Below are 59192 nucleotides of genomic sequence, written 5' to 3' on the forward strand. Positions count from 1 at the left end.
TGGATAACAGTAATTTTGTGGAGTAACTATCTGTAAATGGTGGGCCTTTTCTAGCTGAAGTTGTAATCAAATGGTATTATCTTATACCTATAAAACGCAAAGCCCTCACTGATTGACTCATCAATAATTCTCCTACTTCCCATTTACCTAGAAGACTGACATTTGGTACATTGATTTTTTTTAGGCATTAAATAGGAAAACTAAGTAGTTTTTATTGTGATCTGACTTTCGGGCTCTGCCCCAGTGGCTCTGGATTTTCCCATGTTAACCTTAGGATTTTTCATTTTTAAAAGAATTAATTATCTTATCAGCTGTTTCAATTAAACATGTTGGTTTTATGGGTATTTACTCAGGGGAGGTATAGATGAGCTTACGATGACAGCTGTGAGCTTCTCATTAGCTGAGGGAAGACCATTACCGTAATAATACAGTTTGCAGCCATCTGCCTCGGTGGTCTAGTGGTTAGCGTGACGGGCTGATATGCTAAGAGTCCCGGGTTCGAATCCCGCTGGCGGCACTATACTTTTGACTAAGATTTGTTCATCATCAGCCAGTTTAGTTGGTTTGGTTCGATTATGACAGTTTAATTTTATTATTAAGTCATTATAAAATTTTAATTGAGCAATTTCTAGTTTTATTTAATGAACAGATTTATTTTTTCTATTAATTAACTTTTGTTATATTATTTCATTATCAGCAAGTTTGGTTAGTTCAATTAGGTTATGATAGTAATTTTATAGTAAAAAAATTATAAAATTGAATTTGAGGCATTTATAATTTTATTTTATGAACAGAACTATTTTTGCGATTAGTAAACCTTCATTGCCAAAATGCTCTCTACTACAGCGCTGTTCACGGAGGAATTTTGAACTAATGCCTCAATCGTACCTCTCCTAAGTGAGACCCGGTTTTATGAGGTTCAATAGCATTATAAAGTTACAACAGGGTGCAGCAATATTATCATTTTGTTTGAATTTATGATAACAAATAATTTGAACAAATCAGCAACAAAAAGATGTGATACACAATGAGAACTAACTGTCAAAATACTAAATTGTTGTGGTATTGTGTGAATAGGGTAATTTTATTTTTAAGTGCATAATTCATCAACTTATTGACTTAATTTTTTCCAATTTTTTATAAAAAAGTATCGTGTTTATTTTCTTTGAAAATATTGTCTGAGAAACGGGGTAGCGTTTTAATTATTTTAGTGCATTACTGATCAAGTCACTGACTTGGATGAAAGGAACTAATATTATAGATATGAATGTTTGTAGAGTATGTCAATAACATGAAAAACTACTTGACCAATTGAGCAGATTTTTTTCATGAATAGAGCCAATATAACCACAGGCTTAATGGAGATAGTTATCTTTTATTTTAATACTTTCCTATGGCTTTGCCCTGACAGCTTATTGTGTCCAATGTTGTTCTTCGAAGTAACCATGAAAAAACCACTTGAAATGCCACCCAACCTGGTACAGCAATCAATAGTTGCATTAATACTTATGAAGTCCAACTGGACGAAGCCCGCGGGTAACAGCTAGTACTTCAAATATAATGAAATAGTACAGTTTTATGGCTAGATGATGAGTAACAGTGCAAGAGATGTGGAAGATAGTGTAGAAATTAGATAGAAACTGTCTACCGTAACAATGCACACCTTGCTTTCCCCTTAGACCTGCATACATGATCACTGTTCATTAAAAGGTTTTTAAAATGGTTTTCTATAGATAAAAGCTGTTATGTAAGGCGCCACGGTGTTCCCAGTGGCAGGTAACGTTTGTAGAGAGAGACTTGATGATTTTTCCTCTGAAAATGAAATACAACAAACTTGAACATCACATTCACATTTGAAAAATAATCGTCACAATGGGTTACAAACCCTACAGGATTTTTTTTGGAGAAAAGTTTTTATTTGTACAGTGAATTTTTACATTAATTAATTTGTTATATATCACAACAATGTTTTATTGGTCTTGTAACACATTTACAGGATTACTATTGTCTGATTCTTTTTCATCATTCCTGTTGGTTGTGGCGGCCTCATTTCCCCTCTGCTGTTCACATGAAATCGCTGAAGGAAGTTTAAACGTACCAGATGTGTTTGGTTGATTCATACTATCATGTAGGAAGGACTCAAATGGAGATACAAGGGGGTTGGTTACGTTTTGGCCTGATAAAGAACCAAAATAAAAATTTGATGGCATATTTTTGTCATTGTTCTTTGTTGAGTTGTTGCAAGATCCAATGTATCTAGATCTAGGATCTAAACTTTGAGAAGCAGATATCCTTGATTCATTTTGTAGATGCATTGAAGGATATATATAAGTTGAGGTTGAAGGTGAAGGTGGTACAAACGTTGATATTTTGGCTGTTCGTAACTGATCTTGAAAATAACTTTTAGATTCCTGGGAGGCTCCAACCAAACAGGCATCATGTGACTTATTCGTATCATCCTGTTTGTCATATCCAGTATTTTCTGCTAAATTCAGAGTACAAGGATCTGATTGTATCGGGTTGTTCCATTTGTCAGTTTGACAATGTAAAGTAGTGTGAAAACTAACAGAAGTGTTAGGGGTACTTGAACACATTGGATGAAAAGTTTGCTCCTTCACTACGTTTGCATTACAACCCAAACTTTCAGCTTCTTTACAGCTCTGAAAACTTTGAGTTACAAAAGTTTCATCCCTTTCGCTCTGCTGATGATTTTCACTACCACCGACATGTCTGCTTTCTTCATCGTGCTGATGACTTTCAGTAACATTCAAGAGTTTATTTTCTTCACATTGGTTTTGAGTAGTGTTTAATTGTTCATCTTCCTCTCCGTCTTCATCTGTTTTCTGATGATTATTAATAACATCTAAGTGTTCATTTTCTTCACTTTGATTATGATTTTCATTCAAGTTTTTTACCCATTCTGATGTAAATTCCTCACTCGTTACTTCATCTTCTGATGACACAGTTATGATTGAAATGTGGGACTGTTTACGTTTAGGAGGTGAAGAACTATTCAAGAATCTAGAAAAACAGTAAAATAATTTCATCGTGATTTGGCCTCCGGATAACCAATATTTCAATAAAGTAGTTTAAATACCTGCTTAAAAGTTATCCAAAATGTTGCTCAGGGCAACCGGTTTCAACCCACAAAAGGAACCTTCATCAGGCCGATCAGGATGTCAAAACATTTTTTAACTTCTTGCGAAGGTCGTCAAAAGGCGTAAAAAACATGCACACATAGTCACAAACACGAAACACGGACATTTAACATTAAAGACACGGCCGAAATTATTGTGACGACTCATCCCCGGCGAAGGTATAGTCTAGGTATAGAGGATGAGTCGTCGCAATAATTTCGGCCGTGTCTTTAATGTTAAATGTCCGTGTTTCGTGTTTGTGACTATGTGTGCATGTTTTTTACGCCTTTTGACGACCTTCGCAAGAAGATAAAAAATGTTTTGACATCCTGATCGGCCTGATGAAGATCCCTTTTGTGGATTGAAACCGGTTGCCCTGAGCAAAATTTTGGATAACTTTTATGCAGGTATTTAAACCACTTTAGTAAAATAATGATTCTTTGAATTGAAATTCAAATCCCTTACAAGCACTTATGGATTGAATGAATTAATATATATTTTATTAATATATAATTGATAAATTTAAATCATTAAAATTGTAAAAATGTGCTGTTTATTTTATTCAGGATAATTTTCCTATTTATACCCATTCAGGCTATATAACTTTGTTAAGAGTTTGTCTGTGAAGGGATTCCAAAGCCAACAACAACTGTTGTAAGATGGTCTCAACAGCTATATACTCCAACACATAATTTAGGCGGTTTGAGTGGAAGTTACTCCACTACATTTTTTCCTTAATATATGGCACAGCTGATTTATATTTTGGCAAACCTCATCTGTTGAGCTATTATTTTTAATGGTAGGTTCAAATGGAGGAGATAGATTTCTTCCCCTAAAACCGCCCAAAATCTGTGAACAGAGTATAGTGGAGTATGGATGGCTACGAGGTAGAAACTAAGATTATGATGCCAGAAGTTTATCTGATTTTTAATCAGAGCTAACAAGGCTGAGTATCTCTAGAGTCTTAATCTTATAAAGTGTAAAAAGTAAAGTCCCAACTAGACTTACAAAGCAGAGTTGAGCCCCAACTTTGTGTATTTCTTCTGTTGCTCTGGTGTTCTGCAGCAAGGGATCTCACCAACAAATATCACTGAGTTGGACGAGCGAAGATTGTATCTTTCTGAGATTCTCCGTTTATTTGGACTATGGGTTTGCTAAAAAATAAATAAATTCTCATTGTAAATTAGTATATTAATTAGTACTGGTTAGGTATAGTGTATTATGGTAGTTACAATAGTATATTATAAGGCTGAGAAGCAGATGTTTATGGTATGAACAAGATGGGCTTTCTTACAAGTACCGTTAACACCTTTATACATTTAATTTTTAGAAAATGGGTATTTTTTTAGCTTTTAGTACAGTAAATTGTAATAGTGACGTAGATTTTGCCAGTCAACACATATTGTTTCAATCAACAATAACACTCTTTCACAGTACTGTGAGTATTAACAATCCTAAACATTTCTACGTAGTAAAATTATGTTTCACAGGGCTAAGCATGAGGTAGACGAGCAGAGCAGAGGTGGGACATCTCTTTCTTAGGAATTTTTTTAAATAATTTGAATTAATGGACAGGAAAATATCTGTGAGAAATATTGTAATGACTCAACATATTGTTTTACTACTTTTGTTGTTGATTGAATGGGAGGGGTGGTATAGGAATGGGATGGCGAGGAAGGTTAGTCCTTGTGCAGGTGTTTACAGTACGAACAATATGGGCTTTCTTACAACGTATATTCTCTAACGTCCTGATATATGGTAAATCAGATTCTCATTAGGATTAGATTTCAGTCTTAGTTCGTTCTTTAGGTCAAAATTCAAATAAAATATGAATACTATTTAATTTCTTTTATTTGAAAAACATTCAATTTAAATTGAATAAAGATATCTTAAGAACAGCCTGATAGTATTATAATCGGTACTTTCCTGTTAAAGGGAACATAAATTGTTTGGTAGGTGACTTCAATGTAACAGAAAGCGGGTTGCGTTCTTGAACCTACAATTATTATGGCCTATCAGCACATGCTAACAATATCAACACGAAATGCTGTAAAAAAGAATTGTAACATGTTACCCTACATAATAGTGATAAAACTTAATATGAAATAGGCTATAAATTTAATATTGTATTTGAGCAGTAATAGTTGGTGTAAACTATAATAAAGCAGAATAAAAAATACTGTCATTAGTAACATCCGACACCAATTCTTCTTATTTTATAGGCTTCATCTCATTGTACTAATCTGTACACTATGTGTGTAGCAGTGATAAATGATTAAATTATCAATATAGAATACTAGGGGAAACCCGTCGAAATCGACGGTTACTTTCAAGGCTTACGTTAATTCATCTAACTGCGATAAATTGGGTGAAATATACATATTTTGAGCATTTAGCATTGTTTAAAGGGTAGTAAGTGTGAAAACAATAATGATTTTAATTGCGTTAGTTGCCAAATTTGGTTGATCATTCAATGATTAAAATATTTCCCATACCGTACGTCATTTGACTCATCGGAGTTATTATTAGTATGTTATATGATATCTCTTCCTTTGGAAGAACCTTTAAATAGTATTAAAATCGTATTGGTGGGTCTTTTGTAGTTAAACACTTCTGTGATTTCATCAGTGTAATATGATTTTATTTGAAAAGAAAATATTTTTTTGGAAGAAATGTTCTAACTTCAAAGGGAGGTATGTCCGTTACAGTGTAAGTTTGATTTTTCCTTTGTCACGTCGCGTCAGTTCATATCGTACTTCTGTGCCAATGAATGAACCCTCTAGCATAGTTATGAGAAATTTATTGTGGGGTTACTGTTAAAGCTGGAATTCCTTGACATGGGGGATGTCAGTTAGTTGTCTCAGCCTTATCAATAACATAAAGTTGTCAATATAATCTCTCTACGGAATGATAGGTGTAGTGGAATACTTGAAGTGAAGTTGGCTTTTATTCTTAAACTGTTAGGGACCTCTTATAGTTTATATGGTCTTGCGGCTTCATTGGCAACAAATAATGCAAATGACATAGCAATGGGACATTTCCAAAAAGAAAAAATACTGTAAATTGGCTGTTGCGTATATATTGACGTTTACATATTGTAAATCAACGTATCTTATAAAGGATTATGAGGTCTAGTTTAAAAGGAATATGACCTTTCTGTCATGACAGTAGCTGCTAAAATAGTATTTTCTCTTTGTACCATATTTTACAGCCAAAATGTCGTGTTATTTTCAATAATGTTAACCCAGTGCGCCAAAGTCCGTAATATAGGCAGGTGCAAATAATTTGTCAAGATGGGTACCATTTTAGGCAATGTTTCTATGTTTGGATTTTATTAGACACGATAAGAGCAGATATTTCTACATGAATATTTGATATGTGTAGAATAATATGATAAAATTTAGGCAAAAGTGGTGAAAAAGGCAGACACCAACCCGTACAATAGATATAAGATAGCAATAAGAAATAATTTAAGAATTTCTGTGATCAAAGGATTTTCCACTGATTTCGTAATAGAACGTTATATTGCAAAACATGACATGATAAAGAGGAAAATTAATTTTAAAATCAGAAAATAACATTGCAAATACTTATTTGGTACAATTCAGTAACCCAATAAATATGTGTGGTTTGAAATACAATTTAAAAATGAACAGCTGTTTTATTAAAAAGTATTATTCACATGGCCAAAATGTAAACAACTCTGTGGAGGGATCTTTAAAGGCTTCTGGGGCAGAGCCCTAAGGGATTTTGCTTAGTTTTTCTTTTGATATCTCATCTACAGACCAAGACCTTTCTTTGGACACCTCTACCAAGTTTCTACGCCCAGCCGTTCTCTCAAATTAGTGGGGACAAAGTTTCCAATTAAATATTTAAATTCCCCCATGTTAATCTTATGGGAGAAAATCCAACTTTGATGGCCTGTGGGGCAAAGCCTGAGGATTTTTATTACATGAATTGGTGAAAGGGGGCGTCTACACAAAAAATACTTTATTTTGACACGTCGTTTGTAAAAATCCGTCCATTATTAACGGAGGAGTAGTGTTTTCAAGAAATCGCCTTCACGTATTATATATAAGGATAAACAAAGTAAGGTTAAAAGCATTACAAATAAGCATAACTTAATGTATGTTTAGGAAAAAAATGTGTATTGTAAAAAAATGCATAATATTCATAATATACAAAAGCTTACCTCTTCTGGCAGTTTTCGCTTCTGTTTTTCACTTGATCTTTGACTGTTTTGGTTAGATATGCGTTTAATCTTATTCTTTCGAACCATCTAAAAATCACAGATATAAAATTTGTTTAAACAATTGGATTTTATATGAAAAATTGTACATTTACATATTTTAAATTATTGATCAAAATATAATGCTAAGCAAATTAATGCCAAAGGATTTATAGCACGCTCTATGTATGCTCTTTATAACAGTGATTAATAGAAAATTGTAAGAAATTGCTAGATACAAATTACTTTTTAAGTTTAAAGCAAATATTCAGAAAAGAAATAATTTTAATCAACTAAAGATATGAAACAATGTCTTCATAATGGAGAAAGATAAATACAAATCAATGGGAAACAAAAACCTCAATGATAAAACTTTTTTAAAGTCAAAATTTAAAAATGTCTTTTGAAGGGATCAGTTCATAACAATTCATTAAGGCTATTGTACTTTTTCATTTGCTACATGGGTCAAAGATAATTAAGGTCAAAAGTAATCACCAGATAAGTTAAATAAATTAAAATCAACATGATGCAAAATAATTTATTCATCACGCTAGACAGTAAGTTATATAAGAATACAGTAGAACCTCAATAACAAGGCTCTCATGGAGATTATTAAATATAAGACTTGTTATCAAGGTTGACATATTGAGGATTGAAATGGTATGTGATTAGGGGTAAAATAAATTCAAGGTGATTTAAAAATGAAATTTGTTATCAAGGGTGACTTGTTGTTGAGGGTCTTGTTATCAAGGTTCCACTGTAATACTAGATTGATAGTAGACTAACTATTTAGTACAAAATTGAATTAAATTGCTGCAATATAAAAAAACGAGTTAATGTATAATATTTTTCCTAATTTGCCTCAATAACAAAACTGTAGTTTAACTTTGACATTTATCAATAAAGAGATAAAGTATAGGCCTACTGCTAGTTCTAACAAGTTAGGCATCCACTAATGTTAACTATTATGAGATTTCAAAACTGTGTCTCATAATATCACTTTTGGGCTATTATAATAATACAGAAATAGATAATATTTTATTACAATACCTTATTAAATTATATTTGAGGAACAAAAAACTATTTAAAATAACAAAATTTACACTTTTGCAGAATATGTTTATGCTTATAGTTGAAAATATTTACTTTTTAATAGCAACATTATTTGTTGTATCAACCATATGATGACAACTCAGTATGATTAATAAACATTGGCATTATTTTGTTTATCAGAAAAGAAAAAGTCAAGTGCATGAGATGTAGTTTTTACAATTTTATGCATATTAGATTCTGAAAGAAAATCCTACTGATATTATAAATGAGAAAGTTTGGATGTATGGATGTATGTTTGTGACAAGTAAACGCATTAACCACTGGGCGGATTTTGCTGAAATTTCGCATGATGATAGCTCACATTCCCGATTAACATATAGGCACATTCTTATCTCAAAAATCCTATCGGGCTCCGCCCCAGTGGCTCTAGAGATCCCCATGTTAACCTTATGAGTATTCATATTTAAAGGGAATTAAAGAATTTAGTCAGCTGTTTCAACTATAAAGTTGGTTCTATGATATGCAAAAGCATTAAAAACTTACAAGATTACCAACAGGGTGCAGCACTATTAATTGTTTTTAATTTATGACAACAGCTAATTTGCAACCAAAAGGTGAGTGAGCGTAGCGAACGAACTTCAACCTGGAGGCGAGTTAGCGTAGCGAACGAGCTAACCTGAAGGCAAGTGAGCGCAGCGAACGAGCTCCAACCTAAAGGTGAGTGAGCGTAGCGAACAAACTTCAACCAGGACGTGATTGAGCCATGCGAACGAGATAATCTTGAAAATTAAGAAGTTAAACGGGGCAAAGCCCGCGGGTTACAGCTAGTCTCACATATATTAAACTTTTAGCAACACTTATTCATGATGCCCTCAGAAAACTGGCAGACTTAGTAAATTTCAATTTGTCTGATTGGATTTTTAATAAAATATTTCTGGAAACAAGATAAATTTATTCCCCATTTGAATAACATTATATTTAACTTGTACCATGGTGGAAGGAATGAACTAAGATAGTACTATAGTACTAAGATTTGCTGCTAAGGGGAAGGTAAAAAGTGTTTTTGATCAAATGTTAAAAGTATAGGATAAATAAAATAAATTTGCCATATCAGATCAAAATATCCTACAGGGTGTCCCTTAAGTAAGTACAAGCATTGACTATATAACAAGTAATTCAGGAATCAGGAACTAGTTTAATGGGCCAAATAAAACAAAAATCAAGTTTAACTTTTTTATCTTCATTAGAGGGATATTCTGCGTTTAATGTTTTTTGTGTTTTAATTTATATCTCAAAAACTATTTAAGATATATTTCTGACGTTTGATATACAACTTTTAAAAGTTTTAATCAATATAATAAAAAGTAATCACTTCAAAAACTTTATTGGTGTCAAAAGGGCAGCCATTTTAACTTTTAGAGCTTGTGTAAAAACGCCAAATACACTTTTACTTAGCATTTGAAATTCCCTATTAAACGACACAAAAGTTCAAAAAGGTCAAAAATAATATTATTAGCTGATAAATTACGATTTTTAGTTGTACAGGCCAGGCATAGTAAGACTAAGCAGTCTTATTCACCTCATTTACACCTAAAAATTGGGACTTCTCTGCTATTAAATAAATATAATTATATATTTTTTTATAAGTACAAATGTATTTTTTGTATTTATTAGTATATATACACACACACACACACACATATATATATATATATAATATAATAAAATTTGAACAAATAGTGGTTATATAATGGTTTTGGTTTTTTTTATCAGAATTTATTTTACAATCTGTTCATAAGAATATTAGAACAATAAGTAAAACATTTAACAAAAAACAATGGCAGGAAGCAAGCACCTGTTCATCAACAAGTGTTGCCAAAAGTTTAATCAATAAAGAGTTAAGGGAATCTGTAGCTCAGGTCCAACACATGCACAACACTTAAGTCTAGTAATGCACTGACTATTGTCCAGCGATTAACAGTTTGTGTATAATTTGATTTTACAGATAACTTTTTTAAGAGACAGTATTTGGAAATTTGTTAACTAATGATTGCCGGTATCTAATTCTAAAATTTGGTCATAAACAGGACAGCTTCTTGAAGGAATTAGGTTTTAAAATATGTCGGAATTTTAATGGTTTTCTTTATATATAGGACGTCCAATTTAGTCAACAAAGCCAGAATTGTTATGTAATAAATCAGCTGTTTACATTATTGCACTGTTGTTGAACGGCCTACAAAGGTAGGTAATGGAGAATCTGAATTGTAGGCCCATGTCTTTCTTTAGGGATTTTATCCCAAAAATATGGTAAATCTTTTTGGCAATTTTTCCAATCTTCACGAATTACTGATATTGGCTGACAGAACTTCAAGAGTCGATGGCCGATGCAACGTCTGTCTTGGTCCATCTCTTGACAACAGAATTGACCTTGACTGCGCTGCTTATATAACTGTATTATATAACACATTCGCTCGCTCCTAGCGCCACTGACACTTCGCGATCAGACTATCCGTCCCCAAAATTATGTTAAACTAATTTGTGTTTTAAGCTAATGATATTTTTAGGGTTTTGTCCAAACCATGTTCCTCAGATGAACATGTTACACTGTAACGTGATACTTTAATTAGATAGCATTAATTAATTGGAACAAGGACAAATGACATCCTAGTTGAAAACTGATATATCATTGGATTAAATGCCCTCCTTCAGATTTGAAGACAGAAACTATAACTGTTCTACCCAGACAGCCAAGTACTTGAAGTAGAAAACGTTCGTAAATAAAAAGAGCAGGGTGTAATTAATAAACAATGGACTTAAAAATAACCAACTTTCTATTATAAAGAAAACACAATTATCTTGTATTCATTAGGATTAAAATATACACATTAAGGGTCAGTGTAATATTTGACACACTTTTCTAGCATTAAGTGGCATAAGTTGGAATTGTAATTTAGCGGGTCAACGATTCTTGAAGGCCGTGAATAATAATAGGAAAACTACATTCGTTTATTACAGACTTCGCAGCAGTACTCATCGGCCATGCTAAGTGCAATACATGCCGGTCAGTTTGGAAATCATGAGCGAGAGATCCAGGATGAGTAGAAATTAGCAACCTTGAACTTGGATCAGCTGATTGAGTCAAGATAAATTTCAGCTGTTCTCATTATGAAAGTTCCAAACTTCATCTCTATACCATCTACTCAACGATGAATAGTTTATCACTTTTTGTCAGTATTAATTCATTCTAGCGGTTATTTGTATTTTTACAACACAATTAAACAGAGGTTCACAAACAGAAATAAGCAACAAGCGAATTAGAAGGAAAATAAAATTAAGAAACTAGGCTACTTATTTTACCAGACAAAGTAAAATAAAAGGGTCAAAAGACACAATATCATAAGCGATTATCTACAACCACAACTAACTACTTTAATTTCTAACCCAACCCAAACCATTCAAATAATGAACTTCTTTGAAATTTAAGTTAACAATTCAAATTTATTTAAATATTTAAACAATTTAAATTATTTAGTTTTTTTCTTTAGGTAAGTATACCGTAATATGGTAATTTGTAATTTCTTTACCTACACAATTGATCAATTTATATTCAATGCAATATAAACATGTCGAATACCATAATTGTTTTTTTTTTTTTTTCAGGAATGTACGTAAAAATACGAAGCACTAGGCTACATATTTTATTTCCTAGTCAAAACGAATCCCGCATAGTATCGTACTCACAAAGTGGCGTGTCTTCAGTTACCTTTTGGCAGACCTTCAATAAGCCAAGGAAAGAAATAGTATAATTTTCGTCATTAATCATTAAATGAAAAGAATTTGTTTAAGGTTATCGGATCCTGTCATTTGACAACCGAAACATCATAATATAACAAAAAATACCACCGCTGCAGCAAACCTGCAGACTGAGTGAATTTCAATTTATCTGACTGGATAACTAAAATAATATCCATAAAGAAGTCATATTCATTCCCCATATAAATAACATTTAGATTCAACGAGAACTTAGGTTTGCTGCTACGGGGAAGGGAAACAAAGTTTTAATGAAATTTTTATAGTATCCCTGTTGAAATCGATTAATTTGCCAAATGTAATGAAAATATATTCATAACTAGCAGAGTACCCGTCCTTCGTACGGGAGTGGCATCTATTATATTATTAAAGTGATACAATCAAATTTTATGTAAACGGTTAAGGTAATTTACCAAATAAAAATTTAGGCATATGGCACATCAAAATGAAGCTTAGAGTGTGTAGATTTGCCGAAAAGTATTGATATGGACGAATTTCCTAAGAGCTATGCCCCACAGGCTAATTTCCAAAGGGCTACCCCTGGCATATTTCCAAAGTTCAAATGATATAATTCAATTTAGTTCATGAAACAGCTGGTCAGTGCAATGAATTGGTGTTTGTTTATTTACTAGAAAAATGAAGATTGAGGAGGGTTATGTTTGGTTTTAAAGAAAGGTTGTATAAGTTTTGTTTAAGTATTGCTCAAAGTTTTTATTTTGTAATTTATATAGTAAGCTACATGGAAAGAGGCTTTACTAAAATTGAAGAATTATGGTAAAACATGTCATTCATGAAGCAGCAATATGAAGAAATTGATGCTAAGGTATGTGTCCGTATGGAGGTATGTTCTTTTGGATCTATTAACATCAAGAGTGAGGGGTTTGAAAGTAGGATTACACTTTTAAATCTTTTTAGTTTTTTTTTTTTGTTGCAAAGCACGGGTATAGCAGCTTGTATAAGTATAAAATGCTTAGTACAGTTATACTCAAGCTTAGCGTTTGCAATGAGGGAGGACAAAGTATGATAAGATTTGCTTCTTTAAATTTACGGTATACTATAGTATTACACATCTACCATAGCTATAATGTTCTACCACTTCACCCAAACAATAGAAAAAAATAAATTATTAAAGATTCACAAAATATCACAAATTATTCGTGAAATTAAAAACATAAACATAACTGTAAACAGACAGTTATCATTGTGTATCACAGTTGTTTGTTGCTGCTTAGTTCAAATTAGCTGTTTTCATAAATGAAAAAAAATAATTATAGTACTGCATCCTGTTGGTAAATCTTATAACTTTTAATGCCTTTGCATATCATAGAACCAACCTTTTTAGTTGAAACAGCTGACTAAATTCTTTAATTCCATTTAAATATGAGTACTCATAAGGTTAACATGGGGAACTCTTGAGCCACTGGAGCGGTGCCCGAAAGGATTTTTGAGATAAAAATATGCCTATATGTTAATCGGGAATGTGAGCTATCATCATGCCAAATTTGAGCCCAATCCATCCAGTAATTAATGCGTGATTGAACTTCAAACACACAAACAAACAAACAAACAAACACACAAACTTTCACATTTATAATATTAGTAAGATCAATTAAACTTCAAAAGATTTATTTTTCTTCATACAAATAACATGAGAATTTTAAATGTACAGTTTTTTTCCCTTGGTAAACTTTAATCGTACAATAATGCTTTAATATACCAAATTGTTTGGTTTTTTAAGCTCTACACAATGGTTGTAATAGAAATGGCGCATTTCCATGTTACCCTAAACATTTGGGGAAAACTATTTTTCTAAACTTCAAAACTCCCCATTCCTATGAACTAATCTTGCTGGTTCTCGAACTAATTTAAGTTTATCCAGCTCAACATGTTCATACCAAATTTTATCAAAATTGGACCAAAATTACTATAGTTATCGTGTAAATAGTATATAAATCTAAACGAATTAAGTGTTGACCTCTGGAGACCTCAAAACGAAAAGTAAATCGGTCCCAGGTCTAGGTCTCTCCGTGCCTCCCACGGTAATAGCTTCTTCCCTGTAGCGAAATTCGCTGAAAACTCTGCAGTGTATAACATTTCTTGGGTCGTTCCTCAGCTCCAAAACTGCACGACTTGATATGCAGATAGCAGATGCCACTGACCACTGGTTTTGTTTAGGTTACATAAAGGGTTACATAACCACATTTTGGCCTCACGTTGTGTCTCACGTGTTGCCAGTAACCAGTAACCGGTTGTCGGTCACCATACTCTCGCGTCTCAACAATCAACAATGTATTTACACGGTGTATCCATACACTTTATGTATTTATACACTTCGTGTACATATTACCATGAGCCAGTATCGAGGTTAGAAACACCCTCTTCTGTTGATATATTTATCAATATATTTCAGGTGTGTTTGAAAATGTAAATAAACAAACGGTATCCGCAAATACATCAGCGCACTCCCATGAGCTTGCCAACAACCCTCATGACAAAATGTCAGGATAAGCGAGGGAGTAACTATGATATTTTATGGGTAAAATCACACAAACGGCAATAACTTTTGAACCGTCTTTTTTGCAGTATTTTGTACCATTCTGTTTAAGTTTAAAGGACCATGACATACTAAAATCTTAAATCCGATTGAACCGTTTTTGTGAAACCCCAATTTTTCCTACATATTATGGTTATACGGGAAAATTGCCTTTAAATTTCTCTTAACGAATAACTCTACCCAAAAAGTAATTCGAACATTTTGACGAAAACAATACTTTCTTCGTATACTCTGTTTAGGGGAATGAAGTAAAGAGCCAAACCCCCAATTTGGACGGTATTCCGAAACACACGGGAATTACAGTATTTTAAAGGAGTATTTAGTTCAAGATTAAGGTTGAGACAAATCGCCATCCGCAATACAGTATAATAAAATAGATCGAAGATATGATGGAGATGAACACGGCGCTGAAAACCTGCTCTGAACCAGTTTCATGATCAAATTTGGCAACCGGTCGTACATCCAATAAAACTTTTAACCCACCTTCCGTTTTATACATTTGACAGCTGTCAACGGATTTTTGCAAAATAAATAATTTCAAGGTGGTTTCAAATAGGTATTTAACAAAGCATACGAATTTCATAACATTATTACACATTTTACTATTGTGCTGACGTGGTCTCTGAACGTTTTTGGCCGATTTTCAGCTTCTAGCTAAGTGCTAAAGCTAAGTTATAGGACTATTCTCACGTTCTATCTACCTAGTTTAACTATGTAAAATATCAGTTAAATAACAAATAATATAGCAACTTGTTATTTATGACGATTTTATCACACTAATTTAAGAAACTAATTCCTGGTGGTGATTTCAACTTGAAGATGACGGGGAATTGCATTTTTTATATATTTTTTCTGATGTACCAGAATAAAGGAATAATGGGAGCTTAAGAGAAATTGGATAATGTGCTTAACGATTTTCATAAGTAAGTCTATATTTGCATCTACATTGGGGTATGTAGAAATACATGTGTAGGTAAAGAGTAACTCAGAGAAAAATTTGATCTGCTCTGGATTTCTGGAATCTGATAATAGGATTTTAGTGAAGATTTTTCCCTAGTGATAAAATCTTCTTTTTATTAAATTGCTATAGAACTTAACATTTTTTCCAAATTCTGAAACATTTTAAGGTGATTATTCGAGCAAATACTGAATAAACTGAATACAAAATATTAATTAAAAAAAAATGTTTGCAAAAATGTTATAATAACACTGCATTGTTTCATTTATAAACATTATGTAATACACTGTTGGCCAATTACTCTCTTGCAAATTTCTTACAGCAGAATTCAAAAGTTTATAGACAGAATAGGTCAAACAGAAATAACTGTTATATGTCCACTCAGGTGTTAATTCCCCTATCTCTATGATAATTCGTCCTAAGCAGTTAAATGTAGAGCGAGCGAATGTGTTATATAAGACAGTTATATAAGCAGCGAAGTCAAGGTCAATTCTGTTGTCAAGAGATGGACCAAGACAGACGTCCATCGGCCATCGACTCCATCAGCTGACCAAAAAGAAACATACAACCATAGATAAAACCTTCTTTAGTAGATTTGTCATCTTTATGGGTCAGCTGAAGACAATTTTATTTGTAGTTCCTTCTGGTGGGGCTAGGATCGTGTTTTTGTTTACATTTTATTTCCTGTTATTTAGTTATTGTAAACATTGTTTTGCCAAATAAAACTATCTAATCATAAACAATACCTCGTTCCCTAGTTATATGACTAAATTGTAAATCACAAATCGTGAAATTGACCCCAAAATAATGGAAACAAAATTTCGTCCCCTCTAGCACCCACTGTCATGAACAAGAGGCGAAACGAGCTTCAAATTTTACAATGGGATGAGAAGTCTATTTGTGATGGTTAGTCTATGTTGCATAGACAACTATTATACAGCTATTATACAACTTTAACCTGAACGACATGTTAACTTTTCCTACAGTTAACTGACAAAGCGGATGTTTTTGCACAGATTATAACACGTAAAATAGCTATTTAAAGAAAAAAAAACTGAAAAAAAGCTGTACATTTATTAGACGCGTAATACGTGTACCTACACTTGAAAACAAGTTGGCAAAACTACTAAATTGATCGGTTTAGTGTTTATTTGTCGTTCAACGCTTTAGACTTAACCTGTAACCTGATGTTTAGTGTTGACATTAACATTACAAACCAAAAATTACAATCCAATTTTGTGTTTGTTATCACTTGTTATATTTTGTTAAAATTCATTAAATCATTATGTTTGTGAAATTTCAGTCACATTTCTATTCGTTAATTTGTGAAACAATTTCATTTAGGTTTTGAATTGTTAAATTGTGAATTTGCATAAGTTTAATAAACGTACACCTGTATAGGCCTACACATATCTATTATTTGTAATATGCTTCATAATAACTGCAGGAAAAATATAATGTGATGACATCTTCAGTGTCTTTGCGCACAAGTAACACAAATAACTACAATATTTCAAATTACTGGTTCATACGGTCAAGCGGTAGGACAAAAATGTTTCCCAAATTCTATTTTAACTGTCATGTCCCTAACTGTGCTAAATTTGTTTTAAAATCTTCATCTGGACGATGCAGTAAAGGTTAATGACTGCAACTGTATCACAGTCAAACCAGTTGAACCAGAATGCAGATTTGAAGACGTTCGACGAACCATACCAACTAGATTCGATATTGTGTGATTTAGATACAGTAATAGAAATCGAATCCAGTAGATTAATAGCTTGTAAGAGGACTTTCAAATCAGCACTAGCAAAATCACGAAGAATATATGGTTACAGTGTTGTACTGGGGGTTCTGTAGTAGTAATGCCTACAAGACTTGCACTTGTCTTTTAGTGTAAATGAAAAAAAAAACTCCGACTCAGTAAAATTATGTATGAACACTCTTGAGTGTACTGCACAAAACCTTTTCAGAAACATTCAACGAGGGAATTGTATTAGGATAGAATTTTGAAAGGTTTTGATCACATTGATTTTAATCTCGACATGAAAATCTAACTTAGATACAGTGGAAGAAAATGTAGGGTATCGAAGAAAGTTGGAAGTCAATTGCCTTCTTTACTTCTTTGCACGTTCATGACAAAATGCCAAGTTTACGTTGGTGTTGTGTCCTGAAATACTTAAATCAATAACCTCTGTACCAATATAATACATAACGAAATACCAACATGATTTGCAGGAAACATACGATACATATTTTTATATTTTCAATATATATTTATATAAAGTGCATTTTTAAAATAAAATAGGAGTAATTTTAATGCTTTAATTTATCACAACAAAGTATTTACATTTATTGAATTATTTCTTACATTTAATGAATGAATATCTCTCGTCATTATTTAATCCCTTATCATGGGGCTTTACTGGGAAAAAATATTAATATTGGCACAATCTTAAAATACGCAATCAAGTGTGTGCACCTTTCTTAAAAGCTAATAATTGTTAATTAAAATTATAGCCATATGACACCGACACCCAAGAGTGCGAATTTTATGGCTAAATGAATGAATAAGATCATACCGTTGTTACTAGCTAAGATCAGCTGATGTTTTGTCAGGAGTATGACAACCCAATGATCAAGAATAGCTACGAACCACTTTCGAACAATCCAAAATCAACTGAATTTTTCCAGCATCGAACCGGCAACCTTGTGATAACTAGTTAATCACTCTATCCACTCATCTATTAAACTTTATTAGAAGATTTTTTAAATATTAACATTCTTCTTCCATGGTTTCACTTAAACTTCAGGCCAAAATGTATAGAGAAATTGATTGATGGTTTAAACTTCGGTTTAACTTTAAACCCGTTTAAGTTAAACGTTACTTGGAGAAACCGGGCCTCAGTGTTAAGCATTGTGTGCGTCAGAAAACAATCCAAAATCAGAAACATAAGCAAAATTATATAACTGGGCCATGGTTTGATATTTTAAATATCAAACAATATTTTGATATTAAACCAAACCGATGGAACCTCAAACAAAGCTGCACGTTTCAATTGGTGATTATACAGATGTTTAAGCTCACGTTGTTTAATCCTGAGGTTTATCTAGTCTCGGGTCATCGGGGGAAAATTGCAACACGATAAACTCAACAGGCAGGGCAAATGTTATTTTAAACTGTCTGATTTCCAAATTTAGCCTACTTCATCAGATCTTACTTTGCGTAACCATCTCGTACGTTACTTCAAGGGCTTTGTGGATTTCATAAAAGGATATCATTCTTTTATGTCTAATTTGCTGCCCTAACGTTGCTTCGTGGTATAAGTTTCATATCTATAGGATTCATTATCTATTAAACACTTTACCTAAAAGATTCATTCTTTATTAGTTTTTTACTTAATTATTAGCATAACGAAATTTCATCGACCTATTTTTTACAGTTGTAAAAATACCAACAATAAAAAAGATATTCGGCAGTGCTGGTCCTCTGTAATAACCCAAGAGCACACGTTGTAAACTGCACCAGAGAAAGAGAAACATAGTCACTGAGTTAACATAATGTATTTTTTTGTTAGTCACTGAACAAATAGCCTGCTTTACATTTTACAATTCATTAAGTATACTTTAGTATCCAAATACAACTGTGTCATGGAAGCTAAAATGGCATCATGTACACATACTCACTGAGAAAACCCATTATTAAAACCTCGCATCTATGAGGAAATTCTGTTATTTTGTGATTTTATCGTTGCTTCTTGTATAGCAAAAGAAGTAGTTCACCTAAACTTTTTGTCATTATTATTAGTGATATTTATGAAATGAATAAAGTGTTGCACTCTTTTATGAACTACATTTTCTATTGTTTCAAAAAATAGACTTTCAAAGTAAAACGTAAATTTAATTGTGCAGGCTAACATTGTCAAAAAACATTTTGTTAACAATGGACTACATGACCAACTAACATGTATTGATTGATCAGGGAGGGAGGAAGGAATTTATAGAGACAAACTTTTGTATTTATTGTACTCAAACGGTTACTCCTCCAGTCGATCTTCTTAGGGAACCACAACACGTGGTGTCCAAAGAAGTGGTCCTGGATGATGGTTTTTCCTCCAGCGAATATCCATAGCAGGATTCCATTGTATCTGAATGTTTCTCAGAAAACAATGATACATAAGCAATTAACTGAAACAAGAATTGTAAAGAATCACATTAAAATCACACGACTTGTTTAAAAGATTTAGAAACTAGTGTTTAGTGAAAAAGAGCGTACTGTGGTTGTTGACAATTAATTTTAAAACCGATGTATTTTTGTAAATTATTGATATTTACGATAATATTGTTAACACTGTTTTAATTTTTGCTCTAGTTTGTTGTCATTAGTCTCAACCGTTCGGATGATGTAAGATCACAACTCGGAGCGTCACTCGGCTCACTAACCTCGTCCTTGGTCCTAGTGTGCTACATAATTATAATAGTTTCAGGATAATGCCTCCTTAGACCTGTAGTTAAAATGCTCGTCTGGTTACGGGTCGTCGGATTGATCCTGTGAGAGTCAGTAGCATTTTTATGGTTCGAAAGTCGAGCCAGCAGTTTATTTTTTTTTTTATAAATGGTTCAGTAATGACCTAAGAATCAGTTGAGCTTAGTCAGTAACAAAAAGCTGTCATCTCATTCAAAACGTATCCTCCAGTCATCGTTATGCTAAATAACATTTATCTATAGGCTACTTGGTCATATTTATTCTACCAGCTATTCAGCCTATTTCATTGGTTTATGTATCATCACTTTCTTTTAAAAGTACGACAATTTTCTTAAAAAAAAAATACCTTTATATTGTTTAATATATTGTTTAGGCCTAGGTCTACAAATAAATTCACTCAACATAGCCTAAACAACACAGTATCACAGTTGATAAGTTATAACGCAGTACTGTATTTGAAATGCCAAGTGACCATAATCTTAAGTCAAATCATACTTCATGTTAAATGTCGTACTTGAGTATCGTCTAGGAAACAAACGTCATTAATTGGTTTATATCTAATCGTTGATTTTGGAAAGTGTTTTCCCTAACTAGAATAACTCAAAATTTATTTGGTTCACGTTTGAAGAGGTCTTCACAAAGTATTGCATTCGCTTCCATGAAATTGCATTTTGTTTATCAATAATAATTGTATAAATGCACTCCATGTTGGCAGTCTATATCCATGTTAATGTTTTAATCAAAATGGACATTGTTAAGTTGCGCTGAAGTAAATTGCTAATTTCTGTCGAATTAGCCAACATTTCAATAGCACCTTAAATAAAAGGGCAAATTATTTAATATTATAAATTCATCCATATTTTAAAACGTTTTTATTAGCTCGCTTTCTTGTCCGGTACAAATTTTGCAATCAATTTTATCCTAACTTCCCGATGAGCTAGAGACTTGAAACTTGAAACTTGAAACATAGCTCACAAATGGAAGACAATGCAATATTATATCATTTAATTTTCTTATTTCCCATGGGCTTGTTTTTATTAACTCGCTTTCTTGCAAATTTTGATACTTACCGATGAGCTAGAGACTTGAAATTTGAAACATGGATGACAATGCAATATTATATCATTTAATTTTCATATTTCCCTAGGCTACGCCCCATGGGCTTCCAAATTTTCCATGTTTACATTTTGAAAGAATGTAAATATATCAATTAATTAAGTCAGCTGTAAATACTAAAATTTGACAGTTCGAAGAGCAGAGGATAAGAGGTACAGGTTATGCTCCCAAGAGATTTTTTTTACAGCATTATTTATTTCTGGTTCAATGTAGACATTATACACAGAAGTGTTAACAAAATTAATAAGAAATTAACTATAATAACATCGTGGGTTCGCCCAAACCTGAGTCACCCTGTAACATAATTAATTTAGAGAATAATGTAATCTTCTTTAGGCTTCATTCCTCCAATAGATCTTGAGGGAGCCTTCGACGTAGCCTCCTGTTCTCAGTTGCTTCACCAAGATGAAAAGTTCATGCACCAGGAACATCGTTTAAAGATTTTAGAAATTTTGAGGTGGTTTTTTCAATAAAGGCCGAGATAGACTCCACTCCTAGTTCTTCATGTATATGCCTGTTTCTAACAAACCAGGGAGCATTCACCGGCATACAGGGCCCAAAATTGAACCTTGTGGAACTCCTGCATTGACTCGCCGTATAGATGATTTGGAAGAACTTATTTTAACAGAGAAGGTCCTGTGACAGAGAAACGATTTTACAATATTGGTTAAATATTTTGGAAATCCAAAATTAATCAATTTAAAGACAAGACCGTCATGCCATACCTTATCAAATGCCTGAGATATGTCAAGAAATGCCGTTACTGTGTGCTGTTTCCTCTCAAACCCGACTATCGTTTCATATATTCGTAAGATTTTATGTGTGGGCGAATGTTTTGGCCGAAATCCAAATTGATGAACAGGAATTATATTTGCAGCATCCATGTAACAGGCAATTCGTTTCAAGATGATTTTTTTTCAAAAACTTAAGAAAGTGTAGAAAGTAAGCTGATTGGACGGTAACTCGATGGAGAAGACTTTGGTTTATTGGGTTTATGAATAACTGATATTTCCGCATGCTTCCAAATAGAAGGGAAGTAAGATTTAGACAAACATGCATTAATAATTGATGTGAAATATGAAAAGCCCTTATTGGTGAGATTTCGCAAAATAATATTAGGAATGAGGTCATGGACAGGTGATTTACGAAGTGGAAGTTTTTTAATTACTGCTTTAATTTCAGATTGGCGTGCAAACTTTATTGGTAGTTCAGCAGATAAAAATTGTCCATTCAAAGTCTCTTTCGCCATCTCATCGTCACCGTAATCAGCAAGATCAGTGGGTTGAAATGTACTTTCATAAAAATCTGCCAACAGTTCACACTTCTGTGAATCAGTCTCACAGATTAGGTTGTCTTTTTTCAACGTAGGTATGACCGAAGGAGTACTTAAAAGACGTTAAGTTGCTTTCCACATATTTGGGTCACTCGGATGAATATCAGAAACATACTTCTTATAGTTGTCTATTCTAAATTCCTCGAGTTCTGTTTTCACTCGTCTTCCCAGTTCGTTGAGTTGCCTTTTAAAGTGTGGTAGACGGTATCGCTGCCAAAGTCGTCTAACTTTATGTTTTTCTCTAATCAGACGCATTGTTCTCATCGGAGGATGATAGTAGTCGTTATTTTGTGTGGATTGTGAGGGATTTAAGATAGCTTTCCTGGCACAAGTTTTTAATGATTCGGTAAATATTTTTACAGAGTTTTCTATTTCGATGCAAGACGATAATTTAGGCATACCTTCTAAACATTTATCCAATTCTGCAGAGATTCTTTATACAAACAAACATTTCAAAATAAAGATAAACAATCTGATTGCAGATATAAAGGTGTTTGTTAATAATGTCAAACTGTTATTTATTTAGTATTCTATAAATTAAACAAAAGATTAATATATTTATAGTTAGTAGATAGGCCATAGATTCAATCTAATACATAATTATATGAAAAGGAACTCAAATGAACCCTGAGATTTCCCACATGCCTCTGTCTTAATCTGATATAGATGCTTAAAAGGGATTTAACATCCACACACATTAAAAACTAAAAAGTAGAAAATAATTTATAAATATGTGGAGAGTATAAATACTTGTAGCATTTAAAACGAAAAACGTGGGGTGCATGCAATTGATAATATAATACATTAGTTCAATAGGTGAAGGTAATTGTAAGTTATCTATTGCATGTACCCCACGTTTTTAGTTTAAATCTTACAATTTAGTTATACTCTCCACATATTTATAAATTATTTTCTACTTTTTCGTGCGTTTAAAAACGTTTTGTTTTAAAAAAAAGGTTTTTATTTATAAATTATTATTAACTAGGATATCAATAGAATTATCAATAGAACTATCAATAGAAGGATATCAATAGGAAGAAAATATAATTTCAACATCAGAACACTCTGTGAGAAACTCATCGTACTATTATACACATCGTACTATTCTATTTTAATAAACAAACTTGCTTCAGCTGGTCCGTTTGGATAGGATGTCTTCATTGGTATGCAAAAGCTACGTGACTACGGGGGTATATATTCATGACAAAAGTCGACGTCTATGAATTTATTTTAAAGATCCAAGCTATGAGATTTAATCCAAGGTTTTAAATATTTACTAGTATTACTTTCCGTGCCTCTACAGATATACAAATCAATGATAATTTGCTTTGAACAAGTAAGAAGCACAAAATATAAAACCCCTAAGAGGCTGAAAAATTATCTTTTTGAGTATCACTCACATACTCAATGAGCACCTAAACACATAAGTTAAGGATCAAGCCTGATTAATTAATAAGTTAGTAATCAATAAGCTGATTGACTGATCACACAATTGCGGTTACGTAACGCAACGGAATGTCTCGAGTTTGACCTGGATGTTATATAAACAAGTCTTCCTCGCCAGACAACTTGCTCGACCATCCTTGTTCACTAGATGCAAAGATAATGGCCGATTTATTGGTCAATGATCTTTCTGTTACTGGATACGTAGCATAACCTCACAGTATCATAATCATGTACACAAAACGTAAAATCTATTGAACAATGGAAAACTGCTCAAGTTAGGAACCGACAAAGTTGTATCATAGTTACCTAGTTGTTTATTTTGACATCCTACTCCAACAGACGAGAATACATAGTGGTAGATGGTGAATACATTTGTAGCCCAAGGAGTCAAATTTAAGGGCGTGTTAGTGTCAACAAATCTTCAATGCGTCTATCTTTTCCTCTTAAAACATTAACAAACAACAATGTAACATCCAAACAGGAACTAACGACTGTATTATGTAAACTACACTTTGTTAATGAGTTCCAGTATTTAAAATATTGTGGAGTAAAACATTCAAACGTTCAGATACAAGTTGGCACTTCCGCTTCCCAGGTGTAGATTATAATAAATTACAATACTTATAGATAAACTAGAACTTGAGTAGGATTACAACTGTGTCTTTTGCCCACATTACTATACAGTTTCACTGCATGCTATGTCAAACGGAAAAAAGTGCAATTATGTAAATGAGAAAGAAGTTACATGTTGAGTATAGTTTTTCTCGTGTGTTGCCTTGTTTTAGTAGATAAAACCCTTAAGTACATATTTTGCTTGGAAATTAACTGTCAATACTTCGTCAATAATGTTTACGTAATTGGTAAGTATAATTACGTAACTCGTGCCACCAAAATCCTAAGCCGGCCCCGTTCAACAAACATCTGAGCGAAACAGTTGTATAACGACAATGAGCTCCAGATGCAAAGTCACGTTACGTAATATCAAAGGATTTTTTAATGTTGGGCGTTGATAAACTATTTCCATTGTTAGGTTGAATTTTCAAACTCGTCAAGTTGTGTTTCAGAATCTGAGTTAATAGCATTTTAGAAACAACATTTCAGTAAACAGAATTCTTTAGTTATCTACTTGTCTTAAGTGTAAAATGGAAATATAGTCCGTTTTATTTTGACTCTTATTGGAACATGTTTGTAATAAACTGCAAATGTGTAACCTGTTATTAATGCCCAACAAAGTTTTGAATTTTTTTTCAATATGGAAGACTCGTTAAAAAATTAGCCAACCTTATCTTTAGGACCACTGACTGAAAGAGTCCTTGATAAACTAAACGTACTCAAAGCTATTACATTTAAAAGTGTTTTAGCAAAGGAAATTAGCCACTTGCAGAACATTATTGTCAAGTTTCCTGTCTGTTTACACATAATGGTGTAAACAAAAATGTGTTTCATACAACAACAAAAAAGAGTCAACCCTCACGAATATAAACATTATACACCCTTATATAACATTATACAGTTCGATTGGTTCATATAACGATATTGGAAAATAATTACTGTAAAGAATGATCTATTTACGGAACCCTCAAAATCTATGGTTAAACTGATTAAAATTGCAAATAGCTACAGTATTTTGAATAACTGTTATTTATTTTGTTCATAATATGCTTGCTTTAATGCGAATCTTAAATGAACACCAAAACAGTTATGTAAATAAGAATATAAGTAAAATCCACACAAAGTTACTTAATATCTACCCCGATAAACTCAGTCGGATAACATACGTTCACTTATAATATACGATAGACCTTCTAGGTGCAGTACAATAAAATTAGTTCAAAACAATGTAAATCAAATAACTCAATTAGAAGAAATCTTCTTGTATATACTAGCCAGGGAAAAGTGTATATGTAGCCAGGAAACGAATTCGTATGTTAATATTTAGAATTAAAATACATTGAACGGTCTCCAAGGCAATCTGGTTGTATTTCCACACTAGTTTGTCATTTGTTTCTAGAAGGAATCCCTAATATAAGGAGCATACTGCAGGGTTTTCCATTTCGGAAATAAATGGTTACGGGAAAGGACGTTCATAAATTAATAATGAATAGTACAAAATATAAACTAAGGCGAATTGTTCAACTCTGGAATTAATTTGTAAGGGTCATTTCATATAATTGCGAGTAAAATATTAAAGTTCGTATGATGATAAATAGTCTTTCCTCACAAGTTGGAGTTTTTGTGCGGGCGATTGTTTTGACACTTACATAACTCGATCATCAGTAAACTCGAACTCTATGTTACATAAACTGTTTTTCTCATTCCGTAGAGAAATGTTATTCTTTATTACTAAAATAAATGCGATAATGCTCGCCTCCAAATCTGAAAGTTGCTGGTATGATCATGGGTGGATCAAACTCTAGATCTAAGTGCTAACTTATTCAGCATTGACCAGGTATTTTTTACCTTTTGCCTTACCAAAATGTAAAATATAAAATACTGACTGCGAAAATAACAACAGTTAAGAAATGCACAATTTATGCTTACCGTTTAGTACATTAACTTACTTTGGTTTAGTAGTTAGTTAGTTAGATTACTTTAGTTACATATCACTTTTTACTAAACTGATTTAAGTTATTTAAATCATCCGCTCTAGATCGCCTAGTGACTGCAGGTGTTTCCTCACTGATATAATCAGAGTCTCGAGGAATGTGTGTTAGATACTGACCATCTACATTAACATTCATGGCCAAGGTCATAACATCAGCTGATGTCCTTGGATCAGCTGTTGCCAAGTTCCTTGTCCTAGCAGAGGTAAACACAACAAAACAGATGCTTCTCAGTGGCATTGTTGTGAACAGAAGAACCGCGATAAAGTTTCTGCTGTTTATTATCCTGATACGGCGACATTTCTGAAACAAGGATTTTATCATAAGGTTGGACTTGATTTTATATAATTTAATGCATCTCAAAGTTATTCTATATATTAGTGAAAAGTTTTAAATTAATTGGCTCTTTTAGTTTTGTCATACAGTACACATACGGTTGTAAATATATGATAAACAAATAGTAAATAATAATGGATAAAACAATCTATAGTTGTCCCTTGTTAATCCTGAACCTGTCGATTTATCTAGGGACAACTGTACTGTTATTGAATTCAAAATCTACCACTTCACTTTTAAAAGAGTAATTTATTTATTATTAAACACAGCATTCAAGTCCCCACCAACTAATATAGTAAGAAAAACTACGATAAAAACAGAATTTTAGTAAGTGACACTTTCTACGAGAGGGGATTTAACCAATAGGGAAACAACTAACGGCTTCGGCTACAGTCGCCCTATAAAAATCGGATGCCTGCCTCAATATACAAAGTCAATGATACTACGTAGTTAATCGCATTGATTGACCTATTTGATCGCCCGCTAAATCGCTCACTATAATCGATTGGTCGAAGGTCGGGGAAAGTAAGTTCAGGTATTGTAACAGCATAAAGAGACAAGGACAATCATTGATGAACGTGTGTCTCAAGGTGGAGGTGTAAACAATCGCAGTGCTGGTGTCAGGTTTACCAATCACAAACAATAAAATGATATATTAAAACTTCTCTGTACTTAATTATTGACTATTTATGAAACACTGCTTTTTCACTATAGTCTATCACAGTTTGGTTTTAACAGGTATGTCAGAAGAACCAAATTGTACTGAATTGAGGTTGGTTAACTTGTTTTCTGTCAACCCCTGATCAGGAATATTATCTTACCTATGATGGATAAAACATATATGTGCGGTGGCAGGCTAAATAAATAGTAGTTTTCGTCACTAGGAGCGAAAGTGGCTCTTTTTGGTACGCAATCGTGTTTTACAAGTGAGACGCGAGCTTGGAAAAACAATTATGTACCAAAAAGACACTTACCTAATAAAAACTACTGCTTTCCGGACAGTATGATGAAAGATAAGTTCTAAAACATGTTTAAAACAAAGATTCTTGTTTTAGTAATAATCTACATTCTAATGCAACACACTATTTCGTACTTTAATTGATCTAAGCTTATATATATATCATTCAGTTTGAATCAAATAGTATTCTTTTAACCTTATAAATATTAATAGCTTTTAAAACTTGAAAATATACAGTTGAAGCTTAAAATATGGCTTGAAACATCCAGATTAAATGTAATTTTGTTAATTAAATAATAAGTTATAGTAACTCTAATGAGAGTGGACATACGTCTTTTAGGGTTTAAGCAACAAACTACGTAGCAGTCATGCTTTTTATGATACGTCAATCGTTATAAATTGTTTTCTTTGATCACCTTGTCCTAAACATTAGTGTTGCTCCGTTTAGTACACGCTACCACTGATATGCTGGAGCTAGACAACCTGTTTTTATCATCCACAAGCAATTCTGCTCTGATAACAACTCCTTTTCTCTTTCCGGCTCTTTCCAAGTTTCCATATATGTGTTAATCTGTATTTTTCTGTTGGTAAGTGACATTATATCAGTAATGGTTAGTTCCTTTTACACTCAAACTTAGTTTAATATTCATAAACATTTAGCAATCATTCATTGCAAAACATTTCTGGAATGTGGGAAAAATACTGTTTAGAAATAAATGCATGGGGACTCAATCCATTTAAGAATGAATTGGGGGAAATATATATAACCCCTATGATGTTTTGGGAACATGGTTAAAACTATAATTCCACTAACCCCTTTACAAGCCCATATTTAAAGAGATTTAGTACAGTAATAAAAATTGAATAAATAAAACCAGGACCCATAAGAACGCGAATATTTACTCGGCCTATACATTCGTCGCATCATCAAGTTACTACAAAAAATATCCCGAGTTTTTCGGACTCCCGATATTTCAACCAAGTAAACTAATAGGAATATTTTTTTACTATATATATAATAGATTTACTTAAACTTTAAGCTTATTATCTAGTTTACGTGATACTACAAATTAAGAAAAACACACCATGTTTTAGTATTCTATTGATTAAAAAAAATTTCCATCATTCTGTCTCCAATGTTTTAGCATTCAAATATTATTGCCTTTGGTCTGGCTCTAACACATGTTTTAAATATTAACATGTGTCTTTGGTTATTGTTAGTTTTGTTTTTAATAACCTGTGTTCATGTTAAAGATATTATATAACTGTTGTGATAAAATATTTTTGCTCTTAATTATTTTTAGTGGTTTTTTCTTCCTCAAAGTATTTAACAAAGTTAGTCCTCTCTTTTCACTATGACTATTCTTAATAATTCTAAATTTCAAACCTCAAGACACCTCAAGATTTATACGTAGAAGAAAATGTAAAAGGTAAAATATCATCCTAAACATATCATTTGGTACTACCTACTCAAGCCTGATGCTATATTCTATTCTCAAATCTCTTATTCTCTCCTCTCTTAATAATTTCACACTATAGGTGAAATAAATTTGACCTCAATGAGTTAGTTTTTGTTACATGAGTTACTGTAACATAACTAAGGATTTCAGTAAATACACAAGAATGGGAGAGAAAATACTCCTTGCATCTAGGATTTGGTCTAAAACTTTTTACAATTTCCCTCCTAACGGAAACAGAGGTATCGTGATCAGCGGTTGTAAGTTGTTCGTTCATGTAGTAGTTGAATCAAAAAATATTTTGTATTTCCTTGCCCTAGGTTGATATTTTCCTAAAACCGTCCTACCTAATTTGACTGAACCTAATCATTTTAATTTCGTTGAATATTGAAAATGATTAACTACACTTAAAAGTACAAAGTCATCCTGCAAAAGGTTAACATTTTAGAGGTGATAATAATGCTTCAATGTATCATCTGTGTTCGACATTCATTTTTGGCATAGCAGATTATTTTAATCAAAACCTTAGCATATCTACAGTTGAATGTTAGTTTATGTATGCCTGCCAGTGACAACTTCCAAACTGAGACGCTAATAGCATCTTTTTAGGATTATGGGAGACGATACTGACCTTGATTAATTTAGCGTTGAGTATCATTCTTCTCTATATAATAAATATCAAATTCATATAGATCTCAACATTTATTTATTGATTTGGAGACTCTAAATAAGAAACTATCCGTTTCAAAGGATACACTCTTGTCACTAAATTTCGCTATGACGAAAATGGTCTTCAACATTTCTTCTACGACGTAAATAATTTCTATAAAATTGTAATACAATCATGATTTCGGACCGTGAAAAAGATATTGCAATTGAATCGTTCACAAATAAATGTCTGATGCATTCAATATTCTCCCATACATCAAAGTCACTCGCGACACTGGCAATGCAGCAATAGACTTATCGATGATCTGCAGAGGTCAGTCAATTAATCGTTTGATGTAATTTAGGAAGATAATTTCTCTGAACCTTTGACAATGTTATCTGTTGAGCGACAATTAAACAGATAGGTTTCAGTATTTCTTGTAAAGGTCTGTTAGTTCCAGAACAAGACTCGCGGGTGTTGAACTAGAATCGTGTCTGATTTCATAAGACTTTTGAGCTACCAAAAGAGATATTGATATGATTTTCGCTTTGAAATAATTTTGTAATACAAAGATAAGGGCCAAATATTTGGAAATACAGTAGAAAAAACTCAAAAATAATGTTTTCCCAAAAATGCCTAGAGGAATTTTTGTGTTTTAAATTAATGTCTAAAACAATATTAAATATATATCAATACAATTTGTTATGCAATTTTAAATAATGACCAACTAGGCTTATGTAAGAAAAATATCGTAAAAATGCGTGTTTCTTTAAAATGGCCGTCGTTTTCATTATTATAATTTACATTACTAAGAAATTGCTAATTCTATGAAAACTGCGAAGAACACTTTTATTTAGCATTTAATATTTCCTATCAAACAACACAATGTTAAAAAAAAAAAAAAAAAAAAAACTATAAAAAAAGCTTAACATCTAAACTTTTAGTTTAGCCAGCGAGGCAAAATAAAGCCAAGCAGTAGGGTTCACTTCAATTAGCAGCTGAGAATTATGAATTTCAACTACTTATTCTAACTACTTATTATTATTGAACTATCGAAGCCTAAATTGATTATACCTTTATAACCAAATTTTTAGGGCCTAAAATAGATTTTGTATACCAAATGACAACAACTGAGTATATTTGAACAAATTAAATGATCATTGGAATTAACCAACGCACTGTTACACTGTTAACACATTAACCTCGCATGATTCTGCGAGGTTTGCGCAAACATTGCAACTAAAGAACAACAAAGATGATGACCCACCTATCACATTGTCTACTTTGTATCTTTGTCAGGAAGTAACAAACAAGAAAACAATCAATGGTGTTTCGTAAATGTAATCTCGAGATAAGTAAAACGGTCACAAGTTTATCAGGTACTGGACTTGAATATTACTGTATCAAGTGATAAAATGTCCTCTTTGAAGTATTGGATTTGTTAAACAAATTATTCTGATTGATACTTCCGTACTTATAATATTGAGACTAATTTTTAACATTCTTTTTTGGCTTTTTACAGGGGTTTTCAAGTTAATGATTAGGTAAGACGATTTCTTTTTAAAATCATACTTTACAGTTTAAACCTATGAGTAACATAAATCTGCACCCACCACAATATTACACCTTAACGCCCTTAGCCCCGTAGATTTTGAAAATGCAATTTCTGCAACACCTGTATTTAAAAAAATGTCCCCACACTTTGTATTTAGATTCTAATTTTGTTTATTTTACATTAACATGCTTTATTTTTTACGATTGATTTTAACATATTTTAAATCAATGACAACCGATTTTCCCAGGGGGTTTCAAGCTATAGTTCACGAACTCGGATTGCTTAGTAGAAATGTAGATTAAATGTTAAAGGTGTTGGTTTTTAAATTCTATATGCATGTTTAGAACACTATTGATACTGCCTTGCAACAAACAATCCGTAAAATTTAGGAATATTAGTTATTTCTGATTTACTATTTAATATAGAACTACTAGATTACTTTTTAACTATCTAATTTCGCATTTCTATGGCTTGAAGTAGAAACGTGAAGCACACCAAGACATACTTTATTGACAGGAAATGCTTAAAGTACTTAAAAATAATATTTCCTCACTATCGATCAACAAAATTTATCGTTTTTATCGTTAAACAAAATTTTCCACCGTTGAGTTCATCAAAAGTTTATCACTTTGGGTGAATCGATTGGTTTTTGTTTTTCTGTCCTTGTTGCTACGTCATTTGGTTTTTAAAAGAGAGTAACAGTTGTTATATAATTGTTTACAAAACTTTGTGATTTATTAATTCCAATTTTTGTAAAAAAAAAACTATCACTAGTCCTTCATTATGGGAAGTTCCAATTCTCAAACCGCATTATTGGTGTTGCATGATGACGAATATAATAAGTGTTACCCACTTCACTAGCCAATGCAACAATGAAAGCCATTGAACACAAAAATTACATTATTGGCGTACTTAAATTGCAATCGATTTTAGAATTGTTTTTTTTTTACAAAGTGGAGTCTGCAATTTGTTTGGCTATTAATTTAACAATTTTGTAATCATATACAAGTACTTCCAATATGATGACGCTCATTCATAAACTAGGCTAGCACTTATTGACTTCAAGGTAGCGTGAATAGTTTTTTATTAACAACTTGCGCAGTTAAGGGTCACTTTGGCAGGTATTAAAGAAGTTGAGGTGGCAAAATATTATTTTTCTCGCAACTTTTCAGATTTTAATTTGAAAGAACTGGTTATTGTTAAATTAAAAATAGTTAACATTAACAGCGATATATTAGCAGTAACTATGATGAAAACACAAAACATGACATTTGGCTGTTACCTTGCTTCGGTATTTTTAAATAAAATGTTTTTGGTCATTGCACAGTTTGAAATGTAAATACTGACAATGTGAAAACAAAATTTCAGTTGTTATTTAGCAAATATTTCTAGAAGCGCCTATTCCAACAATCGAGGTCCCTCGACCACACAACGATTTCGGTCGCCCGACATTGAATCGGTGGTGTGATCCTCGCCCACACGACATTTCTATCGGTAAAACGAACCACCGCACGATCACCGATCAGCCGTGGACGAGTGTAATCGTTGCGCAGCTATCTCAACAGGGCTTACATTTCTAAAATAGTAAATCAATGGATCCTAAAACCAGCGGAAGTGTTGGATTTACTACTATTGCGCCAAACACGAATTACAAAAAACTCACCTAAATTAGCAATGTGCTCGGATATGAACGGTGCTAGTTAACGTGGTTTGAGCATTGGTGTGTACTAATTAATTAATCAAAATACGCAGGGAACACACAAGGGAATACTACAATGTTTTAAGTGATCCGGCATGATGATAGTAAGATTCAATGTCAAATTCTAATTCACTGGATGCTCATGCCATTGTCGCTATTCACCTCAATGTATAGAAGCAGTAAATGCTATGTACAGGGAGCGGCAAAATGATCTGACGGTTTTCTTTGCCGCCCTGTCGTGCGAATGAGTGGCGTAGGGTGGTGGGAATAGGGGCGTTACAAAGCCAACGTGTGGACATTTTTAGTAGCCATGGAGCCGTAGGATAGCTGAGCAACATGTATTTGTAGTAGAAGTGTTTTTAAAAGTGGAAATTCCTGTGTAGCTGTTCAGTACACGTTTCAATGTGGGTCAAAGAAAAAAAGTCCCAACTCGAAACACCATTTTGCTGTGGGTGGGTAACTTTAGAGCTACTAGTTCAGCATTGAAACTAAAATCTGACTACGTGGTGTGAAACTAAAGAGAGCGAGGAAGACTGTATGTTGTGGTTGAAAGTGTGATTCGTCGCTCATAATGAAAATGTTGTTACATGTAAGAAAATCAATCACTACTTGTTCTGAAAAAGAGATGCGCTTTGCATAACCACTGGGTTTAAACTGTTGCACAATTGCCATTTTGTTGAATGGGAATGCAGGTCGTATTGTAATACTCTTCTTCCCAGCGGCCAGACAAGTACAGAGCTGTAGCTTAACGTTTAGGCCACTGAGGACTAACTTCCACAGTTTCTACTCTCTCAGCGTTCTCTGGCGTCCGGGCTGACCTTGGACTTGGACAGCCTGTTAGCTTTTTTTCAATGCTGAACTAGTAGATCTGAAGTTACCTACTCACAGCAAAATGGTTTTTTGAGTTGGGACTTTTCCCCTTGGACCCACTTTGAAACGTGTACTGAACAGCTACACAGGAATTTCCACTTTTAAAAACACTTCTACTACAAATACATGTTTCTCAGTTATCCCACGGCTCCATGGCTACTAAAAATGTCCACACTTTGGCTTTGTAACGCCCCTATTCCCACCACCCTACGCCACTCATTCGCTCGACAGGGCGGCAAAGAAAACCGTCAGATCATTTTGCCGCTCCCTGTACATAGCAAGGAAACGCAGCGAGGACTACTGGTGTCACTGGTGAGAACGAACGACAGCCAACTATATCGGTATGTGGACCAACCTCCGTTTGGTTACGTACACCACTGTGTTCCGATGAATCGGGCGACAGTCGTGGATCACAGTGGCAGTGGACGACTGCAGACTGCACGCCGACAGTTTGTCGTCATTCGACTATCGGTGTGTGCGGCAAGAGGTGTTCACATCAATGGTGGGCAAGCGCTCATACCATCATACCAATGGTTCACTTTTAGAAATTGGTCGAGCGACCGAGATCGTTGTGTGGGCGAGGGGCCGAGTTGGCAACTAAAATTTGAAAAGTGTAGATTATTACATACGAAATTATCAATATTAAAAAATAAGGTTAGTAGGTTTTCTTATTAAATGTTTAGATTATTTAAAAATTCTAAATCTTTAATTTTCCAATTGGCTTTAATTTTTCTTATTGCCCATATCTTTCTTATTTATTTAATATTTCTTATTTCTTATAGCAGAGTACCCTTCCTTCGCACGGGGTTGATGTATGTTTGAACTGTGCTAATTGCAATCTGAGCTACCCTTGCAATGTGAAATCTACATGAAGTATCTAAAGTTAATGATAGAGATAAGTAGCAGCTATACCTAGATTAGAAAGCATCATAATTAAGGGTAGTAATCTAAAATTATGATTTCAAAATATATACACTTCTTTTAAATGCTTTTAGAATTAAGTCTAGCTGCCAAAATACTCTTGTTATAAAAAAGTGCCTGCCACAAACCGCCTTAGAACTAGTTTCATAATTTTTGCACTCAGAAAACAAAACTAAAGAAAAATTCTGTAAACTTTGTTTGTCATTTTTTGAATCCATTGGACCTCGCCGACAAGTTTTTGTAAACTTGGCGAGGACATTCTTGTAATATCTTAAATCAATAAATATATGAAAAAGCAAATGGTGAACATTACTTCTCTTTAATTATCAAAAATATACAACTATCCCTTTGTAAAAAAAACTCTTTTACTTTTTAAATTGTATGATACAATCCAAACACTTGCTAAGCATGTAGGGCCTACTGTATTAACATTGTAAACAAAATATATCAAAATAATATTCAAGTAATGTAAACCTAAGGATTTTACTACTTTTTCCACAAAATCTTTCAATAAAATGATTCACATTAGCATTAGCTTACATTTAAATACTTACTTAGGGTGAGGATTTACTTGATACGACATGAGTTATAAAATCTACTTGCTTATTTCGTATAATTTAATTAATAATCAATTAATTGAAAAATTCTAAGAATAAATTAAATAACCCTGCCACATTGTTTTACAGAATATTATAGGCATATTTAATTTTGTTAAACCAGCTGTGTGGAATTATGATTGAAAGTCCATTTGACAGTTAATATAGATCGATGATATTGAGCTGTCATAGGAAATGTAAACATTGTGAGTGTTCTCATTGCAGCCATAGAGGCCAATCAATATTTACTTTTAAACTCTCCCCTCAGAACGTTAAAAGCCAAAGGGGCAAAGCCCTCGGCCAGTATTGAAGCGTGAATAGTCCTTAAAAGGATCCTTGACTATATGTTTGTAAAATAAGACTAATCGGTCCAGTAGTTTTTACGCGATTGAGTAACACACACACATACTGACACCATTAGATTTTTTAGATTAGATAATTCTAGTATACTTTAAACTACTCTCATTTGTACCTACTTTTTTGTATTTGACCATAATGTTTTAAAATTGAATATTATATACTTTTCTGATTTTGTAAGTAGTGTTATGTACATATTATCGTTAATACAAAAAAAACTACAAACGAGTTGTACAAGGTATTAAATAGAAAGTCTATTTATAAAATGTGTTAGAGCTGAATAAATTATCATAAGATTTTTAAATTCTATTATTACTGGAGGGTCTCTATTATCAGAGAGATTTTGAGGAAAAACATGTTGTTGCAGAGTTGTATAACAGAGATGTCTATATATAGAATATGTTCATGATGCGAATAGGCTATAAGAAACTATTGTGACAGTTTAATTAATTTTTTTTAATTAATTTAATTAATTAGATTAATTATTTTTTTAATTTTAATTTTTATAGATCTTTAACTAAATAAGCAAATTATGTTTTGGAAAATGAGAATTTAACAAAACATACGCTACATCTCCTGTATTATTTAATTTATACCATACTACTGTTTAAATTATTATTTAAATTGAAATTAAATTATTATCATTTGATCAGATTAAATTATTACTATCGATATTAAGTTATTGATCACCAATTAATTGGAAAATACCACAACATTTCCCCTTTAAAATTTCCTGAATGATCCCGCATCGTATTACAATAATCATAAGGAAAGTTTCAAACTTATTTTATCGCTTTGTGATAGTTCTAATTTGTTGTAAGCGTCCTCTATTATTTATTACATAGGAAGTTCGTACATAATTATATTCCAATTCGCGATAAAATATATTCTTGCTTTTAACAATGTCCACAATATATTAGACTCAATTTATAAATTGGCTGTCTTCCACAAAGCTCGTACCTTCAATGGTAGAAGTGGTGTATCTCTTAGGCAGTATGACCAGTTTCTGAATTATGTTTCTATATAATTAATTGTATCCTCTACTAACAACTAATTTAATATGGGAAAAGGAAATACATAAACTTATCATGACAGGTATGTATAGCATTCAGTTTTTTACCATTGACAAGTACCTTTATTTCGTTTCCATGAACAAATTTGTGATACTATACATAATGTACATACTATCATTGCACTTATTTACCTTGAGCCATGGTTAACTACATACAAATGTGGCAACGATCTACTAGAAGACAGCAGTTATCCAGAAGGATACAAATTCGATTCCGAACAGCTCTGTCTAATGAGGTGAATTTTTATTGTTATCTAACACACGTTTACATTGTATAAACAAAATACTGGTTATGTAGTAAGTACTGTTAATGTCGTAAGAAGGCATAGCAGTTATTGTTACGAAACATTGACAATTGGTGTTTCTAAATATTTTGTAATTATTGGCGAATCTTTACCGGGATCCAAATATATTAGGGTTTTCAGCTCTCTGTTAACGATTTCTTAGGAAACAAAAAAAAGCTACAGTATAAACAAACATGGAGGTAGTTTGTGCCATTTATTAATTGATATTATTTTTAAATGGTGTAAATACCTGCTTGTGGTGGTTCCTTAGATTGTGATCAGCAACTAGTTTCGGTTCCTAATTGGAGCCATCTTCAGGCTGCACATGAACGTTCTTTACTAGTCATCTTCTGCTGAAGCTCATGGAATTTAAAACATGTAACAGTACATTTCCTGCATTATTATAATGTTTCAAGCTTTTTAATTTCAGGTATAATAATCAATCAAACCCTTAGAAGAGAAAACCAAGCACATTTTAAGCCAGGACCAGGAGGGTTTTGATAAAAAAACCATCACTTACTGTAATAGCTGTTAAGCACGATACATACATATTTAATATACTGTAATATAATATATTATGGTATATACATTTTTTGGCAAAATATTGTAATTTTACTCAATAGTAAGATTCACTTTGCTGCCTTGCAAGTGGTATCCAAACAATGATGCTCTATATCTCACCTTTGCAACAATAGTTTTACAGAATGTGCCAGGATGCGACAGAGCCTTTCAAGCACCGTGGCAAGAGTTACAAATAAACACACTTGCTACTCAATAGTTAAAGTAAATCTGCAAGACAATTAGGTCTCCCAAAGTTCGTAAAACAAAAATCCCCTCGAATACTCACCACCCTTGAAGCAATTTTCTTCAAATTTGCCAATTTTGAACCGCCCACAAAAGCCGGTTTCTGTAGACGCTCAACAGTGAACCGGTCACCGGCGTCTAACATCCCCAGAGTCTTACGTAACCGCAATTGAAGAAAATTGTTATTTAACGTTCCCCGTGAACTGTATGGACCTTTGTACCCTGATGTTCCGAGTTTATCAAATTTCGTGCAACCCCCATGCAACAACTGGGCATTAAGTTGCAATTTGTATACTGTATAGTATGTAGTGGTAGGGAGGGGGGAGGGGGGAGGATATAAAGTTGGAAGTTGCCTTGTCTCTTCCCACTCTCTCAGTAGTCGTACACGGACACACACCAACACAAACACCCAACACCATGAAGCCTGAGATCACCACTGTACAAACCATCCAGGTCAAGAACGGATCGTCCGACAACAAAAACAGTGAGTTTCACTTATTTTCATTTTATATAATTACGTTTTAAAATTTTCAATCGTTGTTTTGTTGATATAGTCACAATTTGTTAATTAATAGTTTATTTGTGTACATTATTTAAGTATATACCGGTTGTTAAATTAAAGTTTTGTTAGGTTACTAAGTTTTTGTATACTGAACCCATAGTTTGATACTTGAGCCTCAGAATCCACTCATAAGATGTTTTTTCTAAAATTGATACATCATTATAATCTTTAAAACAATAGTGGAATTTTATCGATCCATAGCGTTTATTAATTCCCGGTTGTTCTTTTGAGTAAAATAATTCATTTTAATACATTCTATACTACAGGATTGATAAACAGTTTTCCTGTTTAGACTTCCTCAGTCAATGTCAATGATCACGGTTACATAACAATAATACATACTTCTTACGTAACTACAATAAGTTTGATTTTAGTTTAACCAACCACTTATCAATTGGCTTACTTTAATTATTTCCCAGATGGACACTTTTACTATTCTATAATTTATTTTATTTCGTCTAAGTTAATTCAAAATGTAATTCATGGTTAAACCCTAGATTTCGATATAGCAATAGTGTAGTAGTTGAGCGTAGCGAAGCTCTTATACTATACTCCTGCTTTTGTTTTACAAATACTCCTCCTGATCGGCTGAAGCGATCTGCACGAAATTAGCACATTATAGTAACCAACCATGGGAAGGCATAAATCTGAAATGGTACAAATCGGATCACAGGGCTTTTCCCTACGTGAATTTAAACTGTTATAACTTTAAGATGGGTCTTATGGGTTAATTGGTCGCCATGACATTCTTTTGCGAGACATAAATAAAAATGTAAACAAGAGTCGCAACATATGTTAGTCAACAAATAATCTTGAATAGCACATTACAAATACCATTCAGTGAAAAGAATTTCAGAGGTTGAATTTATTAGTCAGCTGGGAGTGTTTTAGTTAGGTTAGCACGTAATTGTTGTTGATAACAATGGCGACAGGGTTGCCATGGTTACAGCTTCTGTCAGTTTCCAATCAGCAACTCAAGGCCGGCCGGTTGCGGGACTGTCGCTCGAATGAGCTGATTGTAGGCTACTTGTAATAATGTGGAAAACTCGTTACTACGAGGGAAATCAGTTACAAGTTTGAACATGAAGTGAGATGGTTTATAAAGACTTAATTTTGTTTACAAAATTAATGTTTGCCAGTTTACTAATTCAAATCAATCTGAATTCTTACTTTTTAATTTTAAAATATTTTGGTTGTTTATCAGTGTGTTTCAAAAACATATTGTCCTCAAATTTGAGACTGATAGTTACTTAAGTTTTTTTTTGTTTTTTTTTTTATTTGGACTTTTATCTCATGATTACTTTTAATTTAAATTTTGTATGAAACCAATTTCATTTTTATAACAAATTCGAATAAAACGCCAAATAAATTATTTTTAAGTAATATGTAGTATTATAATTCTGAATTAATTTAAAATTGTCCTCTTTCCGAATGGTACATACTGTAGTAGCAACTCTTAGTAAAACCGTATTACGTAACGTTAAATACGGCTGAAGACACTAGTAAACAAATTGAAAATACAAGTATTGAAATTAAAACGGTACTTTTAGGACAGTTAATTAAATTTTTAAAATTCTTATTATATATTAATAATTATAAATATTTCATAATCACAAAATGGTTTCGCAGTTATAGCGTGGGTTATTCCGAAATAATTAGAGTAGTGAAGTGTAGATATGATGTTACAATTTGAAATCATATGAAATTACTTGTAATTACTTATGATCATAAAATACATACACATAAACGTGACGGTATATAGTGACGGTGACGTACATTTTTACATTGTAACATGTTAGTTGATAAACGAATTTCAGCTCCCTCTAGTCAAGCTTTTAGCGTTATCAATCACATTTTGACACTTGTTTTTATTCCAACATTTCGCCTAAGGGAACAAAAACTCTTTTAGTACACAATCAATATTTGAAAATACAGTATTGATAATAGTTCACACTATAATGATATTACAATACTAATTGTATAATAGTATTTTACATAACACATGTGATAACTGAATTGAAAAGGCTAACTTAAAAAACGGTCATAAGTATTAGTATTTTACATAACACATTTTAATTTGAATGTTTGCTAAATGTGTTTCTGAAAATGTAGCGATACATCAAGTGTGATGCCACACAGCTGTTAGTTTCAATGGTATTGATTGTTGGGCCAATCTAGATCAGCTGTTTGCAATATCTAATGAAGGGACGCAATTGATCCATTTATACACACAGACCACCCCCTCTCCCAAATACCCACTTAATTGAAATTCATATCTGTTTACATACACGATGAAAATGTCCAATTCATAGGTTTGCCACTAAACAACATACTGTAGTGTGTTACGTTTCCGCGAATAATCGCGCAACTGAAATCAAATTACAGAGCACATGGTTTAAAACATTTTAAATGCAACATCCACTATAATGACCAAATACGAGTATTGATTTGTAATTTGTAATTTCATCTTTTTCTGTACATTTAGAGTTTCATGTTGAAACCTTGATAGTTGTATTCTGGAAAAATTATTCATTTTCCAGCTACATGATAAGAAAAAAAAACCCTTGATAAGAAAACTATTGTTTGTTTATAACAATGATTCTAAAAATGACTATTTATTTTTATAAATAACTAATGAACTTAATAATCACATTATTTCTAAGTTTAAGTAGTTTAAGGATTTCAGTTCAGTTTTAGATTTCCCTTGCAAAGAGCAAATGGCTCTTGGTTTCAACCCGTAAAAGCTCTTTCCTCTCTCTTTGAAGGATTTCACCCTTCAATAGAAATCCCATTTCCGTAAATGGCGATGTCTTGCTCGGTGTCGACGTGACCTACTCTGCTTATCACATAAAATAATTAAAGTTCCAGGAAATACGATTATAGAATTATAAAGAAAAGTATTTTAATCTGTAAACTAAGACGAATTATGAAGAAATCAAGGGTTTTTATTTGATGGAATAATGCGGTAAACTTGTGAAAATATTTAACGCTATCATCCTATCTGTATTCTTTTTAAATCATCCTGGGTAATAAATGATTATTCTCACACATTAGGGAAGCTTCAGTTTTTTTTTTTATTCTACTTTACATATTGCACATTTAAAATTGCTATGTACCGAATGTATATTTCATTAAATATGTCTTAATTAAGTATTGTTTAAAGGCAACACCAATTCAAAGGAAGTAATAAATTCGAACTAATTCAGAGGGGAAACCAGGGAGAGGGCAAACCAATATTTAACCAATACATGTTTCATTTACCATTTCAAAGCATCAGTATACTTGATTAAAAGTATGATAAATATTGATTTTAAAGCATTTATAACACAATTCCTAACCTAGACTGCAAGTATACCATACTCGTATAATACACACTGGAATTTGAAAGAAAATAGCTTGAAAATACTATGAAAACATTTAGCTAACAAAACCACAATAGTTTATTGAACTATTTAAAAGGTTATGTTAATTTGTTATTTTCAATAGCACAACAAAACGATTAGGTTAGTGTAACATTTTCTGCACACGCAGGTTTGCTGCTATTCCACCTGTTCACAACCCGTTTGCTCAGGTGGGAAATATAATATTTCTCGCGTCAAGTTTTCTGTGGTCAAGGTTTACCTTCAATAACTTCCGGTCGAAGGTTTTTCCGGCTTGGTCTCCTTGATAACACCTTGTGGTTGCACTGCTATAACAGCATATTAGTTACTAATGACGTCATATATGGCGAAAGTGACGACGCTTAGACCCATTGAATGACATCTGTTAGGTCTATTCTGTACTCTATATGCCTGAGCCGAGTATCCCCTAACTCTTGTTCAGGGTTTAAATACCTTAACGCGATTGCAGAAGTTAGTATCACTCAAACTGGTAGAGTAGTTTTGTATTTATATTTTGTTTCACACCTAATTTTTTTTTGAGCCAGTAGTTCATTGTCAATTTCATCTTATAGAAACTTACAAACGAATATTCACTATAAATAGTAGGTATAAAATATATCACTTGTCTGGGTAAGCACTCTGTCCTGCTTATATAAACAAAGCGGTAGAAAAGTCATGATTAAAAGTTATGCTGGATCAAAATTTCCTAGAAACTGATTTAATTTATTTCCAAATCATAGTTTTCGGTCCTTACTAACTATTTTTGCTGCGTTCAGATATTTTTAAGAGATTGGTCGTCGAAATAACATTTTGAACGTTAATACGGATAAAGTCAAATCATTCAAGCAACATATATTTATTCCTCGCTAGAATGGCTCCAGCATGAATCCCAGACCAATAAGAAGAGGACTTGATGTAATAACAGTTCAAAATACGAAATAAAGATTCTGGGGTTCTTTCTCTGTTACTATGTCCTGAACAATATTTCAGTTCTTTTAAAATTTACTCCTGTAAAACGGAAATTTTCAAACCTCGCCATTCTCAATCGTGAGCAGTTTAGTGTTTAAACGTTAAACATTATTGTAGTTGTATACTTTAATATACAGTATATTAGCTAATTTACATGAAAGCATAATTTTTAACGACCGTTCGCCTGGCATCCAGAGTATACTAACATCAACTCGATTGTGCTATCAAATAGCCATCGGCTAGCATCACGGCTTAGACGTTTGTGTAGTCGTTCTTTATTTTGTTATTGGAGATTGTGACATATACATTGAGTTTATATTATTACTAGTATTAAATAAAATATATTATTATCTATAAATAATGTATTTTATTGGTGAAATAAAATATAAAATTTTCATGGTTGTTTTTGTAGTACCTTAGTAGTTAGCGAAGCGTTTATTTGTTGGTTTGGATTGCCTCGGAATGCGGATACGATTATTTTCAGTAGAAAAATTGGAAAATCGAGTTTATTACTCCTCATTTTAATGTAAGAGAATAATTAGATGCATAAGTATCCCAGTTAATTGCTTACTCATTCCTCTATTTAAAACATCGTGTGAAAGCTACAATCACTTATGGATAAAACATCCACTCATTTCCTTATAACGGGATAAGTCTTATCGGCATCGGTTATTCCCCTTAAGGATGATTACTTAAGAGCCTAGTTAAAGAACACTTTCCCAAAATACTTCAAGATGTAAAACTTGTGTGATTAAGTGTTTTTAGAACTTTTTCCTTTAATTTTTAAATTGGCAATACATGATTTTACTGATAGCTGAGTCATTTGCTGGCACGTGTTTTCACTTGGCAGATGAATGCGTCCTTCAGTCTGTATAATACTGTGGTATAAATTAATACTGTGGTCTGTCTCGTAGATAAAAGTGTCACAGAATCGATCTTTTGTTGATATAGGTCATTATTGTTATTTGTTATTATTATTGTTAATAATGGGACATTGTTGCACTTAAAGGGCAGTAGAACGCGCGTAGAAATTCATCCCTGAAGAAATTATTTCTCAAAGAAATCAAAGACCTCTAACTAATTAAATGTAGAATCACATAGACTTAAATTATGAATATGTTTGTCTGTATTTTAATTCCTCATACAATTCTAAATAGTCTTGTACCATTTTTCTAACTTTGAGTTTTTAACCGGTTTCTATTTTGTGTACATATTTCTAGCACGTTCGGTATTGTGACAATTTCAGATAACCAAGAATTAGCAATGCCATGTGATCGAACCACAGTATTATTGTGTGTTGAGTATCGTGTAATCATCCAAGTCTCCTTTTTATAACATACTAGCTGAGTACCCGTCCTTCGTACGGGGTTGGTATACAATGCTTATTGTAGTTAAATACTCGTGCTTTGTATTTGTAATGAGAGAGGACACGTTTTGAGAAAATTTGGTTTACTATAATTTACGGTATACTATAGTATACAGAACATCTACCATAGCCAAAATGTTCTACCACTTCACCTAAACAATAGAAAGAAGTAAAGTTCTCACACTAAGGTTTTTGTTGCTGCTTGGTTCAAATTAGCTGTTGTCATAAATGTATAAAGAACTAATGGTGATGCACCCTGTTGGTAAACCGAATAAACTTTTTAATGTCATTGAATATCATAGAAACAAATTGTGTAGATGAAACAGCTGGCAAAATTATTTAATTCCTTTTAAATACGAATACTCATAAGGTTAACATGGGAAACTCTAGAGCCGCTGGGGCGGAGCCCGAAAGGATTTTTGAGGTAAGAATATGTCTATATGTTAATCGGGAATGTGAGCTATCATCATACCAAATGTCAACACAATCCGACCAGTAGTTAATGCGTGATTGAACTTCAAACAAACAAACAAACAAATAAACAAACAAACACACAAACTTTCACATTTATAATATTAGTACGATTATGTGAAAAAGCAATATATGTTTTTCAAATAATTTGGAAACTCTTTCGATATAAATATTTCTTACCTACTGAATACTTATTTTCAATGCCATAGAATCGTTAAAATTAAAATAACTAAGCAAAAATGGTTGTGCTGTAGACCGAACTAAACACCAGACAATAAATTTTATGTTTATTCAATATAAGTGAATGAAGTAATGGCCTACTGTATAAATATTCTATGCATAATATAATATATAAGGGATAAACAAACTAAAAATATAACCATCCATTGAGCAATATGGTCAAAATACAGTTCACAGGTAAAAGGTCAGCGTACTAAATGGGTTGTCTGAATATTTTGTATGTCATGAAAACGTATAAAATTTGTACTGTAATACAATTACCAATCTGCTTAAAATACCATCACGTGACCACAGTTCGAGTTATTTATACCCCGGTTACCTAAGACTAGTTGCATTGTTGTCCTCACCACACCCGTTAAGATACCTGTGGTCGAGCCCCCAGCTGTGGTCGTAATGCGATACGATATATCGATATATCGGTTTACATAGATATCAAGACCAGTAAATACTACGGTATTGGTGTAAACCAGTGGCTGGTTCTGACTACTAAACTTTCCGTTGGTTTACAGCCCCGTCGTCCTTGGAAACCGTTCTCACTCGCATAGAAGAGAGTGAATATCCTCAAACATTTTCGGGAATTGTTTGCATTATCATTAGGTGTTTTAATATAGATAATGCACGTATTGCACATAATATTACAGAATATAGAACATGTTTTTACTAAAAAGTTAACTGAGTCATTCATCATTGATAGTTGGTTGTTTAAGCTAACAACCAACTCTACAAACACTTATTTAAGCAAGGACATTGTCTGTCTAAAGGGTGTTAAAAAATGGCTTTTTAGCAGTTTTCTTATACAGACTTTGCTATTTAAAATAGGTTAAAACTCTAAATTGAAAAACTGTCAAATTTATGACCCAATTATATTTCATGTATAATTTGTTTCGAGTATACAGCTCAGCGCGCTCATTTCGGTTATTATATTAACAAATATAATTTCGCAACTTTGTAATCATTTTCGTTTGAACTAAAAATAAACAAAAGAAAAGTTTGCGGGTTTACATGCTGATTATTAAGAATTGTAACGGATTAAACAAATTGAAATTAATATTTTTCGTAGAAGTAACATGTTTTGGAACTTGTATAATTATATACCTACATGAAAACAACTATATACATGTAAATACTATTTCATCTTTGACACGACTTACGGTTTTTTTTCTAGATTACCTATATAATGAAAAAAATCTAAAATAAAATGGAAACAATCACAAATTTATAAACAAACACAACGCCTACACAGTACACACGTCATGATACAGTCAGCTGGGAGTTGGGAAGTTGAGCCAGGATGACTCAGAGAACAGCTGATGATTAGAACGTTCGTCTATGATAAGCGGTGATAGTGCTGCAGTGGTAGGCGATGAACCGGTTGTCTAATGACGTCACTGATATTCGTGTCAGATCAGGCCTTTCCTCTTCATCAGTCTTCCTTGTTTCAACTTTTGGGATTTTCGACAGTTCGGTCTAGTTTTCTGTGAATTAACTGGTCTCCCTTGTTAGTGTTCCCCATTAACGTCATCCCATAGAGAAGTAGGTCTTCTAATTCTAGTGTATGTGGTCATCCGGAGTTTGTTATTACCATACATCAACAGAATGTTTCTTTACGTGAAAATGATATCAGGCAGGCAGGTAACCGTAGGCCAGTGAGTCAGTGAGTCATTTAATCTGGACCAATATTGTCTGTTATCAACAAGCTTACACAGCAGAGCTTTATTGGGATTGTTATTTCCATTGTCAGCTAAAAGGCCAGGTGATTCAATGTAACTAGAATTTGGCTGTGAAATACCAAAATGTTGTTACGAAATCAGGCGTAGTTCGGTCACCGGTATCCATTTAGATTGTAGCAATACTTGCTTTAATGTTAAAGTATAATAAATTCATGTATAATATTCCTTAGCCTGAAGATGACTATTGTTGTCGGATGACTATTTTATGCAAATATTATGAGCTATATTTTTGAATTTACAATTAATGCAAAATATTTCTCATTCACCTTAATTGTTGTGTTATGCGTTTGTTTGCTTGATGTAATTTCCACTGTATATGGTGTAATCAAATTGATTTGCATAATTGAAGAATTAAATGCGTAATAAACAGATATGGTAATATTTACTCTTAGGAACTATTTTTCTCAGAAAGGAAATATTTTCATGAGAACTAACAAGAATCAACGTAACCAAATGAAATGTTTGGTTTGACTTTAGTTATTTAACTACAAGTTGACCCATATTTGACCCAGTGCTTGCTTATTGTGTCACAACGATATAAGAAATATTTCTCCGAAAAAAATCAATTTCAGCCTACTAGATAATAGGAAACTAGCCTGCCTTTTTCATTTTTAATTTTAAGAGAACTTTTGGTAATTTACACATACAACAATGATCTCGTATCCAACAATGCTTCTCCACTCGATGTTTGGAATGAAGTGCGTCACAAACAGATGATTGGCATACGAGCTTTTGTATCCATCATTGCAACGAGTGGTCGACGTATAAATCCAAACACCAATCCAACAAATATCCACAAAACTGTTTACAAAAATAACCTCTAATGTAGGCGAACATCAGGTTTGGGTTTCCATAAGAACTATCAACAAACAAATTTGTGTACAAGTCTGCTAACGGAGATTTCAGATTTGTATTGATTTAATAATATGTATTTAAATTTAAACTACTAAATTTACACTGAGGTGTCACTAAAAAAACTTATTTAAACTTATTTTATATAGAATTAAATGGATTTTTATGCCTACGAGGTGTATAGATAATTTCAAAGAGTAAATAGACACAGATTCAGTTTACGCATAAATAAAAAATATATTTTTTTAATGTGATCATGTTAGGTTTTGTAAATTTGTAGGCTATAGCAACATAAGTTTTGCTTAAGTTAAATGGAAATGTTTATCACTTACAGTAGGTACTATATTTAAAATGTCACAGTTAAACAATTCCTCCAAAAGTAAGTAGGAGTATACCATAAGAGGTCTAAATTATTGTACAAATTCGTTAAAAAATAAACCTTTCTGCTTGCATTGAAACAATCATTACCGGTACTCTTTATGACGAGGGAATTTTATTAGTAACCAAAAGTTCATTTCCTAAATTTTATTCTTGTTTATCGTAGTTTAATTAATTATAAAACAATATTAAAATTCAGCCTTTGTCGTTTAATATTTTAAGTAAATCAGGCCTTAAGAAGTAGGATCAAAGGTTAAAACAATATAGGCGTCAGGAAATACCCCCTCAAGGCAATAAGGGTAGTTAACAAACTTGTGGCTTTTCAATGAAGGGGTAGGAGCAGTCTGATTGGTCAGAGGCAAGGCGAGGCGAGCTGTGATTGGTCGGCTGGAATGGATGCAGTATCGACCAGGCAGTGATGACGTAACAGAGCCACTGGTGTCTATATCTGAGAGTCGACGGAGTAAACGACAGTCGCGCGCGCTCCTGACATAACCTCACTTCGCGCTCCGTCTATAGGCAGTACAGCAGCAACAGGTTGTAGGCCGCGCTCATATATATTATTGTGTAGTGATGAACGGGTCCACAGAGATGTTGAAGAAGGCTATGAGGAGCAGAACCAAGTCGTGGCAGGAGGAGGTGCAAGAAACTGACATCGAGGTGCCCGGGACCCCTAAAGCCCCTAGGACTTCGACCACCCCAGGTATAATGGGCTGTGATAACAAGTCGTCCTGGGTTTAACTTCATTTCTCATTTACTCGTTGGTCACTAAAAATATTCAATAATATTATTTGTTTTTTATATAATAATGATGTATTAAAATTGTGTGGACATTATGTAAATAAAAACTAACTACATACTTACTAGTACTCAAATATTATAAACAACTGTTGTAATTTTGAGGATTCAGTAACTTTATCATCGATCATAATATATCATTATAATCCTGCAGTTTTTGTTTTCCCCACAATATTAAAAATATTAATAGTTGTCAATTTGTATTTACAGAAATTTCATATCATAGGCCTACTATTTATCGCTTTATTTTTAAACAACATATTATTAGTTCAATAATGTTGAACACAATTTTTATTTAATTTTAAATTCTTTATTTTATTTAAACATAACCAATTTTTTGTCATGGCATTGATAAAAATTCAATGTAAATTATTCAAGCCCTATGAATTTTATACCTAATTAACTCTAATGTCATGCTAATGTTTGTTTTTAAATATATCGACAACTTATATTTTAATTTTATAATCAAATATAGTATGCTGGAAAGGTGAACAATTTTAACGCAATTCCAAATTGTCTCACTCAAAACTTTTCAATAATGGTGGGGAAACCTTTCAGGATATATTTGGATAATCTCAACCCCCTCTCAAAATAATTGAAAAAGTCCGAATAGTAGAATATTAATTACATTATTTAGTTTGAGGCACGGGTTTCATATCATTTCCATCAATTAATTGTTTTGTTACGCTTCGCTGCCTAGCTAAAGACACAAAAGACGACGAACAAAGAGTATGTAGGTCTCAGAAGAAATCAGCTGAGTAACTGGCTGAAAGACGTCATTTTTACCGCAGAATACATAATGTTTTTATTTTTTAATGGGTTTATCTTAATTGTATTGCACTTTTATACATTTATAAAATTTAACTGGGCTATATTTAGACAAAAAATTGAGTACAATCATTGAATTTAAATTTGGATTTTGCAGGGACACATTTTTTTAGTTTTGTACCTTTTGCGGAAAATAATATAAACATATACCATCCAAAACTCTTTCTTTATTTTGGTTGGGCACACTCAAAACATGTTACCTATAGACGAGATTATGCTTCATTGCATTAAACATTTTTATTTTAAGTACATTTCTTGGTTATTTCCGTGGCCCAAAAGTGTTTGGGTGGAAGGATTTAACACTTGAGATTCCTATCAAAAGATCAAGCAAACTTGTTTGCATGTAGGGTACAGTTTGAAAAACATGTCATGGTTTTATCGGACACTGGACTGTGTTGATTTGTCAACAGTCACATTAGTCACATAGAACTAATATATCTCTGTGCATTAGTTACTAAACAACGTCCATCTCTCTTAGATTTTATTTTCTTATTTGAAGTTCGTCTGATCGAAGGCTGAGAAAAGTGGCTTCCTTCATCTTTGCTTTCAGTTCATCTATGTTTGAGATCGGTGACCGATACTTGATTTTTCACAAACCCCCAGACAAAAAAATACCACCACAAATTTCGTTTATATAAACCCCTCAATACACTGCTTTCAACTGCACCAACATATTAGCCTACAACTTTATGTTTTTCAAAATTCAAACCTATTAACAACAATGGATCAGCTGATAACTGTAGAAAAAGGTACTAAAAAAACTTAAAGACACCTTTGCCAACAGGTCATATTAAGATGTAGATTTCATCCGTTCTATGATTATGTAACAATTTTGCAAACCATATTATATAAGATGCCCACTTGCCCAGTTGGCAAAGAATTTCTGCCGTTGATGTGCAATCAATTAGCAGGACATTTATTACACGGGGAAACCCATATAAACCCTACGAAAGTGTTTCTTCAACTATAAAGTTATTTTGAAAGCTAGTTGCAGACTTGATTACGAAACTGTTGGTCAGGTTAAGAGGGCAAGGTCTAAGGTAATTGTTGTTCTGCGTTAATTCAACCGGTTGTAAAATATAAAAACCGGCAACCACTTCTTGTGCGACCTCTTGCTGCTTGTATACGACCTCATCGCGGATGAATTAAACAGCTCGTGAATACGTAATATTCCATCGGAAGAAAATTTTATCTTTTCCTGTTCCAAGACTCATATTATTTTAAATATTCATGTACAACAATATAGATATTTTACCAAATCGTCCTTTCCAACCATCATACGGTTGATATTCAAAGAAATGACGCAATCTTAGCATGCAGTCGACACAACAATATTTACGTACTCTCAGCGAAACATTTAAGATAAAATTGAAAAATTTCGTAAGACGTTTTACTGACGCAAATATAGAGTTCCGAGCTTGTAAGCATTTCAGGCAGTCCAGCAGATAACCAGTAAGTACTCATGTCGAAGCCAGTTTACAATCTCGCTTTACAAACATGTAAACACGGCAACTGATAACAAACTTTGTCTTGACGCTGACTCAGACAAGATTACATTATGTCTTGGGGATGTAATTAATCTGCGTTCCAATCTCCTGACAATTATTCGTTGATGAGTTTCGATTAGGACCAAATTCAATTTAAGTAAAATTTATGCAATGCAATCTTGTAAATCTACTTTATATCATGCAACGTTACTTTTTTATCAGAATACTTGTTAGAAAATGTTTTAACAATATAAAATCATATATAATTGTACACATTATTTCCTGGGATTCTTTAAACTTCGTGTCTGGTGGTGGTCTATCGTGTATTTTAATAATTAATAAAACAAGAAATATATTATATCACTGGTGAGTTGTATAGCATATAAAAATCTAAATCCATCATTTAACCAAACGTTATGGTTGTTAATATTCTCCTGCAAATAACTTTTTTGTTTGTTTTCATTTAAACAGTTCATTTAAATATCACGTGCAAGAATGCAGGATATTCCTGATACACGGTGATCCCATTACAACGATCTTGATTTACACTTATAGTTGTAGTTTCTCATTCAAACATCAGTTGAGACCAAGATAACTAAATTGCCTTTTAACATAGCTTCTTCGCTTGTTCTGTAAAGGTAGACGACTTTGTTATTTTTATCTATATATATATATATATAATCCAATGTATGTTTGTATATTTGTATGTTTGTATATTTGTATGTTTGTCCTTTATGGACTCCAAAACCGCTCGACAGATTGTAATGAAACTTTCAGGCATTATTAAGTATTATTCAAGGATGGTTTGTGTGAAGTTTGGTGCAGATCCGTCAATAGGGCTCCGCCCCAGTGGCTCTGGAGTTTCCCATGTTAACCTTATGAGTACTCATATTTAAATGGAATTAAAGAATCTTAACAGCTGGTGCAACTAAACAATTTGATTCTGTGATGTTCAATAGCATTAAAAAGTTAATAGGTTTACCAACAGGGTGCAGCACTATATTTATTTTTGATTTATGAGAACAGCTAATTTGCAACCAAAAGGTGAGTGAGCGTAGCGAACGAACTTCAACCTGGAGGCGAGTTAGCGTAGCGAACGAGCTAACCTGAAGGCAAGTGAGCGCAGCGAACGAGCTCCAACCTAAAGGTGAGTGAGCGTAGCGAACGAACTTCAACCAGGACGTGATTGAGCCATGCGAACGAGCTCATCTTGAAAATGAACGAGCATGTGACATAAAACCACAATAGGACAGGACGACGTCTGTCGGGCCAGCTAGTTTTGACATATTTGTCAACATTTTGCATCATGGAGAAAGTAAAAATTCTGATAATTTTGCAGATATGCTAAAATACACCAAATGATTCAATAAATGCAATAACCTGAATATTAATATATAATAACTTGATGGATAACAATAATTAACACGCGAAGTAACATTTTAACAATGTTTATCTGAGAATACAGCTTATCCAACAATTTATAAAACGAACTGGTATTTAAATAACATCTCATTACTAATCTGATTGCAATAATTGAAAATCGGATAATAATAACCTCCACCAAATTTATTCGTCCAATGTTTATGCTTGAAAGGTTAGCTTAAACTCTTTTTAATGTAACTAGTTTCATCACTATATGTACTAAACTTAAAATTACCGACTCATAACATGGTTTTTAACAAAAGTGAATTTTATTAAAATTATATACCGCAGAGGGTTTTTGCAGATCGTCACTTGCAGTTAAGATTTTAACATCTTTAATGATGGTTTTGGTTAATCTTAAACTAACAAACTTTGTATTGAGGCGTTTGTAAATAATAGATTTATTAGAGCAGAGACCTAAAACAATAAGTGAAAAAGTCTTTCCCTTTGTATACTGGTTTCTCAATCATGTTTTGTTGAATTAAAGGCCCTTATTGGTGAACATGATTTTTGATACTTTGCCTTCGCCAAATTAATATGTATAGTTTAACCATGCAGACAAACAAAACGTTTAGACCTCAGTGTCTATATTTTGTAATATTAGTTATAAGTCCTGGGTAGTTGCAATGCTATTATTGCTGCCAATCATTATGAAGGAAAGGATTTAACATTCCATAAGTGGTTTTCCTTCAAGCCGCTCCTTCGTCGGCTACAACCTCTGAACGACCAACGACGACGATAAACGAGGGAAACAACCAACAACAAACGAGGAAATCCCGCTCTTAAAACTCGAAGATTAATATCGATAAATAACGATAGGATTAAATCATGTCTGTTGAAACTGTCAAGCAAGGCTTCTTGAAGTGGTTTGCGAATTTCCCCTCTTGGAAATGAATCTTCTTTACTGAATAATAACGAGATAAATAATACTTAACTTCGAGTGGAGAGTGCGTCATGTTTATCTTGTAATTTAGAATATATTCAACTGTAATGTTTCGAACCCTGGGAATATGAGTGATTTATTTTCTTGTTTTGTCAACTGATTTATGTAATACAACCTCAATTTATGTCACACGTTTTCCTTCTCAAAGACAAATAATCTACGAAGTGAATATTTTTTTCCTTTTTAAATTCTACTATTCGATAGTGATCTGTGTTGTTTTCATATATACATAACTTCTGTATGGACTATAAACAGTGCTTACGGAGATAAATTGAATTTTCAATTATTATTTTTTCATTGATTACTTTTACAATATATTCAGTCTTTATCCACAAATCATCTGATAATGAAAAAAAAAATCATAATTCCTTGTTTAATGTCTTGCTTTATATAGTATTTATGTTATTTAATATACTACTGCATTTATACTAACACACATCAGCTTACCAATGTTTAAAGCATTAAAGGACTTTGGAAATTAGTCCTGAAAGGTCAAAGGAATATCTCATATTTCTTACAAATAACTGATCTTTAACTTTTCGGTTTTAAAGTTTGTTATTTTGTTTTTCTCACCGGTTTCCTTTGTTGTTAAACAAGATCCACGGACGGGTTGGAATGTTTTTGATAGCGGTCGTGCATGGCAAATTAGCAAAACAAACCATAGTCAAGGGTATTGGCATTGCTCAACTTTCTATGTAGTCTTCGAGGTTATGTTTTTGTCCTCTATCGCACATAGTTATTGTCTACGTAATGGCGTTTCCTTTACAACCCGACGCAATTAAAATATGGCAGACGAGAACGCTCTGGTTTATAGCTATAGCTGAATATCCCGATACACTTAAACTAGCTTCCTACCGGAGGTAACTCTTCTTGTACCTACCTACTTCATTCTCTTCGTAATACCTATTTCATATAATAATAATGTTTATTGTTTAGCCAATATTTCAAAGCTTGAGTTTATGAAATAATGGGATTATAAAAGCTAAGTGCTAAAAAATGGAGCTGGACTTGTACCATCCCATTTATATTACATATTCATTCTTGCCAATAATTAATGGTGTCACCTCACTCCACATCTGTGTCACACTTTTTTCTTTAGCTCAATGTGCGCTACTTTTATGCTAAGTGTATGTTACTTTTAGTTTTGCAATAACTCATCCAGTTTTTTGACTCGTAAAAACATAAAGTCAGATGTCTTCATGATTTAAAGGATGGAAGTAGATATTTACACATAAGTTCAACTGCTTTCCATCAGCTATAGCCAAACTAATCATTCCCTAAATCATCTTGTTTCAGGTCATGAGAAGTGCACATTCCACCATGACTTGGAGCTGGACCACCGACCACCTACAAGGGAGGCACTTCTGCCTGACATGGCTCACAGCTACCGCATGCTGCTGGGCTCCTTAGGAGAGAACCCTGACCGCCAAGGACTCCTGAAGACACCTGAGAGGGCTGCTAAGGCCATGCTCTTCTTCACCAAGGGATACGACCAGTGTCTTGAAGGTAAACATTTTACAATATCCTTGAACTCTTTAACTCATTGAATCCTCAAAATGTAATTTTCCACTAATTATATAATTTTTACACTCCATTCAGGCTTTTATAGTCCAAGAAGTAAGTCAGTATAATATCTGGATCATTTCTAATGGACGGTCGTAGAGATGAATGGCTAAGTTGAGTACGTACAAAGCCTTGGCAAGATGGATCCCTCAAATTCCTCATTACTAATATGTACTCTGCTGTTTAAATAACTCTATAAGCCATTATTGAAAAAATATGTACAGTATTCCGTTTCTTTCAAACATGGGAAGCTGTAATTCAGACATTAAAATAACTGATAACTTAACCACTCCTTCTATGTGCAGATGTTCTGAATGACGCTGTGTTCGATGAAGACCACGATGAGATGGTGGTTGTAAAGGATATTGAAATGTTCTCCATGTGCGAACACCACCTCGTGCCCTTCTACGGCAAAGTCTCCATTGGCTACCTTCCTAACAAGAAGATCCTTGGTCTATCCAAGTTGGCCAGGATCGTCGAAATCTACAGCAGGAGGCTTCAAGGTTTGTCATTCAATGGATCATATACTTTTTGAGGTAGTCATTTTAAGTCAGAACTAAAAAACTGTGAGGCAACCTGTCATTTTAAAACATTTTTATTCGCTCGCTTTTTGTGTGTTTAGTAGAAATTTTGCAATCGGTTTTATACTAACTTCCCGATGAGCTAGAGCCTTGAAACTTGAAACATAGCTCACAAATGGATGACAATGCAATATTAAATCATTTCATATTTCACTTGGGCTATGCCCCATAGGCTTCCAAATTTTCAATGTTTACATTTTGGAAGAATGTAAAATAGTCAATTATATCAATTTAAGTTAGCTGTAAATACTTTAGTTTTTACAGTTTGTTCAAAGAACAGAGGTTAAGATGTACGTAACAGGCCATAGAAATAGATTATAATAAAAGTAAAAACACCAATATATGTCTTCCATCCATCTTATCTAGGTAATTATGGTAAAGTCATATTGAGGAGAGTTGCTTATTAACAGCTAAATTTCCATTGCAGTACAAGAGCGTCTGACAAAGCAAATTGCGATCGCAGTCACCAAAGCAGTTCAACCCATGGGCGTAGCCGTTGTTGTTGAGGGAGTGTAAGTATTAATTTTATTCTTTAATACGTATTAATAGGAATTTTATTTACATAAATTTAATTTTAAAATGAATTTGATTTACGTGAGTTTAATTTAATGTATTCATTTTTACACACATCTTACAAATGAACAATTCACTTTAGACCTAAATACAAAAATGATGTTATCTAGCTGCAGGGTAGCTACTTCCGTAAAGTTGTTTAGAGATTATTATATCATCTTCTTTAACTCTTTTTAAACTAAAGATTTTGAATCAAACTAAACCAATATCTACTGATTTTGTTAATGTACACATTACATTTACCCAAACTAGTCGCAGTACAGGTACATCAGCTAAGTTATTCCACACAAGTTTCCACTCTAACATTTTATTTTGTATTTTTACTGATCATTGTGTTATTGCAGGCACATGTGCATGGTTATGCGAGGTGTGCAGAAGATCAACTCCAAGACTGTCACCTCCACCATGTTGGGAGTGTTCCGTGACGACCCTAAGACCCGCGAGGAGTTCTTGAACCTGGTTCAGCAACGCTAACTTCCCTCTCCACCTCCGCACAACGACCTCCCGCCAAGTATTATCAGAGACAATAACACACTCACACAAGTGACCAACAAAACATTCCTGTCTTTCAATTGCATTTAATTCAAATTCATTTTAACAAGGAAAATACTCGACCAGTGATGGCTTTATAAGATTAATTTTAAGAGTTTTGATTGTTGAAGTATTTAAATTGTTTGTATTTTTAGATAGGTATATTTTTATATTTGTAGTTGTTTTCACTATTTCCAGTTGTAATGGAATTGTTTGCGTATGATTGAGGACCAACCTAGTTCTAAGCTGATAGTGTGCAGTTGTTACGATTGTTATTAAACATATATTTTATGGATACGTTTGTTTTATTTGTCAACAATTCTCTTATTTATCCTCCAGAGTAATTCTCTCAATTTTTTACTTAATATTTTGATTGTATAACATTAAGATAGCAACTTTTAAAATTCAATCCAATGTGGTTCTTAAACATACAACTCAATTAAAGTACAGAGTTTTTTTGTTTTTAATAGCAGGGAATTTAATTAATCTGGTCCAAACATACTTAGTGAAATGGATCTGTGAGATTCTGAAGCCTATAGTTTCAGAGGCATATATATTTTGCCTGAGGCACACTTGGACATAAAATGTTGAGGATATTAATAGTTGTTTCACTTTGTGAAAAGTGTCCAATATTTCAAATTGTATTCAATTCGTAAAAAAATATTTTTTTTAAATATTAATCAAAGTTGAAGGTAAATTAGAGCTTTGACAATGGTTCATCTTTAGAGGACGTGGAAGAAAATCAAGAACAAAATAGAATAAAAAAGTGACAAGAAATAAAGAGACAGTGAGAAGGAAGAGAAGGGAGGAAATGGTTGGAGGATGGACTAATTGAATTTCAAAGTAAATGTTGGGATTTGTCGTCATCTGAACTGAACAGAACCCTCATTGAGCGTGCTAGCTATTTTTACACAGAGTACATCTACAATTTAGAATTTTTTTTTAATTTAGTGATTTTTTTTTAACTTTCCTTCAAACACTTAAATGTACAAAAGCTGACTATATGGGTTGTATTTAGCGTATAAAACTGCAGATTATTACACAAAGGAAATTATAAATCATTTTAAAATTATATTTGATGTGTTTTCTGTAGTACTTTTGTGTAAAGAAAGTCATCTTACTTCTGCTGGGACAGGGGCTTACTTTATACTTTCAGACTGTGACCCTTTATATAGAAGATTACAAATAAAAATATTCATAGTCATTAGTCAATAGGTAAAGTTTAATGAATGCTTCATGCTCAAGTTAAACAGATACTTTGTAGTCACTATAATAGGATTTTTCCTCCTGATCTGTGTAAAAATATTAAAATAAGTAAATAAATATTTACAGTACAATGTAACATATACAAACAAATTTAGTTATCGCCACGTTAACTAACCTGTATTTTAAGTGTCTTAGTTAAACATAAAAAAAATTGAGCATGGGATGATTAAAATAATGTTAAATGGCATTTTTGTTCCTCAATGCTTAATCATTACTATATATCATGGTAGGCTCTGGATACCTATCTTTTTGAAAATAAAAGAAGGAGCTCACATAAAGCAAAAGGGATAAAATTTATCTCCTCGGAATTAAATAAAACATGAAGTTACTTGGGAAACCAGAGTCTACTGAATCTTTGCTTTAACCCCTCTCCCCATGTATTTAACCCCCTGTCATCTCCTACAACCCCCCATCCACTTTGAGATACCCTCCACTAGGCTCTCTCGACATTAAATGCTACCACTTGTTGGGTTTCTTTTATTTCATCTCCTCTTCTACAGCATTAATTGTTGTAAGCTTTATTTCTTAGGCTACGCACAAAATACATAACAAATTTGTTTATTTTTGTTGTTGTCAAAACACAAGTTGTAAAATTGAGTTAGGTCATAACAAACCGTTTCTGGCACCAACATTGTATTAAGGAAAAAGGAATGTATACACAACCATCACAACTAATCAAACCATAAAGGAGTTCCAGGTGTTTAGTAGTTGACAGTTCTCACAATAAATCAGAACACAATCAATTAAATATTTTTTCATCATACTGCAGCAAAAACAGCCGTTTTGAATGCAGCTGCAGGTCTAAATTAGCATTTTTACTCTCTAGGGAGTAAAAATCGTTTTTAGACCCTAGAGAGTAAAAATCAGCTGTTGTCAACTCAGTTGTAAATTTTTATTGTAAACAATTGTATTTATCGAAAGTATATATTGATTGTTTGATCGGTTGTAGTTAATTGTTGTCTTATTTTAAATA

The 59192-nt window shown here is 32.8% G+C and overlaps 2 protein-coding genes across 3 annotated transcripts; one reads left to right on the top strand and one right to left on the bottom strand.

The window, feature by feature from the left end:
• Positions 1-1909: 1909 nt before the first annotated feature.
• On the bottom strand, positions 1910-8524 carry LOC129001120 (putative uncharacterized protein DDB_G0279653). The gene is made up of 4 exons (XM_054428308.1): positions 8416-8524; positions 7330-7416; positions 4146-4291; positions 1910-3021 (listed from the first exon to the last, which is right to left on the bottom strand). The coding sequence occupies exons 2-4, from the start codon at positions 7414-7416 to the stop codon at positions 1971-1973; spliced, it is 1284 nt and encodes a 427-aa protein (XP_054284283.1). The 5' UTR covers positions 8416-8524; the 3' UTR covers positions 1910-1970.
• A 30100-nt stretch (positions 8525-38624) lies between these two features.
• On the top strand, positions 38625-57248 carry LOC129001215 (GTP cyclohydrolase 1-like). Of its 2 annotated transcripts, XM_054428438.1 has the most exons (6): positions 38627-38763; positions 48799-48930; positions 55002-55211; positions 55574-55771; positions 56277-56361; positions 56767-57248. In XM_054428438.1, the coding sequence occupies exons 1-6, from the start codon at positions 38697-38699 to the stop codon at positions 56894-56896; spliced, it is 822 nt and encodes a 273-aa protein (XP_054284413.1). In that variant the 5' UTR covers positions 38627-38696; the 3' UTR covers positions 56897-57248. The 2 variants fall into 2 exon arrangements, with proteins under 2 accessions (XP_054284414.1, XP_054284413.1); XM_054428439.1 differs by lacking the exon at positions 48799-48930 and having other exon boundaries at positions 38625-38763.
• Positions 57249-59192: the final 1944 nt, after the last annotated feature.

This window comes from Macrosteles quadrilineatus, unplaced genomic scaffold (assembly GCF_028750875.1).
Source record: "Macrosteles quadrilineatus isolate MER2022 unplaced genomic scaffold, UCM_ALF_1.0 Scaffold_8__2_contigs__length_117827958, whole genome shotgun sequence".
NCBI classification, from domain to species: Eukaryota; Metazoa; Arthropoda; class Insecta; order Hemiptera; family Cicadellidae; genus Macrosteles; species Macrosteles quadrilineatus.

Bases quoted from the DNA above. Each gene is read 5' to 3' on its own strand.
- LOC129001215 (XM_054428438.1), top strand. From the start codon at position 38,697: ATGAAGCCTGAGATCACCACTGTACAAACCATCCAGGTCAAGAACGGA. The intron at 48,931-55,001 runs GTATAATGGGCT...ATCTTGTTTCAG, and splicing joins TAGGACTTCGACCACCCCAG to GTCATGAGAAGTGCACATTC. The intron at 55,212-55,573 runs GTAAACATTTTA...TTCTATGTGCAG, and splicing joins ATACGACCAGTGTCTTGAAG to ATGTTCTGAATGACGCTGTG.
- LOC129001120 (XM_054428308.1), bottom strand. From the start codon at position 7,416: ATGGTTCGAAAGAATAAGATTAAACGCATATCTAACCAAAACAGTCAA. The intron at 4,292-7,329 runs GTAAGCTTTTGT...TTTATTTTTTAG, and splicing joins AGCGAAAACTGCCAGAAGAG to CAAACCCATAGTCCAAATAA. The intron at 3,022-4,145 runs GTAAGTCTAGTT...CTGTTTTTCTAG, and splicing joins TTGGGGCTCAACTCTGCTTT to ATTCTTGAATAGTTCTTCAC.